The 70,173-nt window shown below is 41.8% G+C and overlaps 5 protein-coding genes across 9 annotated transcripts in view; 2 read left to right on the forward strand and 3 right to left on the reverse strand.

The window, feature by feature from the left end:
• Positions 1–2,495: 2,495 nt before the first annotated feature.
• On the reverse strand, positions 2,496–11,141 carry TERF2IP (TERF2 interacting protein). 2 transcript variants are annotated; one of them, XM_063110129.1, is made up of 3 exons: positions 10,321–11,141; positions 6,047–6,171; positions 2,496–3,664 (listed from the first exon to the last, which is right to left on the reverse strand). In XM_063110129.1, the coding sequence occupies exons 1-3, from the start codon at positions 11,009–11,011 to the stop codon at positions 3,260–3,262; spliced, it is 1,221 nt and encodes a 406-aa protein (XP_062966199.1). In that variant the 5' UTR covers positions 11,012–11,141; the 3' UTR covers positions 2,496–3,259. The 2 variants fall into 2 exon arrangements, with proteins under 2 accessions (XP_062966199.1, XP_062966201.1); XM_063110131.1 differs by having other exon boundaries at positions 2,498–3,664; positions 10,342–11,139.
• A 31-nt stretch (positions 11,142–11,172) lies between these two features.
• Positions 11,173–27,860, forward strand: KARS1 (lysyl-tRNA synthetase 1). 2 transcript variants are annotated; one of them, XM_063110127.1, is made up of 15 exons: positions 11,229–11,306; positions 13,809–13,988; positions 15,900–16,059; positions 16,952–17,117; positions 19,887–19,980; positions 20,352–20,538; positions 20,647–20,772; positions 22,173–22,292; positions 23,465–23,627; positions 23,732–23,905; positions 24,312–24,397; positions 24,667–24,752; positions 25,494–25,620; positions 26,841–26,984; positions 27,568–27,860. In XM_063110127.1, exons 2-15 carry the CDS (start codon positions 13,843–13,845, stop codon positions 27,664–27,666), a joined length of 1,878 nt encoding a protein of 625 aa, XP_062966197.1. In that variant the 5' UTR covers positions 11,229–11,306; positions 13,809–13,842; the 3' UTR covers positions 27,667–27,860. The 2 variants fall into 2 exon arrangements, with proteins under 2 accessions (XP_062966198.1, XP_062966197.1); XM_063110128.1 differs by lacking the exon at positions 13,809–13,988 and having other exon boundaries at positions 11,173–11,306.
• A 2,532-nt stretch (positions 27,861–30,392) lies between these two features.
• Positions 30,393–52,990, forward strand: ADAT1 (adenosine deaminase tRNA specific 1). Of its 3 annotated transcripts, none has more exons than XM_063111263.1 (11): positions 30,393–30,472; positions 31,471–31,619; positions 32,641–32,831; positions 33,129–33,197; positions 34,362–34,416; positions 34,996–35,126; positions 40,785–41,403; positions 43,501–43,646; positions 44,158–44,257; positions 48,927–49,013; positions 51,686–52,990. In XM_063111263.1, exons 3-11 carry the CDS (start codon positions 32,663–32,665, stop codon positions 51,816–51,818), a joined length of 1,509 nt encoding a protein of 502 aa, XP_062967333.1. In that variant the 5' UTR covers positions 30,393–30,472; positions 31,471–31,619; positions 32,641–32,662; the 3' UTR covers positions 51,819–52,990. The 3 variants fall into 3 exon arrangements, with proteins under 3 accessions (XP_062967333.1, XP_062967334.1, XP_062967335.1); XM_063111264.1 differs by having other exon boundaries at positions 30,394–30,414; XM_063111265.1 differs by lacking the exon at positions 30,393–30,472 and adding an exon at positions 30,736–30,820.
• A 4,013-nt stretch (positions 52,991–57,003) lies between these two features.
• LOC134386837 (serine palmitoyltransferase small subunit A-like) lies at positions 57,004–57,350 on the reverse strand. Its single transcript, XM_063108961.1, has one exon. The coding sequence runs from the start codon at positions 57,348–57,350 to the stop codon at positions 57,135–57,137; it is 216 nt and encodes a 71-aa protein (XP_062965031.1). The 3' UTR covers positions 57,004–57,134.
• Positions 57,351–67,587: 10,237 nt separating this feature from the next.
• GABARAPL2 (GABA type A receptor associated protein like 2) overlaps positions 67,588–70,173 on the reverse strand; it is a 9,182-nt gene continuing 6,596 nt past the window's right edge. The window contains exon 4 of the mRNA XM_063111754.1: positions 67,588–68,198. Within this exon, the coding sequence (XP_062967824.1) occupies positions 68,108–68,198 (91 nt within the window). The 3' untranslated portion in view covers positions 67,588–68,107. The remainder of the gene's footprint in view (positions 68,199–70,173) is intronic.

Here is a 70,173-nt window from a genome sequence, read left to right on the forward strand (position 1 = left end):
AGAACCCTGACTAATACACCATCCTACCTCAGGACTTCTTATATTTACAAAATCCTCTTGTTGTTCAAGATCCTTTAGAGTTAGGTTTATCTATTACATGCAACTAAATACACCTATTGATATACAGACAGGTAGGCTTTATGATCCAGCAAATAGCATTAGACCAAAAGCAAGAGAGGAATAGAACAATTCAAGCAGCAGCTTAAACTTTTAAAACTCAACAAGGTCAAGGGTTCAGATCCCGATCCTGGCCAGCTGCCAAAACAAAACAAACAAAATTCTACTGCACCTGTTTAAGGGGAACAGGCAAAGGAAAGCACACAGAGGAAAACTGAATGCCAGGAGCATAGCCCACTGCTGCAGGGAAAGAGGGAAAAGAAAATGTTTCTGCCATTAATGAAGCTGTACAAGTTATTTAAGACCTAGAAAATTTCAAAAGCTGGGGGTGGTAGTGAGGAAGTCCCAGAATTCAGCACTAAAATGGGTAAGAAATGGTGTCTCCTTGAGCACAAGTAGAAAAGCAGCACCAGACTCAATGGTCTAGAAAAGAAAGACCTAAAGAACAGAAATCTGGGGGTTCAAGGGAGAAGTATCCTGACTCCAAGACAACAGCTGCTTTATGGAACAGACACTGCCACAGCAAAACGTCATAAGCCCATTAAGATCGGACTCATTTTCCTTGCTTATATTTGTGCTCCCAAAAATACTTTTCAAATTTTATTTTCCAATATATATCTCCCAGGGGAGATGAAATGACCAAAGAAATTACACAACCAGACATTTGAAAGTTACTGGTTATAGTGGATTGAATTATATCCCCATAAAACTCACTGATGCTTGAATTGTGTCCCCCACATTTTATGTATTAGAAACTTAGCTCTGTGACTGTTAAGAGGGTGGGAAATCCTATTATGATAATTGGAAGGTGGAGCCTTGAAGAGGTGATTGGATTGTAGGACCATGCAGTAGTGAATGGATTAAAAATGGTGGTCAGACATGGTTCTGAGGGCTTTAAAAGGAGAGTCTGTCTTGCTCTCTCTCTCTCTGCTCTCTTTGCTTCCACCATCTTGCAATGTGAGACCCCTGGATCACTGTCGCCACCACCAGATGGGACTTTGGACTTCCTAGCCTCAGAAACTATAAGGAGTAAATGTTTTTCTTTTTTTTTTTTTTTTTTTTTTTTTTAAAGATGACCGGTAAGGGGATCTTAACCCTTGACTTGGTGTTGTGAGCACCACGCTCAGCCAGTGAGCGAACCGGCCATCCGTATATGGGATCCGAACCCGGGGCCTTGGTGTTCTCAGCACCGCACTCTCCCGAGTGAGCCACGGGCCGGCCCAGGAGTAAATGTTTTTCTTTATAATTACCCAGTTCCATGTATTTTGTATAAGCAACACAAAACAGACTAATACACTGGTTTATAATGAGCACGATAAGTTGGTGTGTGTTTTGGCTTAAATACGTCTTTTGAGAGTCCAGGTATAATAAATGAGACCCCTTTGCACAATATTTGATAAAACTGGAATTTCTAGTCCTGTACAATCAGTAGTATAGACATCCTAGATGACATCTCCATTTCATATCTAAAGCAATAACTTTTAACCACCTAAAAGTCCTATCAGAATGAAGAACACATTTTAAACAAATGTCCACCATGGAAACCGTTCCAATCTCCATTTAAGAATTACTATTGTAGTAAGATAGCTATACTACTGGAAGTACGTTGTATGTCTCCAACATATTCAGTAGCGGGGAAAGGTTAAGCACTTTGACTTAGGCTGGGTTATGCCAGAAGTGGACTCTACGGAAAGAATTTGAGTGCAAATGGTAATTCCAGGATGCACTAGTAGGGAAGTGGGCAGTGGGAAAAGAGAAGAAAGCCTACACAGGGTGCATTCATAGAGATTCATAGACTGTGGGCAACTATGCTTAATTCTGCTGAGGACGTCTAAAAGATGACATGGGAACCATTGCCCCACTCGAGGGGAAACTTTCAAATATCCGGTTGTGTAATTTCTCTGGTCAGCAAGGAACCTGGATATGCATTCTCTAATTCCCACTCACCATTAGCTGAAAGTTAATGCCCCCAAGGGCATTAACTCCACAGCATTTCAAACAGAAAGCAAACCTCAATCAGGGGTTTACAGTAGGACTCCTGTTAGTGGCATGTGCTGGAATGGTGATTGCACTGATACCTGCTACATATCTGCTGGTTCCTGACTAGCTTCTCTCCCCTTCGGCTCTTGCAGTTCACCTTATGTTGCCACTTCTCATAGTCCTTCACGTAGATCTTTTTGCTCCATCCAGAACAACTAGCATCTAACAGCCTATCACTTCTAAAATGGAACCTGTTTATTTGTTTTAATCAACAATACCCAAAAATGTTAGGACCTTTATGGTTTTTGTATTAAAAGGTTTTATTTGCACAAAGAAAACACTTGTTGATGAGACTCAAATACAAAGTTATATTTATTTTCAATAATGAAAGCAACACAACAAAGTGGAATCAATCCACTTTTAAATCTAATACAATTCTTATCACAAAATTATGCTCAATAAATAAAAACACATTATTATTAATAGAATAAGACTAGAATTTTTTGTCTTTTGAACAAAGCTGAGTGGTAGGTACAGAAACATGCTAGAGACTTGACTTAGAAGGATTTGAAAAGAACAGCCAAGTAGCAGGGTCTCCAAATATTAAGTTAGCAAAGGGAATATACGATTTTCAAAGCAGTCTAGAAATCAGAGCTCACTGGGGGATGTAAGGGATCGGGATAGTCCACGTTCAAGGCTTTGTAATTAAATCTTTCCATATTTCTAGATTAAGAATCTATCACAATCTAGAGGAGCTTCTGCCAAAGGATAGGAGGTTCTTTATTCATGCTGCCTGAAAAGAACTAGGCCTCCTAATTTTCCTCCTTTGTCTCTAGCTCCTGGTAACAATATATAGCAGGAGTTTCATTCCAGCAAAGAGCTACTACTAAGAAGACCAACCACTCTGTAGTACAGACTTTCCTTTCACAAACACACTGATATTTGCCAGGAACAGCTCAAAATATATCCAATTTCTTTTATTTATCCTCCTACATAATTCTGCTTGGCTACAAAATCTAGGACTCACAGAGCAACAACAACACTGGTCAAAAGCTAAGTGTCAGTTCTAATATAAGAACTCTTTAAAGTTCAATGGTCACAAATTTTTTTTTTAACCCGCCTCATCTGCCATGCCTTCTTTCTTTTCTCATTATCATACCAATTATTTCTTTCGGAATTCAATCCTCCGAGCTACATTCTGAGCACCAAATTTTTTGACCAATGCATCTCTGGTATCCTCATCATCTTTTTGCAAATCTATATCATCTTGTCGGGACCAAATGGGGTATCCATCAGCCCTCTGACCAGACTCTAAAAAGGAGGAAGTGGCCTCCAGCTCACCACTATTTTTTAGGAAGGCCTGTGTAACTGTTGATAGATCCAAGTTAAACTTTTCCATTAACTGCCGGATGATCTTAATGGCAGCTCCCACCTCTGGTGGGGAAACTTTTTCTTCTTCTTCTTCTTCCTCCTCCTCATCAGGCTGTGTTTCTGAGTCTTCCGCAGGTGTGGGTGGATCATCATCACACATCGTTATATGTATTTCAAAATCAGGGCTCTCGTCCACCTAGAGAGAATGAGTTAGACCAGTTCCTAATCACCAAGTCTTGAACACTTGCAATATCTGGTCTCTTACAACTACTAGCCCCCCACTTGCCCTTCGACTCCAATCACACTGGACTTCCTTCAGTTTCTCTAATATGCTATGTTCCTTCCTACATTTACTTGCATTGGATATATGAGTATACAAGTTATGTGTATATATGTGTGTATGTAGGTGAGAAGGAAGTGTGTGTAGGTATGGAGGGTGTATACAATATATAAAGTTACTTCATAAAGTTCATAGGAAGATTCATATTTTTTTCCTTTTCTTTTTAGTGGTTGGCCAGTATGGTGATCCGAACCCATCACCTTGGTGCTATAAGGCTATGCTCTACGTATTATCTTTTAATTCTGTTTTCCCATGAACTTTTTGAAGGACCCTCCTGTGTGTATGTGTGTAATTGATTATGGTATTCCACCAGAATATTAGAAGCTACAATGAATATGAAAATATATGCATATATACATAAACACATATATGTGTACATGTGTTCATTAGATTATTTGTTCAATGTTTGACTTCATTCCCAGATTGTAAGCTACTTAAGGGTAGGAATCATGTTTTGCTCATCACTGCATCTCCAATGTCTACCAAATGCCTGTACAGAATAAGTACTCAAAAAAAAACTGCTGTAATGAAATGCCATTTAAAAAGAATAAAATCCAGGGCCGGCCCGTGGCTCACTTGGGAGAGGTGTGGTACTGATGGCACCAGGGCCACAGGTTTGGATCCCTATACAGGGATGGCCGGTTAGCTCACTTGGGAGAGCGTGGTGATGATAACACCAAGTCAAGGGTTGGAATCCCCTTACCGGTCATCTTTTAAAAAAAAAAGAGTAAAATCCTGTCATTTGTGGCATCATGGATGAATGTGGAGGACATTATATTAAGAGAAATAAGCCAAGCACAGAAAGATAAATACCACATATTCTCATTTATATACAGGAATTAAATACATTGATCTCAAAGAAGTAGGAAGTAGAATAGTGGTAACTAGAGGCTGTGAAGGATTGGGAAGGGGGGAAGAGAGCAAGGAAGAGGTTGGTTAACAGATATGAAACTACAGCTAGATAGGAGGAATAAGTTTTAGTGTTCTATAGCACTATAGGGTGACTATAGCTAACAATAATTTATTCTATATTTTCAAATAGCTAGAAGATGGGATTTTGAATGTTCCCAACACAAAGAAATAATTGTTCAAGGTGACGGATATACTAATTACCTTGATTTGATCATTACACATTGTATACAGGTATCAGAATATCACACTGTAGCCCATAAATATGTACAATTATTACATATCAATTAAAAATAATTTAAAAACAGAAAACAAAATAATTGCTGTTTCAATATATTAGGGCTTCCAAGCTATACTACATTTAGGCACACAATAAAGCATGCTTTATGAGAAGAGAACTATGTAGGTTATGTATGAGAGCTGTTGAGAGTGTTTGACTGTTTATGGAAAATATATCAAATATCAAATAATAAAACGAAATGCAGACTACAAAAAGCAACAATCCTTAAATTCTGCCAAATCCTGTGCATTTCTTCACTCACCAATTACAGAAACTTTAAATTACTTCCTTCTCTTAAACTGAAGCCTAGCCATTTTTCTTTGTGATAATAAGCAAAGTTAATTCACAAGATCCTTTCTCTTAGAGAAAATATATAGATTTTTTTTTAATTATTCATCATTATTTTATGGCTCCTACCTTTCTCAATAGCTTTTATTAAATATGGGATTCAGAGTATTAGAAGACTGAATATGGAAGAGCTAAAACATTCCAAAAAAGCCCTAAGTTCACAAAAAAGCTAAACTTGCTTGATAAAAAATAACTATAAACTTTTTTTTTTTTTTTTAAAGATGACCGGTAAGGCGATCTTATTTAACCCTTGACTTGGTGTTGTCAGCACCACACTCTCCCAAGTGAGCCACGGGCTGGCCCTTAACTATAAACTTTTTCAAAAATTAAAATTATGTTCCTGAGAAGCATAAAGACATTTTAAAAAGATAAATCCACCATCCTAACTTTGAAAAAATTATACTAACATCAAAGTACTAAAAGGTATGCCTTACTTGGTTGAGATATAACTGTCCCTATTCTGCCTGATTTTTCTCCCTCTCCTCAACTTCATGTCAAAAACTAAAAGCTTTGTGAAGCAAAGCTTCACAACAAAACACCTGAAGCCCAAATCAATACCACTTTGCATTTTCCTCTTCTATCTTGAACTTCTCATTTAGTTTCCCGGGCCTCAGGTGGATGAAAAGTATAGATGGGATTAACCAGTTTCAAAGAAGAAAATGAAAGTAGGGGAAAAAAATGAGTAAATATAGTTAACATACCACAACTTCCTCAAACTCCCGGGTGGCTTCTACAAGCATCTTTTTCACTGCTTCATCATTCTCCTTGATCTCTTCTTTCACATATTCTTCTTCAGGCAAGTCTGGAGTTCTCTTATTCTGTGGTTCTATTGAAAAGAAGACAACACAAAGTAGCATTAGCCTCTTTTGCATAAACCAAAACTATAGTGTATGCTATGTGCACTCTGGGCCAATGGTGAGACTGAACTTTTTCTTTCCATTAGAAGATACTGTTTTTTGATTCAGAAGGGTAAGAAGAACATAAGACATGCATGTTCAATAATTTCTATGCCTGCTTCTACAATGTTGTACTATCCAATAGGTGATACTATTCCTAAGCTCTAACACATAAAAATACTATTCAAGTTTTTTGCTTTGTATTTACAGATTTTGCAACTTAACCAAAATGTGTCAAAAACTTGGTTCTCTGAGAAGCAGATTCTAAGACAGAGACTAACATTTAAGGCTTTTTTTTTTTTTTTTTTTTTTAAAAGATGACCGGTAAGGGGATCTCAACCCTTGGCTTGGTGTTGTCAGCACCACGCTCAGCCAGTGAGCAAACCGGCCACCCCTATATAGGATCCGAACCCGTGGCCTTGGTGTTATCAGCACCGCACTCTACCGAGTGAGCCACGGGCCAGCCTTAAGGCATTTTTAGGGACTGCTCTTGGAAAACACTTGTGAGAAGAAGGTGAGTTGTGAAAGAGTTCTGACAAGGCCTTAGCCAAAACCACGAGGAACTTTGGAGCTAGGAAAACCCTTCGGAGTTGACCAAGTTGAGGCAAAGGCATAGGGCCTTTATAACTCCACATAAATCAGTCCTTGAATGCCGGCAGCCCTAAGAGAAGACTTTGGGCAAGGCAGCTCTCCCAGCAGCTAAAGGCAGATCTGGGTGGTGCATCACAATCCACCACATACAATCTACAAAAAGAAGGGCCTCCTAAATTTAAATATCCTCATTTCTCTTTACATTTTGTTCTCTAAGGATTTAACTCTGCTCCTTTTCCACTTAATAAAATTTACTACAAAGGGGCAGCAAGAGGGAGTTTTTTGTAATGAAACTGTACTGTATTCTGATTTTGGTGGTGGTTTCCATTACATGTGTTAAAATACACATGACTGGAAAAAAGTATGGCAGTTCCTCAAAAAATTAAATACAAAATTACCATTTGATGTAGCAATTATATTTCTGGGCATATACCTAGAAGAACTGAAAGCATGGCCTCAATTAGATATTAGTATCTGTTCATAGCAGCATCATCCACAATAGGCAAAAGATGGAAACAACCCAAGTATTCACTGATAGATGAATGGGTAAACAAAATGTAGTATTTACAGACAATGGATTATTCAGCCTTAAAAAGGAATGAAATTCTGACACATGCTACACTATGGATGAACCCTGAAGATACTATGCTAAGTGAAATAAGCCAGACACAAAAGGACAAATATATAATTCTATTTATATGAGGCACCTAAAGAGATTAAATTCATGAAGACAGAAAGCAGAATGGTGGTTGCCAAGAGCTAGTGGAAGGGAGGAATGAAGAGTTAGTGTTTAATGGGTATGGAGTTTGAATTTTGGAAAATGAATAATTTCTGGAGATGAATGGTGGTAATAGTTGCACAAAAATGGGAATACACTTAATGCCATCAAACTGAACACTTAAGAAACAGCTGAAATGGTTAAAAAAACAAAAATTTTACCAAATTTGCCTTCGTCTCAGATAAAATGGTAAATTTTATATATTTTTTACCACAATGAAGAAATAAAATATTTAAAATGCATGTAATTGTACACCAAAGAAGTCAATTTTACTGTATATAAATTTTTAAAATAACTAAAAGAAACCTTATCTTTTAGAGATATGTGCTAAAATAGATAAAATGATATTATGCCTAGCATTGGCTTCAAAACTGTCCAAGAAGTCGGGATGAAAGCTATAGATGAAAAAAACTAACCATAGAGTATAATCAAGTGAAGTTGGATGATGGGAACATTCAGTGTAGTTCATTATATTATTCTATTTTTGTAAATGTTTAAAATTTTCTATAATACGTAAACAAATCATGGTTCATTCACATAATACAATGCAACCGATGAGAAAAGAATGAGGCAAAAAAGCTGTCCACAGACACAGAAACTTCAAGATAAATCATTAAATTAAAATAAAAAGCAAACTGCAGAACAACCTGGTGTCTATCTAGTGTTCTAGTACCACTGTGAGCAAAAGGAACACAACAGACAAGGGATGGTAATAGTGGTTGCCTCTTGGGAGAGGAAACAGGGGAAAGAGGTACATAGCAGGGAGACTGACTTTTCACTATGTACCCTTCCGTACTCTGAGTATATCTGTAGAATAAATTCCTAGAAGCAAAATTGCCATGTTTAAGAAAACATACATTTTAAATGCCAAGTACTGTCAAATGCCCCCAAAGAAACTATCAATTTCACAACATAGGAGTGTACCTGTTTTCCTACACCTCACTAACTTTGGCTATTGCCCATTTTGTTAATTTTGGCCAGTCTTATATACAAAATATAACACTTCCTTGCTCTGATTTACTTTTTAAAAGAACAAGAACTCCCACACATAAACTTATTATCTCACAATTTCCATGAGTCAGAAGTCCAGGTATGGCTCATACTGGTCCTCTGCTCAGGATCTTATTTACTTTTACTTAATAACAGAATAATTCTGCATTTATTTATTGGTTATTTATTTCCTTCTCTGGAAACTTCTTGTACTTCCTTTGCCTGTTTTTCTGTTAGTTTACCTTTCACTTAGTGATTTCTAAGAGATTTTTGGACATTAAGGAAACTGTCTACTGCAATGTATTGGGAATATTTTTCCAGTTTGCCATCTACCTTTATTTATCGTGAGTACTTTTTAATTTTCAAGTAATCAAATATATAAAACTCTTTCTTAGTCTTTTTGGTTTCATATCACCATGCTAATATTAAAAAATACATTCATCCATATTTTCTCTTGGTTATTTTAGGATTTTAATATTTACATTTAAATATCTGACTTTGATGAGTATGGTGAATCCAGCTTAATTTTGTCCCAAGTTCCAAATGGCTTGCCAGTAGTCTCGACATCACTAATTCAAAAGTAAGGCTCTACATGATGACCTACTTCACTCATTCACTTAGCCTTAACCTCACTTGCTAAAATTCTCTCTTGTTTACTCCATTCCAGACACACTGTTCTCTTTGTGGCTCCAAGAACACATCAGCCATACTCTCATGGGTCTTTGCCTTTGCTCTTCCCTCTGCCTGGAATATCCCAGATTCCACCTGAATTGCTTTTTCACTTCCTTTTGGTCTCTGTTCAAATATCAGCTTATCAGAGTAACCTTCCCGTATCATCCTATAGAAAAAAGCTTCCTCCCCAACCCTTACCCTGATTTAGTTTTCTCTATAGCACTTACCACTGCCCAGTTAGCATGTTAAGCTCCATGACCGCAGGGACTTTTATTTATTGTTATATCCCAGCAGGACAACATTGTCTGGCACTCAAATATCTGTTGAATGAATGAATCTGAAATGTCACTTTTACCAAAAACAAAATTCCTACTAAGCAAACTGAACAGGAGAAACTTACATGGAACAGCCACATAAGCAAAGAAAAGTTAAGTGGGTGTGGGGCGAAGCATGCCTCTTTAAACAAAAGGGTCTGTCAGTTAAGCTGTAAATGCCATTAATAACAAAATTAAAACGTCTTAAACAGTTTTGCCCTGTGTCCTAACCATACCTGAATCCCAATTACCAATTCAACTGCCTCAAAAACTCACTTTTCACGTAAGCAAGACCGAACAGACCTTCCAACTGACAGAATCTTATGTGAACAGGCATTCAATTAAGCCAAAGCATGAAAATAAACTTGTCTCGCATGCCTTTAAACTACCCCAACATAGAAGAAATCTTTTTAAAAAACAAGTCTCTGAAACCTCTTAAAAGATACACAAGAAGCTGGTTACCCTGTTGCCTCTGGGGAAGAAAACTGGGTGGCTGGTGCGGAGGAAGAGTGGGAGGATTTCCTATTTGCTCTTTTTGTCCTTTCCGAATAGAGAATCATGTCAATATCCTAGCTACCGGGCAAGCAAATCAAAACGAGAAAGCGAGAAAAGAAAATGATGCAGTGTTACCCGGATGTCAACAGGCGGGAGGGGCCGAGCCAAAATGGACGCTTGACGTAAAAACAAAGCCACCCCCATCCCCGGCAGCGCAGGTGTCCGCCGACACCCCGTACCCGCGCAGCGACAGGCCTCACCGCCGCTATCCGCAGCCTCGGGGTCTTGCTCAGCCTTCCGCTTGAGCTTCTGGGAGGAGGGGCTCACTGGGGCGTCCCCCAACAGGTACTTATGCTCCTGGCCCCGCAGGTGCTTGAGGTAACGGTCACGCAGGGACTGCCACGAGTGCTGCGTGAGAGAGCTTTTCTCCATTGCCTTCCACAAGGCGTTGCCGGTGACGGAGCTGGGCGAGCGGGCATTTTCCTTCACGTAGGTCAAGATGGCCACGTCGTCCGCGTTCGTGAAGGCGATCCGCCCCGAGAGCGGCTGCAGCTCGAGCTCCGCGGCGCCCTCCGCCGAAGCCCCGGGCTTTGTCTCCGGGTCCTGGTCGGCCGCCGAGGCCGGACCTAGCCTATAGGCCTCCAGCTCGAGCCGCTCGTTGCGCTCCACGCAGTCCAGGATGTACTGCGTGGAGATGAAGTCGCCAGAGGTCTCGGCCAACGCCTCCCCGGGCTGGGCCAGCAGCACGGCCCCCGGTTCCTGCACCCGGCACACGGTGCCGCCGCCGTGCAGGATGAGCGTCGACAGCCGGCGCTTGGCCGGGCTAGGCCGCACGTAGAAGGACATGGAGCTGCCGTCCTCCCTCACGAACAGAGTCGAGGAATGGGTAGGCCCGTTGGGGTCTTTGCCCAAATCCATCGCCTCCGCCATGTCTGACACCGGGCGTAAGAGAAGCAGCCCCACCAAAAACGCCTGGCACACAGTACGCAACGGACGGAGAAGTACCCACAAACCCGAGACCGGTAAGCCCAGCACTGCGCCTGCGCAGCAGATAATGAGGCCCGCCTAAGGCGACCCCCACACCCGGAAGAGGCGGGGCTTCCACCCTGACCCGAAAATTGTCGTGCTTCTCTCGTCTTTTTTTGCTCGGGGCCTCTGGGAGGATGGCCGCGGTGGAGGGGGCTGAGATGACAGTGGATGACGGCGAGCCGAAACTGAGCAAGAAGTAAGTGTTGCCGCGGGTCACTAAAGCCTTTGCGGTATGACAGTCCGGGCTGGGAAGCGCCTCGAGGTTTCTGCCGACTCGGCCGTGTCGGGGGACCTTTCTGCAGGCTCTTGTGGGTACGCACACGTTGGGACGTAGCCGCTGTTCCCGGAAACTGCATTATCTGGGATGCCCCGGGGCTTCCGGCTGGCGCTGGCAGGGTCCTTCCTATCGTACTTGCCAAGTAAGAAAACGCGGCCGTGGAGTTGGAGAATGCGAGCTCCAGAACTGAGAGGTGACAGAAAATGAAAGCGAAACTTACTCTTTTTTCCCTCCCTTCTTCTGAGAAATGCGTTCTTTTATTGAGGCACTTCCCAATGAGAAGGTTGGAGAAACTTTAAATATCCTAGCTTTTCAGAAAGACCTTGAAAATTTCGTTGGCCTCACCAGCATCATTCTGAGCATAACTTATTAAAAGGGATCAGATTTCAAACTGTCGTGCACCTACCCATATGGGTTATTCAAAGGATCTGTGAGTATTAAGTTAGTGATCAATGTCTAACAGTTGATACTGTCTTATTCAACCGAGTACACCATGCTCCCCTTAGCACTGCCAGATATATCTTTGTTAACCACCTCAATTCCTTGGAGTGTGTAGGTTAACATAAATATATTGAAATTAGCCGCCCTTTAACTGTCTGTCTTATATTCTGTAAATAACCACAGTACACGGGCAATGATTTGAGTGTTTTCTCAAGTCTCTGAAGGATGATACGCAATTAGTATCATTTCAGAGTCATGGCAGAAAAGTGACATTATTACAAACCATGGCTGCCTTAGTGCATTAAGGCTTAATCCTCTTGCTGAACCCTGAGGAAATTGCTCTAGTCTCTTAGTGAATAAGAATTGACACATTTTTCTGTGTCTCTCTGGGTTTTTGCTTCTAATGTTTAAGAAAAATGAGAAGAGGAATGTCTGGAAGTATTGTTTGATATCATCATAAAAAGTTGTTCTTCATTAGAATGATTTGATGGATTTCTACAAATGTTTGGAATCTGGTTTTGGACTTCTACCTTAGGGAAAATTGAATGGACTTTGATGTAGTACATCAGTAATTGAATTTTAGGGTTGTAAAGAACAGATGCCTTGAAAGCAAAGTTTCCAGTTGAGAGTATAATTTTAATATAAATTGAGAAAACTGTTCAATTCCTTTCTACTGACTTTTCTTAGATTCAGTACAGCTGCCACTTTTTTGAGCAGCTTTTATGTGCCAGGCACAATGCTACCTCTCTACAAGATTTCTGTCTAATCTGAATAATAACTCTGCAAGAGAAGCATTAATGTCCGTCTTTCCAATTAATAAACTGAGGCCCTGGGTGATTAAATGAATTGCTAAAGTGTGTGTGCCTCAAGTATGGTCTAGCACTGATGCAAAGCTCTGGAATAGAGGTCTAAAATCAAGTCCATAACTCCGCAGAACATATTGTTTATACTGACTGCACTGTACTGCCTCACATTGTCTGAAAGAATCTTGGTAATGCTATATATTCTTCTAGTGACCATGGGCTAAAATAACTTTTTTATGATTAAGATTTCTTTCTGTTTGTGTGTGTGTGTGTGTGTGTGTGTGTGTGTGTGTGTTGTGTAAATTTTATTTTATTTATTTTATTTATATTATTTTATTAAATTTTTTTTAAATTTTATTTTGTCGATATACAATGTGGTTGATTATTGTGGCCCATTAACGAAACCTCCCTCCCTCCTCCCTCTCCTCCCTCTTCTTTCTGTTTCTTAATTGTTCTTAGAACTTCCTTGGTCTGAAATCTTTAGTGAGCACCATTTTATGCCACATATTACCCCCAAGTTTAAAAACAGATGGGCTGCCTGCTCAAAGACTCATTCCCAAATGAAAGATCCCTTTTAAATTTACTTGAACACAGTAAAGAGCGTGATCCTGCTGTTCTTTTGCCCTCCAGTGTTAAATAATGTATAAAAATAATGTAGTCTAAGACTCTTCCTGAAATTCTTTCCTCCTTGTTCCTAAAACTTCAAACAAGTCTTTTCTTTGACTTGGAGGTGTTTTTTGTGTGGCTCGCTTTTAACTTTGTCTAGAGTTTGCAGTTGATAGTGACATTTTTCTCTTATTTTATGTGCTTCCCATTGCCATCTTGTAGCCAGAGTAAAACACTGTTTTCTCTACAAGATGAAAACATACTTCAGGGACCTCAGGAACACTACCTCACATCCTGTCTCCCATATTCTAGAATGTTGTGATCATTCCTACCTGTAAGCTACTGATTGACCTGCTGTTAACTTTTGACTCCAGATATGCACCTTTTTTCATAGCCAGACTGAGAACATTGTCAGTTACAGGGTTGCTATCAGTTAAGAGGGTCTTAAGTTAAATGGGACACTAAAAGGTAGTGCAAACACAGCCCCCTTGCCCCAACCCATAGGAGTGTTGGTTGGGTGTATGTATAATAGCTGTCCCGTCTGACACCACATCTCTGTGTTTCCTGCTAGGTGGTGGTAATCATTAGTTCCAGGGTGTTCTGCCATGTTGACGCAAGCTGCTGTAAGGCTTGTTAGGGGGTCCCTGCGCCAAACCTCCTGGGCAGAGTGGGGTCAGAGGGAACTGCGACTGGGTCAACTTGCTCCTTTCACAGCGCTTCACAAGGACAAGCCACTTTCTGGTAAAAGAAGGTTGGTGCCCGTTACCTTCTTTATTGCTCTGGGAGCAAAAACCCTTTCCTTACTTTGTTCCATATCTGTTAAGCCCCTGGCTAAGTCTTGCTAAGGAAACAAAGAGATCTACTACTAAAACTAGTGTCTTTTCTCATTTTCTCTTTAATAATTTAAATTCTCTCCTTTCATCTCCTTGAGATGAATTGTGGATCCTATTCTAGAACAGTGCTGAGAACAAAACCCTTGTTTGAATAAAGAATTTGTAATGTTATTTTCCCTTTTCTGTCTTTCTGAGATTTCGTTTGCTCCTGAGATTAATTTGGTTTCTTGTCTTGGTGCTATCCCTAGGACTTTTTTAGATTATCCTTAGGATTTATTTGATTTAAGAGGAACACCTAGTTGAATGGAAAATAGGTTTATCTTAATCCTGGGAAGAATTAGATAGCCTTAGATGCCCACTGACTAAATCACAGCATGACAGATCTGAATTACAGTATGATAGCACAGTGTTTTGGAAAGGTTGTCTTTACAACTATTAAAAGACAGGTTATATCTAGAAAGATTTCCCTACTTTGAAGCCATCAGAATCAGTTTGTCTTACTTAAAAGATGATCAACTCAAATCTCCAATTAATTTTTTCTTAATTGTTCTAAATTCGGATTAAATAAAGAATGTGCCCTGAAGCCAGACAATGTACAAGCATGACTTGGGATTTTTTGCCATGCTTCACTGTTGCAGAGTATTCTATTATCATCAGTGGTTTGAATAATCCATAAATTCTCTTTGAATAATGAGGATATCTCTTTCTACTCAAATTTCTTTTGTTTCTGGGTTTAAATAGCAAGTTCAGATCATAAGGAGTACGGAGTTGTCTGTATCACTTTGGGTTTTGAGTCTCAGGTAACAAGTACCAAGAGTTTGGATAGCAAGGGATTTGACCTGAAATGTTTCCAAATCTATACGGTTTCTGTACTAGTTGCAGAGTGAAGGGTTAAGATACTGAGGGATACCTAGAATAGCTCACATTTCAGTGCTAACCAAATGCTATGTACAGGATCATCCCTTTACAAACCTTATCTCAATCCTCACAACAACCGGTGAGGGTTGTCTTATTATTTCCATTTTACAGATGTGAAGAAGTTAAGTCACTTGCTCAATGTCACATAATTGGTATGTGTGTCAGAATTTAGTTCTTGGCAATCTGACTACAAAGATGGTATATTATCCTCTATACTGTGCTGCTTTGTACACTGTTCTACTCGTTTGTCAAAGTCAGGCTCCAGTGGGTAAAGTGAGACCAATGCTGAGAGCTATTCTTGGAGAGATTGTCCATGGGATGTCTCCTTGAACTCTGAAGAGCCAGCTCTCCCCAACCCCCAACCTAATTTACTCCTCCGGGAGGGGCAGAGAGGAGGTGACAGACAGAGCTGGAGATGTTGCCTTATCACACATTAAATCTGGTACTATAGGAACTTAATCTTCTGCAGGGGGTATCAGACAACTAAGATTCATTCCCTGTCCTCAAGGAGCTCCCTAGCTTACTTAGCTGGAGAAAAGCCTATCTTGCTCACTTTCTAGAAAACCTTTTTTCTATTCAAAATATAAATGAATACATAGGATTTTCTTTGTCCTGGTGCATCTTGCTTTTAGTTGGGCCCTATGCCAAGGACCTGAGACTGGAAAGCAAAGAGTGTGATCTTTTGCGTCTTCTTTCTAAACTTACTTTTTCCTTTGTCTCTTTCACTTATAGAGTTCATGTGTAGAGTTCAGTGACTAAGAGACTAGAGTTGGGAGTGTGAAGTTGGGGGTGTAAAACTGAATGAGAGCATATCTCCCAGGCTATTTATATTTTTGATAAGTGGCTGTGGGGCAGAACATAGAGGACTGTCCAGACAACTATAACATTGAATATTTTCATTTTCCCAACAGTGAGCTAAAGAGACGCCTGAAAGCTGAGAAGAAAGTGGCAGAGAAGGAGGCCAGGCAGAAAGAGCTCAGTGAGAAACAGCTAAGCCAGACCACTGCTGCTGCCACTAACCACACTACTGACAATGGTGTGGGTACAGAGGAGGAGACCCTGGACCCAAATGTGAGTCCCCTGCGCTGGCATGGCTGGGCACAGGAAAGCTTCTGATGAGATTTATGGCAAATTCCTTGAGACCAAACAATAGGAGGGATCAGTGACTAAGAAGATGAATAGGCACTGGGTCCTGGGTCACTGCTTATCTGGTTAAAGGAGTGTTTTTTGTATCAACTCCCAACAGGCATTTGGGAGACTCCAGTACCCCCAAGTGACTGGTTATTCTTCCTTGGAACTAGCGGGGCCTTGTAGCAGCCTCAGAGAGAAAGTGTCTCCCTAAAGATGGACCAGAGTTTACTTTAGACCATTGGTTGGCAAACTACATTCTACAGGCCAGATCCACCTTACCACTCTTCCACCTCATTGTCCTCTCCCTGGTTTTGTAAATAAAATTGTCCTGGAACACAGCCATGCCCATTTGTTTACATGTATCTAAGACTGCTTTCCCGCTACAACAGCAGAGTTGAGAAGTTGCGTCAGGAAAAGCTTGTTGTCCTCTACCGTAGTATATTTCTTGTTTCCCTATGGGCCTGCCTTGGAAAAAAGTCTAATAGGGATAGGAGAGTGGTTAAGTAGATAAGCTATTCACCATGTAGATGTGGTCCACAAAAGTGGTGACCATCGCCACCTATACCAATTAAACTTTTATTATTTTAGGTAGGACTCCAGTTTTTCTTTTTGTTGAATCTTGCATTTTGGAATTCTTGCCTTAGCCATCCTACATATTTTAAGTACAGATATCACTCCATATTCAATCCCTTGATTTCAAGAGTGCAGTGGGCTTGGTTAAGGAAAACCTCAATGTGTTGGGGCCACTCTGAGGCAGAATACAGTACTTGCTAGATGGGCCACTGCTCTGATCAGGTTCAACTTCTCAAGGGCTCTTTTTTTCCTTTGACAGCAATACTATAAAATTCGCAGTCAAGCAATTCACCAACTAAAGGTCAACGGAGAAGACCCATACCCACACAAATTCCATGTAGACATCTCGCTTACTCACTTCATCCAAGAATATAGTCACCTGCAGCCTGGGGACCACCTGAGTGACATCACCTTAAGGGTGGCAGGTAGGAAGACTGACAGTTTGCTGAGCCCCCATAGCGGGCAGGCCTCTTTAGTAGCACTAAAGAAGGTATGGGTTGGTCTTACTCTCAAATAGTCATTGTCTGAGGTTAATTTATTAGGAACAGTACCATTACATTTATTCACAGAAAGAAGTAGAGTAGCCCAAACACATGGGACCATATTCCAGAAGCAGTGATGCCAGAAAAAAAGAGGCATTCTCTGAGGGGAATTTCTGGCCTGATGCTGCTAGTTCATAATCCTTTATAAGGACTTCCCTTCAGTAGGAACCATGACCCCAGACTCCTAAGAATTCCAATCTTTGGCCTGAGAATGCTTTGCACTGCAACTATAATTCTATTTTATCTTTTCCTTGTCTCCCTAAAACCCCCAAATAATAATAAAACTATTAGTTGTAGAATATTCAAAGAAGCAAAGGGAGGAAAGTGTTTTTTTCATTGTACATTTTTATGGGGTATAGTTTGTTGTTTCAATACATGCATATAGGGCCGGCCCGTGGCTCACTCGGTAGAGTGCGGTGCTGATAACACCAAGGCCCCGGGTTCGGATCCCATATACGGATGGCCGGTTCGCTCACTGGCTGAGCGTGGTGCTGACAACACCAAGTCAAGGGTTAAGATCCCCTTACCGGTCATCTTTAAAAAAAAAAAAAAAAAAAAAAAAATACATGCATATATTGTATAATGATCCAATCAGAATAGTTAGCATATCTACCACCTAAACATTTATCATTTCTTTGTGGTTATAATATTCAAGAGCCTCTTTTGTGGCTGTCTTGAAATATACAATTCAATATTATTAGCTATTGTCACCGTAGAACACCAGAACTTATTCTTCCTATCTAACTGTAACTTTGTACTGGTCTACCAACCTTTCCTCATCCCCCACTCCCTCCCACCCCCCAGAAAATGTAATTACCCATAATTGTACCACCCAGAGAGAACCCCTGTCAATACCTAAATGCCCAAAGGATTTCCTTTTTTTTTTTTTTAAAGTCCCATAATTTTACTAAAATATGTCTTGATGTTAGTCATTCTGGTTCAGTATTCTCATGTATACATTGTGCACTTTATTTTTACTTTTTTTTGCAGCTGGCTGGTATGGGGATCTGACCCTTGATCTGAACCCTTGATCTTACTGCTTTAACCAGCTGAGCTAACCAGCCCTCCTAGTGTGCCCTTTAAATATGTATTTTTAAGTCTTTTATATTTTCAGAAATTTTTCTTAAATTTAATTTTTTGTGTTTATTCTGTTTCTTGCCTTGGTTTTCTTTTGGGACTCCTTTTATACATATTTTGGATCTGTGGTGACTCTTTTCAGTAACTGTCACTTTCTCTCAAATCCTTTTTATCTCTTTCCTTGTACTTTGATTTTTAAATTTTATTTTCCTTTTCACTTTACGTTTCTCTTAAGGCATTTGTTGTACTTAGTCACTCATTTCCTTCTAGTTTAGTATTCATTTCTGAAATGATTTTTCTCTTTAATTCTTTCTTTAATTTACTTTAATTCTTTCATGTGTTGTCACCTTGTTTCTTAGTTTTTCTGATTCTAATTAGTTTTCATGTTTTGTGTCATACTGAATATCTTTTAGCTTATTGTGAAATCGTGTTAGAATTTTTTCTGTTTTTCTGAGCATGTCTTTCTCATGAGCTTTTATTTGTCAATAGCAATGTTATTCTTTCTATTCTCTTTTAATAACCTTGTATGGTATTTAACCTCAGTGTTTTTATGTTGCTTATTTATTTTTATGTTACTTATTTAATTTTACGTAAAATTAGTTTTCCTGAATGTTTCCTGGTTAGATAGTTTTTCCAACTTCACTGAGCTCCTTCTTTTGTTGATTTTGTGAAGTGTTCAGAAATGTAGCAGCTTGCTTTCTGGGATTTTTCATGGCTGTCTTTCCCTTCTTCACTTTTATCGGGCCTTCTCTTTCCTTTGTCTCTGTTTTTCTTGTCCTGTTCAATTTTGTAGGGCCTTGTCCTAGAAGGGAGTCTGGCTGTTAAGTTTAGGAGTTACTGGGGGCTACACTGCTCCATCCCATTGATTGATTGATTGATTGATTGACTGACTGACTGACTGACTGACTGACTGGCTGACTGATTGACTGACTGACTGACTGACTGATGGCTCCTGGCTGGTATGGGGATCAAAATCCATCCCCTTTAGACCTTTGTAATGCAGCCCTCACCTGTATGGAAATGTCACATCCCCTCCCAGTTTCAGCTATCTCCAATTAGCCTGAAGGAAAATATTCACATTTTCCAGTGAATACATTTTTCTCTTTGGGGATTCTCCAGTTCTCAGATTCATCAGATGCCCCATTCCTTCCCATTGCTTTTTCCCTACATGGAGGTCTTGTGGCTATTGGTGTTTTGACCTATCTATTGTATTTGTGGTCTCCCTGGAGTATCTTCCCACATAATTTTGTTGTAAATTTTGTCCTTGGGTTTTTTGCTTTGCCATTCTATTTATATGTGAGGATTCAGGAAGCTGCAAAGACTATGCTGCCACCAGCATTGCTGTCTTCTAGAAATCCAGTGGACATCTTTAAAGCCATGTCTTCCTGCCCATCTTTAACTGGTTCGAATGGGAATCATTGACATGAAGAAAAAGGCAGTGGTTAGACCTCAGGCTAAAATCAGTTTCTGATTTATGTTCTACTCTGACCAAAAAATGCAGAAGCTTTTTTGGCACTGATAGCAAGAAGTGGCTTCTAGTTCCATCAGTCACTATTTTTGCTGTTCTTTTTCTAGGTAGGATCCATGCCAAAAGAGCTTCTGGGGGAAAGCTCATCTTCTATGACCTTCGAGGAGAGGGGGTCAAGTTGCAAGTCATGGCCAATTCCAGGTATAGAGAAATATCCAGTTAACAGGCCTTCCTAGGCTGGTCTAGATCGACACAGTTGGGGACAGAGGCTGATATGGTCTTATTTTTCCATTGGTATTTGAAGTTAGGGTAAGAGAGTGGGATGTGATTGGGTAAGGCTGAGAAGATGACAAAAAGGCCACCTCGTCACCTGGAAAGTAATAACTGCTCTCAAGTTGTATAACAGTAAAAATAAAAGACAGTTCTTTTTAATAGTTGCCCCTGAATCTGAGATTCTTCTTGGGCTCACATTAACTATGTATTAACAGCTGAGTGGGGGTTCCAGAGTAAACCAGAGGTCTATTTTGATTTGAACTATTGTATACTGAATATATACATTTCTTTTCATTCAGAAATTATAAATCAGAAGAAGAATTTATTCATATCAATAACAAACTGCGTCGGGGAGACATAATTGGAGTTCAGGGGAATCCTGGGAAAACCAAGAAGGGTGAGCTGAGCATCATACCTTACGAGATCACACTGCTGTCTCCCTGCTTGCACATGCTACCTCACCTTCATTTTGGCCTCAAAGATAAGGTAAGCTCTCATGGCCTCCTAGCTGTAGAACAAAGATGCATTCCATTTGTTTTATCACACCACTGAATTAAACATCGCAGTCATTTCTAATTGATGCTTTTGGTTTAGGAAACAAGATATCGTCAGAGGTATTTAGACTTGATCCTGAATGACTTTGTGAGGCAGAAATTTATCATCCGTTCTAAGATCATCACATATATAAGAAGTTTCTTGGATGAGCTGGGGTTCCTAGAGGTAATAGAGAATTTCTTAAGTGACATAGCTGCTTTGCTATGCCTGCCTCTTATTATCCCTTCCCTTCCTTTTTCAAGGCATGTCCTGTGTCAGTGTCCTTCATACTTAATGAGCACGTCCCCTTTCTTGCCAGTGTCTTTATTCTACCTTATTTATTTAGTGCCCTGATTAGGAAGGCAGGACCTGAATTCCAAGATGATGACAAGGTGTAGGGCCATCCATGTGCCAATGATGCCATGTTCAATATGTTATCAAGTAATTTTGCTTTTTTTGTAGCAATAAAAAATATTTTTTAATTGTATGAGAAAAGCAAGTAAAACAAATCCAAACAATAAAAAAATTAAGCAAAACTGAAAGTACTCTTTTGCTTCTCCCAGCTAACTTCCCTGCCCAAACTTGAGTTTGATATGTTTCCTCCCTCGCCATTTAGTATGCATGTATACATACATACATTCATGGGATATACGTGTGTAAATGTTTTGGAGGGGTTTTGTTTTTTGCTTTAAATATGAATGATGTCACACTGTTATAATGGACCTGCTTTTTTTTTCCACTTCATATATTCTGGAGCCCTTTGCATGTCTGTCTGTGTGTGTGTGCGTGCATACCTTCTTAATGCTGCATGATTTATTTCATTTTTTTTTTTTTTTTGTCATTTTTTTGTGACCGGCACTCAGCCAGTGAGTGCACCGGTCATTCCTTTATAGGATCCGAACCCACGGCGGGAGCGTCGCCGCGCTCCCAGCGCAGCACTCTACCGAGTGCGCCACGGGCTCGGCCCCTGCATGATTTATTTCTTTCTCCTGTTGATATTTTAACTTCTGATTTTCTTCTGTAATTTTTTTGTTGTTGTTTATTTTTTTTACGGGGATCTTAACCCTTGACTTGGTGTTGTCAGCACCACGCTCTCCCAAGTGAGCTAACCGGCCATCCCTATATAGGGATCTGAACCCATGGCCTTGGTGTTTCAGTACCACTCTCTCCCAAGTGAGCCACGGGCTGGCCCTCTATAATGTTTTAATAAACATCTTTGTGCATATGTGCAAGTGTTTCTGTAAGATGGATTTCTAGAAGTGGAATAACTAAGTCAAAGGATATGAGCAGTTAAATTTTTAGTAAATACTCCAACTCAGGAAAGGCTGTATCCCTTTAAATCCCCACTTAGAGCTTCTGAAAGTTTCTGGTACTATGTTAAGTGATATTTAATATTAATGGAAATTGAGACACTGTTCTAGAAAATCAAGTGTTCCTTTTTTGTCAAGCACTTGCACATTACTACTTAACTTACTAACTTTTACTTTGGAATATAACAGGCTTAGACTATATTATGTGCAGAGCATGAGCTGTTCCCAAGGCCTCTGGTTGTCTGAGGACTAAATGTTTCTCCCTGCCTTTTTTAGATTGAAACGCCCATGATGAACATCATCCCAGGGGGAGCTGTGGCCAAGCCTTTTATTACTTATCACAATGAGCTGGACATGAACTTATACATGAGAATTGCTCCAGAACTCTACCATAAGGTAGTCAATAATAAGACACCCCATTCCCTTAAAGAAGCAAAAGGCTAGAACACTACTGGATAGATAGATGCAGTCAGAAATAATAGGAACAGTGAAGATAGAACAACCAGGGGAGTGTTTTTATTTGTCGGGTTTCCAAGTATAAGTAACATTTCTAAAATTTCTTTACAAGATCACTAGAACATTGCAGGGCAGAGGACAAAAAGATTATCTTTCTCAGGTGTGCAGGTCCTCCTTACTCTTTGGTTCCCTTAGTACTTTTAAGTTTATAGTCTTTCTTGGACCCTCTCTGATTTTATTCTTTTGTAGAAAAAAAGCTTAATCTGTCTCTGGAAGTTAGAAGTAAATATCTTCAAATCACTTAAAAATGTATCTTCAAATCATCACAGTAAATATGAAAGACTGTCATTCAAGATTTTTAATTGCAAAAAAAAAAAAGATTCTTAATTGCAGACAACAGAACCTGTTATAACTAGCTTAAGCAAAAGAAAATTTTTCTCAGCATGGATCCCCATACCAGCCAGCCACCAAAAGAAAAAGAAAAACAAAATTTTACTCAGCTGTGTAAGGAAGCTCAGTTTCCAGTAGGATCAGAGATTCAGACTTGGAGACCACACAACTAGGGTTGATTCTGAATTATATCACTCAGCTGTTCTCATGGAGAACTTTGTATCTTTTCCACTAGGCACAGTTACCACAACTCACAACCTGGCACTAGGCACAGATCACTGCCACTAGGACCTCTGCTGCTACTACCTCCAAAGGCTAGACATCTCTGCCCCCTTCACCAGAATGAATTCTGACGAATACCTACATCTTCTTTGAGTAGCTTCATGTTGAGGTCTTACAGGTGTATCCGATTGGTAGAGCTTTGGTCACATACCTGCAGCTCAACCCCAAGAGAGGCTTCTTCCTGGAAAAGGCTCGGGGTCACAAGGTGGAGGAAGCGCAAGACGTAGAAAGAATATTTAGAAGGCTTGCAGAAAGAATATTTAGAAGGCTTGGGCAGCCAAAAAAGAAAAACTGTCTATAAGGGTCCGAAGAGAGCAGGGTACTTAGGCATTTTGCATAGAGACCTGAGAGCATGCCTAAACTGTGTAAACCAAGTTATGACAGAAACTTTCCAAAGCTGTTAAGACAGGATTACTGTGACCATGGCTATGCTTTGTTAGATGCTGGTGGTTGGTGGCATTGACCGGGTTTATGAAATTGGACGCCAGTTCCGGAATGAAGGGATTGATTTGACTCACAATCCTGAGTTCACCACTTGTGAGTTCTACATGGCCTACGCAGACTATCACGATCTTATGGAAATCACTGAGAAGATGTTTTCAGGTGACTCCTGCTCTGTTTTTCCCACTTGTCTTGGGGTCTGGTGTGCTGCTTTCAGAGTAGGGCTTCCTGGGCTTCATCCTTTTTAATAATGGCTTCTGTCCTAGGGATGGTGAAGCACATTACAGGAGGTTACAAGGTCAGATACCACCCTGATGGCCCCGAGGGCCAAGCCTATGATATTGACTTCACCCCGCCCTTCCGGAGAATCAGCATGATAGAAGAGCTTGAGAAGGCCCTGGGGGTGAAGCTGCCAGAATCTAATCTCTTTGAAACTGAAGGTAAAGAGGGACATTCTTCCATTGTATGGCCCTCCTTCCAGTCCAGCTCTGAATTTGATTGGGTCAGATCCAGAATTTCCCACACACTCTTCTTCTCTTCTTTTTTTTTTTTTTTTTTTTTTTTTAAAAGATGACCGTTAAGGGGATCTTAACCCTTGACTTGGTGTTGTCAGCACCACGCTCAGCCATTGAGCTAACCGGCCATCCCTATATGGGATCCGAACCCGGGGCCTTGGTATTCTCAACACTGCACTCTCCCGAGTGAGCCACGGGCCAGCCCAGACACTCTTCTTTATATATGTTTTTACTGGCCTAGTGTGATGTCTCTTGTCCTCCCCACACACTCTTCTTTATATGTGTTTTTACTGACCTAGTGTGATGTCTCCTGTCCTCACTTGTATCACAGAAACACGCAAAATTCTTGATGATATTTGTGTGGCAAAAGCTGTTGAATGCCCTCCTCCTCGGACCACAGCCAGGCTCCTTGATAAGGTGAGAAGCCACGCCCTTATACATTGTCCTCATCTGGTGGTGAGGAGCAGTCCACTACTCTGAAGAGAGGAATAAGAGACTTAAACTGAACTGTCATACCCAGCTCTGTGTCAGTTAGTTCATGGGTATTATCTCAGTTAATCCTTTCCATCCTCTGAAAACCTAAAGGATGAACCAATGTGGGTGGGAGCTGAGATTTTCCATTTACACTGGTGATCGAATACTGTTTAGAAGTGGTCTAGCTAGCTCTACTTTGCTTTCTCATTAAGCTTGTCGGGGAGTTCTTGGAAGTGACTTGCATCAGTCCTACATTCATCTGTGATCACCCGCAGATAATGAGCCCTTTGGCTAAGTGGTAAGACAAAGCATGATTTCTCATTTACCTACTGCTGCATTGTAACCCCAAAACTTAGTGACGTAAAACAACAGTTTATTTCCAAGATTTTGTGAGTTGACTGGGTGGTCTTTCTGCTCCACGTGTTGTTGGCTGGGGTAACTCAAGTAGCTTTTCTCAACTGGGAATTCTACTAGGGCACATGTTTTCTCTACATGGGATCTCGCCCTCCAAGGTCTGTCCATCTGGCCTCTGTCAGCATAGCCTGGGCTTCCTTTCAACATGGTAGCGAGTTCCTAGGGGAAACATCCTAAAAGAATAAATCTCAATGTACAAACACATATCAAGGCTCTGCTGATAACCCATTGGCCAAACCAAGTCATATGGTCAGCCCAGAGTCCATGTGAGAGGGCCTTCGGAAGGGCATGGATACAGGAGGTGTGATTCAGTGTAATGGTCTCCCACACTGGCTTCATAGGAAAATAAAATCTTCCTGGTCTCTCTCACCCTTCTCGCTCTTGTACCAAGTGATGATTTGGTGCTGAGAATGCGTGCAGGCTTCAGGTTGCAATCTAACTTTTTTTTTTTTTTTTTTTAGTGGCTAGCCAGTGCAGGGAACTGAACCCTTGACCTTGGTGTTACAAGGCTGCACTCTGTAACAATAACAGTTTTGAGTCCACTAGAATTCAGGAATTCTATTACCAGGTGTTAGTTCATTAGGGTTCTGTATATTCAGCCACCTCCTTGGTCTCTTGTCCCCAGGCACCGCTCTAAAGAGGGTCTGACAGAGCGCTTTGAGCTGTTTGTCATGAAGAAAGAGGTATGCAATGCCTACACTGAGCTGAATGATCCCATGCGGCAGCGGCAGCTTTTTGAAGAACAGGCAAAGGTAAGGAAGGAGAGGGTAAGCAAAGGCACATATTTCATCACTGCCGACTCACCAAGAAAAATCAGTTTTAACCATGCTCTGTGGAGATGTGTGTGTCATTCTTGGTGACTTAAGCAGAAATAAAGAGTAAAGCCATAGATTTTGCTGGAGGAGGTCACATTTTAAGATGGAGACTTTGGTACAGTATATAAGAGGAGCTTAGTTAAGATTATTTATATGGGGAGCATGACACTTGTCTCCAAAATACTTTGCCTAACAAGAACATTATTTTTATTTTTATTCCCCCCCCCCTTTATTTTTTTTGGTGAAAATGGAAATCAGCTTTTATTCAGGAATACCAGTGAACTAAGGAGAGATGGGCTAACCCATTTCTCCAGTAAACCTGAAGAAGAACGGTCAGACGAAAGCCATCTCCCCAGTAAACCTGAAGAATATCCAGGCTAAAGCCATCACAAAGACCCAGATTTACTGAGGGGTTTTTTAAGAGGGGGTTGAGAGGATGGAACGTGGGAGGGAGGGGGACATGAGTCGCAAGGGCAACTCATGTCGTGTCATGCGAGGTCTCAAGTACGAAGTCTCACCAAGGCTTTGTCTGGTTTCTGCTCCTGTCTTTATCTCAGGGCACTGCTGGATAGTGTGTGCCTTGTTGCGAGTCTGCAACTTCAGACTGGCTGGAAAACAACTCTGTCTCCCCCTCCAGGCAGCAGGCAGCTTAGCAGCTGGCCCCCATCTCTGCTTCCTCCTCCCTTCAGGGGAATCGGAGCCGCCTCTATTTTTCTTACATTATATGTTTATTGAGGTGGATGATAGGCAGATACAGATTAATGAAGAAGATGAAGCCCCTATAGGCTGCCTTGTGGCTATCACTGCCTTTGATGGCTGGTTTCAAGAAATGGGAGAAACATTCTTAGGAAGCATCATAGGAATCATCATAGAGTCTGAGAATTAGTCTCACTGGAGTCTCAGAGACCCAAATAGTGGAGGTGTTTTATCAGAGAAATTTGTATGTGTTCTGCGATAGATTTAATCAGTCCTTACTGCCAGGTCTTTGAAAGAAATGGCTTAATCCTGGAATGACTCAGAAGCCAATTCCCAGCAAGTCCTGAGTGCCAGGAACATCCCTGGCATGATGGTACTCCCTCTGAGTGTTTTAATGTGTTCACTCAGACACTGAGGCTTCCTGGAAGAATGTCACCTTCTGGTTCTCTTTCCTATTCTAGGCCAAGGCTGCCGGTGATGACGAGGCCATGTTCATAGATGAAAACTTCTGTACTGCCCTGGAATACGGGCTGCCCCCCACAGCTGGCTGGGGCATGGGCATAGACCGCATCACCATGTTTCTCACAGACTCCAATAATATCAAGGTACGTAGCAGCCCTCCACATTGCATACTGCCCTGAAGATGCTCCATTGTGTTGGAGGCAGGGCATGGTGGGCCTAGAGAATAAAGAAAGGGCTTTGGGCTGGAGGAGGAGCAGTCAAAGGAGTTATGTGCCACTCCACAGGAGGATGGTCAGAGCATCTGACCTTTCAAGATTTTGGTTTCTCCTACCTGAGTCAGGAAAAGTACTACTTGCACTTGAGGATCCAGGCAGTGCTAAGCCATCTACATTATCTCTTTTAGTTTAAGTCAACCCTTTGAGGTGTGGAAACTTACTTCATTTTTATAGATGAGGAAATCCAATTTTCTTTTTCTTTTTTTTTTTTTGTAGGAAATCCAATTTTAATAGAACTTGTGTTTATTCACTCTTTGACATGGTGTCCTAGGCAATCCTGTGTGTTTGCTCTTTTCCATCCTCTGAGAGGGACTGAGTTGAAATAAAAGAACACATGTCTTTTCTGCTAGATTTTAGTGGTAATAAACAGGCGAAAGGAATGGGTGGATAGCTTTTTAAAAAAGTGTTCAGAGTACTACTTAGCTTCAAAGTGTGTTTTTATCTCCTGTAGGAAGTTCTCCTGTTTCCTACTATGAAACCTGAAGACAAGAAGGAGAATGTAGCAACCACTGATACATTGGAAAGCACGACAGTTGGCACTTCTGTCTAGAAAGTAATAATTGCAAGTCATATAACTCGGGCATCTTTGCATTTCTGCAGAAGGTCAAGTTGCGAAAGGGAATTCTTGCGTGCTGACATCCATTTGACTACCACAGTTCAGTTCAGCCACCAGAAAAGAGAAGGGGAATTAAGAATTTCTTTTTACACCTTGTTACCAAATAAACCATTTGTCTCTTCTCTTTACCTTTGGAATGTCAACTTTTTTGCCAAACTACTGACCTAAAGAATATTTAGGATTCTGCCATCTTATTCAACAAATTCATATTAATGTCTGCTTTGTGCCAGGCACAAAATGGCAACTCTAGTCAGTGCTTTAAAGGAAAGGTCCATGGGGTATTGAGAAACTCTCACAGGCCAAGTTAGAGGATGTAACTTTGCCTAAGGACATTAGATCTGAGATCTGAAAAAAGGTCAGAGAAAGAGGGGGAAGGGTTTTCCATGGTATGGCAACAAGTGTAAAGGCCCTATGTAGGAAGGAGCATGGAGAAAGCCAATGACACTAGCTAAAGTAGAGAAACCAAAAAAAATATGGCACCAGCTGAGGCCGAAAGGGGCTGGCAACACAGGACTGTGAGTCCTACTCTGGGATTTTGTATTTTAACAGTGTTGGGAAGCCACTGAAGCACTGAAGCAAGGGGGTAACATCACATTTGTGGTTTGAAACAGATTAGCCACAGTGCCGGCCCATGGCTCACTTGGGAGAGTGTGGTGCTGACAACACCAAGGCCACAGGTTCAGATCCCTGTATAGGGATGGCTGGTTCGCTCACTTGGGAGAGCGTGGTGCTGACCACACCAAGTCAAGGGTTAAGATCCCCTTACCGGTCATCTTTAAAAAAAAAAAAGATGACCGGTAAGGGGATCTTAACCCTTGACTTGGTGTGGTCAGCACCATGCTCACCCAGTGAGCGAACCGGCCATCCATATATGGGATCCGAACCCGGGGCCTTGGTGTTATCAGCACCGCACTCTCCCGAGTGAGCCACGGGCCGGCCCCCTTACCAGTCATCTTTAAAAAAAAAAATTAGCCTGGCTACTCTGTGAAAAATGAATTGGAGTTAGACAAAAGGAGAAAGTTCAGAGATTAGTGTAGCAATTCAAGAGGGAAAGAAAAGTGACTTGGACTAGGGTATTGCCATGGAAGTGGAGAGAAGTGGGTGGGGTTTTCAAAAAATAGGAAGTAAGATCAACAGGACTTGGTAATGGATTGTAATTTGGGGGTTAGGAGAAGGGAAATGACAAGGAGGATGACACTTTTTAGACTACTAGATCGATAGTAATCCAATCCCTGAGAGAGCGCTGACAGAGGGTCTCCCTTCAACCTCCCATATCGGTGTTTCTTTAGAGACAGAAGAGGTGGTCATTTGCACATTAAAGATGGTGGAGAAAAATGAGGAACAGGGTCTTTTAGCTTGAAGAAGGGCTGTGGCCCTTTTCCTTTGAACTAAAGAGGATGGAGTCAAGTAAGTTGCACTCTATGTCCTCTAACCTTTGAGGGGTAACAAGAAAAGCGAATTCTTTCTTCTTTAGCAATTGAGGTATTTAATTGTGGGATGGTAAAGGCTCCTGAACTATCCTCACAGCTCTACTACCTATTCCTGGCAATCTGAAGGATTTAGACCCACACTGTCCACTGCAGAAGCCACTGGCCACAGTAGCTATTGAGCATTTGAAATGTGGCTGGTGCAAATGGAGATGTATCATAAGTATAAAATACACACCATATTCTTAAACTTAGTATGTAAAATAGTGTAAAATATCTCAATATTTTTTAAAATACAGATTACATGTAGGAATGATTTTATTTGGGACATACTGGGTTAAATATGTGATCAAAATTGATTTCATCTATTTCTTTTGACGCTTTTTTATTTTATTTTTTGGTGGCTGGCCAGTACAGGGATGGAACCCTGGACTTTGGTGTTATGAGCACCATGGTCTAACCATCTGAGCTAACCCACCAGCCCTCTTTTAACTTTTTAATGTGGCCACTAGAAAATTTTAAATTGCATGTATGGCTCGAATTTTATTTCTGTTGGATAGCACTGTATTAGAAGTTCGGAATATTGTTCCAAGATATATCATTCTGATTGAAACCGTATCTAATCCAGGAGGCTGTCTCACACCTTCTGATGGAGTTTGGATGTGTTGTGCCCTCCAAAACTCATGTGGAAATTTGATCTCCAATGTGGCAGTGTTGGAAACTGATCGAGTCATGAGGGCGGATCCCTCATGAATGGATTAATGCTCTCCCTGGGGGAGAGGGGGTAATGCGTGAATTCTCGCTCTATTAGTTCCCGCGAGAACTTGTTGTTTATAGGACCCTGGCACCTCCACTCCGTCTCTCTCTTGCTTCCTCTCCCCATGTGATCTGTTTGTACCCACTGGCGGCCTGCCACTTTCCGCCACTAGTAGAAGCAGCCTGAGGCCCATGCCAGATGCAGCTGTCCCAGAATCGTAAGCCAAATAAACCTGTCTTTTTTATAAATTACCCAGTTTCAGGTAGTTCTGTTATAGCAAAACGAAACGGACTAAAACACCTTCCTAAGCACAAGGCCCCAAGCTCCAGCACTCCAAGCGCAGGTTCTGGAGCTTTGGCTCTGCCCCCATACCCCAGGACTACAAGGGCCAGCATGCATTGCGCGCATCTGGAGGCGGGACCTGGAAGGAGAAGTCGCCTTGCGATGTCACGTCCGCCAGGCCACGCGGGTTCGATTGGTGCACTCCGAGTCGTGGAGGTGGGAGGGGAACTTCTGGGAGGTGTTGTGGTCGCTGGGCCGGGAGCACTTGGGTTAGGTACCTTTGATCTGACTTTACCTACCCCCTTTTGAATGGGCAGAGGTGGGGAGGACCGTCCCTTCCCGGGGTCATGTCACGTGGGAAAGTACCTCTCCACGCCTGGAAATGTCAGCAGCCCCGCGTGGAGCACTCTTGCTGCGGGCGAGCCCGGCGTGTGGCCTCGCCAGCAGCATGCCGCTCGACCCAGTGAGTCAGGCGCTCACCTTGTCCCTACTTGACTGCTCAGTGCCTTGCGTAGCGTCTCCTGCCGGTAACTGGCGGAGTCGGGGCTGCAGCCCGGGCCTCTAGAGCGGCACTAGAGAAGGGGCTCTTCTTCGGGGGTGTCTGGGAGGGGGCCTAAGGAAGGTAGGCTTCTTCTCCGAGTACCGCTAAAGCCTCTTCTCCCCTGGCAGGCAACTCGCTCTGACTTTTCTTTGAAAAGGGTGTGGATTCTTCAGCTTGTTGTAGCTGTTACAAAATGCGGTCTTGTGGGCAGAGCAGTTCCTGTTTAATTGAGCTATCGTTTCATATGAAGAAGTTATTTAAGATCTAGAGGGGGTGTAGGCTTGAATTATAATGGAACTAATATATCAAAATATTTACTCATTTCAGCGACTGCGCATGCCCATTCGGACTCAACTACCTGAATAAGGAGATGATGTTCTGTACCTCTGGTTTAATTTCAGGCTGATAACGGGGTATCTGCCTTCATGAAATATACTGCCTTGTGCCTCCCTAGAAATAAGAGGAGAGTCCCTTCCAAAGGAATATTCTAGGATAGTCCATGCTTTTCTTTGTTCAAAGAGATGTAAGACTTCTGCTGGCTCTCACAATTTGTCGGCTCCTGCCAGAGTTTTGTTTTAAATCACTATGGTCTAATTTACTGTTACCATTTGTGATAACAGGCCTGCACATTGTAGTGCAGGGGGGCTTCGTTGTAAGAATATCGGCTTCCAGAAGCCTACATGCACTGGGGCTCAGTAAAGGCTTTTTTGTTTTTTGTTTCTCTATTACAGTGTTTCGCTATGTGTGTCACTTATGGTCTCATCCTCTACTAAGAAGCTTTTCATATAATTGAGCCCAAATGAGATCAGGATGAATCTAGTGAGCATTGATAGATCCAAGAAGGACGAGTTTCCAGCAAAGCATCCTAGGCCTCTTTCAGGTCTGTCTGTTTAATGGGGTTTTTTTTTGTGGCTGGCTCCCGTTTGGGTATCTGAACCCTTGACCTTTGTGTTACAACACTGTGCTCTAACCACGTGAGCTAGCTGGTCAGCCCTGCTTAATGGTTTTTTATTCACGGTTTTATGTTCCTCCCACCCCCACCTTCCCAGTAGCTCAAGGCAGATCAACCAGGAAAATCATCAATGTTATTTTTTGTAGTATTAATTACAGTTGGTGTTAATTATGTTCAACATTGTAGCAGTTGCTTTTTATAAATATTATTTATTTAATCCTCACAATAACCCCAGTAGGTTAAATACTATTATTGTCCCTATTTTAACAGATGAGGAAACTGAGACACAGAGAGGTTAAGTAATCTACCCAATATCACACAGTTAATTTGTGGCAAAGCTGGAATTAGAACCCTGAAAGGGTGACTCAGCACACACCCTTAAGTACACTCCTGCTAGAAGGAGAACACTTGACTGGTGAGAAAACTCTCAGTGGAGATTTACTAGGAGGAGATAAAGAACCACTCTGCTGTGGGAGAAAGAAGAGAATAAAATGCCTGAAAAATATCAGTCCGGAAAGATAAATATGTGAACAGGATAAAGATGTATGGTTAGGGTGTGCCCAAAGGAGACAGGTCTGCAGCCCTTTAAGTGCTATTTCCACATGGAAATTGGAATAGTGAGAACAATTCCCTCTCATATGCTTTGTGTTGTGTAGTAGATTCAGATTCATTAGAAATAATGTCAGATATCTAACATTTCTTTTTTAAAAAACAGCTTGAAGAAATAGGGTGTCTTCTGGGGTTGGGGGGATTTGGGGCATCTTTGATCTTTCATTAAAGATGAAAAGAGGGCAGGGAGGTAGTAGAAGAAAATGATCTGTAGACTTCCAGATAGAGGACCTCAGTCTGCAGTTGGGTTACATTTGCAGGACTGTTGAAGCTCTGGTGGGAGGCTGTGGCATCTTGCATTGGTTCTGCTGTGCTTGTAACAGTTGTGGTTTTCAATCAGGGCCTCAGCATCAGCTCAGACCATGTGGACTGCCGATGAGATTGCTCAGCTGTGCTATGACCACTATCGGATCAGGCTGCCCAAGCAGGGGAAGCCTGAGCCAAACCGTGAGTGGACATTATTGGCAGCTGTGGTGAAGATACAATCTCCAGCTGACCAGGCCTGTGGCACCCCTGATAAGCCAGTGCAAGGTGAGACCCTGTCTCCTTGGAATGCTCCCTTGCCCTGTCACAGATGGTAGAATTATACATTTCTATGCAGGGACATTCATGGGCAAGGTATAAACTAAAATGTTAGACGTGTTTTTTTGTTCTCCACCAGATAGCACAGTATTTCTGGTAGCAGGAGAGCACCATGCTGGAAACCCAGTCCTCAGTTGAATCAGCCTGTGGGAATCCTCTGGAGGAATGTGCAGACTTATCAAACCTGAGCAGTGGGCAACATTCAGCTTCTGAGAGCTCACTTAATGATTTCTTTTTTCCCCTCAGTAACAAAGGAAGTTGTCTCAATGGGAACAGGAACAAAATGCATTGGCCAGTCCAAAATGAGGGAGAAAGGTAAGCATGGGCAGGGGCCAAAGCAAAGACTGTCTTTCTGGGAGCTTTGGAAACCAGTGTCCATATTAATTAACCTTTTCTCTCCTTATCAGGGAAGAGGGGCCATATAGGTTGAGGTAGCTGACTTTTCCTTTCCTACTATCATTCCAGTTAGAAGGACAGTACTCATTTAAAGAATGAAAATTCATCATTGAAACAAAGGCCACCAGAAACTTGATTTGAGTGAACTGAAAACTAGTATTTTCATACTCAAAACCACAGCTATTTCACATTATGTCTGGAAGGCGTTGGGGTAGAGTATGCAGCCTGAGTGGCTTCTTTTTTTTTTTTTTTTTTTTAAAAGATGACCAGTAAAGGGATTTTAACCCTTGACTTGGTGGTGTCAGCACCATGCTCTCCCAAGTGAGCTAACCAGCCATCCCTGTATAGGGATCCGAACCCGTGGCTTTGGTGTTATCAGCACCACACTTTCCCAAGTGAGCCACGGGCCAGCCCTCTGAGTGGCTTCTGAAGCCCCAGAAAGCAACCTTGAATTCAGTGGAGTTTTTGACACCAGTAAGAATATGGAAATCTCCTAGAGATCTGGGATCTTTACCTTCTGCCTCCAGTTAACAAGCCCTCTTTGAGTTTGCTCCCCCATTCTTCTAGCCTTGCTTCCTGTATATGAGGAAGCTGTTCCAGGACCACCATGGATTGAATTAGATGGAACTGTATCACCATGAGCACAAGAATGGGATCAGGGTACAAAAGATCTGGACCCCTGTTCTCCAGATAAAGACTTTTCTGTAAATCAGTGGTTCTCAACCATTGATTTTGCACGCCAGGGGACATTTGGCAATGTCTGGAGACATTTTTGGTTGTCACAACTGGGGGAGGGGTGCTACTGTATCTTGTGGGTAGAGGCCAGGGATGCTGCTAGACCTCCTACAACAAAAGCTAGACTCCCACAACAAAGAATTTTCTGGCCCAAAGTGTCTGCAGTGCTGAGTTGAAAAACCCTGCTGTAACTGCATTGCCATTAATCGTTGTGATACTTTCAGGAAAAGCATTCCAGAAGCTACATGGCCATCTTGGGTGGTGGGGGAAGTGCTGTGTTCGGCTTCTGGGAACCAGGGCCTCTCCAGTTGCCGTATGTCTTCACCTAGTGTCCTGTCTTTGCCATAGGAGATATCCTCAATGATAGCCATGCTGAGATCATAGCCAGAAGGAGTTTCCAAAGGTAAAAACCACATTTCCAGAGAGCCTAATTCAGTAGATCTGGGGTGGGAGCCCCAGAATTTGCATTTCTCATAAGCTCCCAAATAATACAGATATATCAGTCTGTGAAGTACAGTTTGAGTAGCACTGTTGTCTAGACGAGTGGTTCTCAGACTTTTGTTTGTTTTTGATGGCTGGCTGGTATGGGGATCCAAACCCTTGACCTTGGTGTTATAACACTGCACTCTAATCAAGTGAGCTAACTGGCCAGACTTCCTCCCCACTTACCTTTTTGTGTGTGGGTAGTTCTCAAATTTGAGTATGCATCAAAATCACCTGGAGAGCTGGGCCACCCCAAAAGATTCTGAATTCAGCAGATCCCGGGTGGAGCCTGAGAAATTGCATTTCTAACAAATTCCCAGGTGATGCTGATGCTGGGACCACACTTTGAGAACCACTGGTCTAGCTCATCCTCATAATTCCAAATCACTACCAGTCTCATTGGTCTATGGTAACTCTTTCCTAGTAATTGCCCAGTCAGGGTCTTTCTCTTTACCACAAAGATTGGTTGTTCATTCTAATAACATTCTGCAATCCTTAGGTATCTGCTCCATCAGCTCCAATTGGCAACCACCCTGAAAGAAGATAGTATCTTTGTCCCAGGAACTCAAAGAAGACTGTGGAAACTCAGACCAGACCTTTTTTTTGTGTTTTTCTCCAGCCATACACCCTGTAAGTATATTCAAGCCTTTGGATTAATGTTACATTGTCTACTTCCTTATTTTGTCTTATCCATAGATAATGTGTCTTTAAAAAAAGCACTTCTGGTTGAAGTGTAGCTGTTGGTGACAGTGCATTTTTATGGACAGGCCAGTGTACCTAATCACTTCTCTTATAAGGCGAAGGCAGAGGGCAGAAGTAGGGGGTACAGAGTCTCACTCATACTGTTATTCAGTGCTGAGAATTAGGATTGAGAAGCTTAAGGCTGAAACTCCACAAGATGTGAAGCCAACAATAGGGCTTAGAAATACAAAGTCCTCCTATAGTGACTTATTCTGAAACACATTTCATTCATTCATTCATTGAACAAAAATTTTCTACTACTTGTCAGGCACAATGATATACAGGGTACAGATGCTGCTCAATTTATGATGGCTTATGCTCCCATAGTGAGTCAAAAATGCATTCAATACATCTAACCCACTGTTGGGAAAATATATGAAAATGGTCAGGGCCCTCATGTTCAGAATCTTGTCAAACGTTTGATGTAAATAGGCACGTGGGCCCAGGTGTTCCTTGGTTATTGTCTAATGTAATTGCACATATGCACCCGGGTGTCCTGTGTTATGGACTTAAGTATAAGAGATGAGTGGCTCTGATCCACGGCACCCCCCATCGCTGGGATGCCCCGGGGGGGGCATGGGGAGGACGCTACTGCCACGGCCACGCCTGCCTGCCCACCGTTGCTGAGGACTGAGCTCTTGTCGTCTGCCAACAGCTCCCAGGATCTTTCCCAATTACCTAGCATGGACCTGCGTGTGAGGGGTCTGGTGACCTAGTGTATACAATGGGTTTGAAGAGTTTGAGCCCTAACCCTGACAATACAAATGGAAACTTAGTATAACTAAAATAATGAAACATTTTGGCTTTAGTTATGATTTGCCTTACTTGACAACTGGCGTAGTTGTGTAGCTTGACACCCACCAAACATCATAGCTTAGCCTAGTCTACCTCAAACATGTTCAGAACACTTACATTAGCCTACAGTTGGACAAAATCATCTTAACACAAAACTATCTGATAATACTCAAAGTGTTGACTATCTAGTGTAATTTTTTGAATACTGTACTGAAGTACAGTTTCTATTGAACGTGTATCGCTTTCACACCATCGTAAAGTCGAAAAATCCTAAGTCGAACCATCCTAAGTGAGGTGCCATCTGTACACAGCAGTGTATAAGACTAGCACATTGCTTACCCTCATAGTCTTTTAGGGAATGTAGACAATCATGGCTAGAGTAAATTTTGATGAATTATAAGGGAATGTTCGGGTGCTGTGGTTGCATAAGTTAGGAAGAACAGACCTAGCCTAGGGGGTCATTTCTATCCCCTATTTTTCTTTCTTGAAAATTGAAAATAATTCCTAACTTTGTAGACAACTAAAGGATAGCAATAAAATTTCCTCACCCTAAAAACTTTGAAATAAGCCTATAAGATTGTCCTCTGAGTATTGAACGTTAAAAGTAACACAGCAGATAGGTAATTGCTATAAAGCAGAATAGTTGTCAAGATTTGACTGTAATTAGAATTGAAAATATTGTTATATCTTAAGAAGGAGTATGCTTTATTCTTAGCAGTGGGTTCCCTGGTCCAGGGATCAAAGGATGTTTCATGATCAGTGCTTCTCAAACTAATATGCACATGAATCTCCCGGGGATCTTATTAAAATGTAGATTTAGATTCAGTATGTCCGGAGTGGGTCCTGTGGTTCTGCATTTCTAACCAACTCCCAGGGGATGCCAGTGGTGCTGGTCTGTGGGCCACATTTTAAGCAGCCAAGGCCTGGATGACCCCAGTGGCAGGCATAGCCTTATTGCAGAGACAGTTGCATTGGGGATCATAAAAAGCATGAGAACCTAATCAAACTACATAGTTAGTGGTCTATAGATGGGTGCTGATCTGTGAAAGTCAATGGAAAAATGAGAAAAGTCAAGACTATGCAGTGAGTTTTTCAAAACTAATTTCTTTCATTTTATTTATTTATTTTTTTTTAAAGATGACCAGTAAGGTGACAAAATTAAATTTAAAAAAAAAAAAAAAAATGACCAGTAAGGGGATGTTAACCCTTGGCTTGGTGTTGTCAGCACCACGCTCAGCCAGTGAGCGAACCAGCCATCCCTATATAGGATCCGAACCCATAGCCTTGTTATCAGCACTGCACTCTCCCGAGTGAGCCACGGGCCGGCCCCCAATTTCTTTCAATTTAAAAGTTATGAGGTTTGGATCTCTGTACTGGCCAGCTGCCAAAAATAAATCAACAAGTAAAGGTTATGAGGTTTTTTTAATTGATGGTATTTGGGATTTTTAAAGATCTTATTTGATGGAATAAAAAGTAGGCAACCTGTTGATCTTCAAATCTTTTGGAATTTTGCTGGTCTGTGAAATAAAAATCTGCAACTACGGATCTAACTCCCTCGGCCCTTGGGTAATCTTTTAAAATGTGATGTCGGGGTTCTGGTCAAGATGGCAGAATTGATGGTCCCCAGCGTCACTCTCTCCCACAAATCAACCAATTTACAACTGTAAAAATGTAACAACAGCCAAGCTGGGGCCGCTGGAGCTCAGAAGAGGAGGAGAGACCTACAGAGTTCATGAAGGGGGAGAAGCCACGATGAAAGAAAAAACTGCTTGGAGCATTTTGGGCCACAGCCTCTTTAAGGCTGGAATTGCTGAGCTCATGGAGCAGGAGCCGGCAGAAGCTGCAGCTGTGCCCTTCAGATGGAGTTGCGTGGAGGCGGCAGGAGAGAAGAGGGCCTTGGTGGCCCCCAGGACAGCAAGACCACTAATAGGGTTCCCGTGGACCCATGCAAGAGCGAGGAGCCAGAACAGCTGAAAAAGGGGAGCCATTCAGAGTCCAGTGAGTCATCGCAAGGGACCAGCACAGGGCCCATCCCATGGGAAGTGTTTGGAGCACAGGCGGTGGGGGAGACAGGCCCACCAGGAGAACACTGGGATACAGCAAGGATAGCCGATCCACCCCCAGTCAGCACAGGGCCACTCAGAGGAGACTGGTTGGGAATGCAGAATTGCATGGGGTGCAGTTTGATGAAAAGATTCAGGCCCAGATCAGAGTTTCTACCCAACCCAGGTGCACCAGGTCTCTGGAGAGCCAGAAGTACCTATAAGGTCAACCATTAAACCCTGAGCTGCACAAAAAGTCTTCCCTAGGGAAACAGCAGCAAAGCAGCAATTTAGCTCAACAACACAGCTCAAGGAAGTTCCCCCATTTTAGAAGTAAGCAAAGGACAAAAAATTAGTTCCAGCCCAGGCACACCACCAGTACCTCGGGGCCCACCAGGAGACCTGAGGTGTGGAGTGGGGACTGGGCCCCCCCCCCTCCGCCCACAACCAGGCACACTGCCAGTGCCAAGGAGCATGCCACAAACATCACCTCCGTGTGCGTGGCCCACCACAGTAACCACAGCTGCCACAAAAGTGGCTAGATGTCACAACCACCACACAGATGATCTGCCAGCCACTGGAGTGCATTGACACAGGAAAGTCACTAGCAGAGACCAAAGAAAAGAAGAGGGTGTCTTTCCACAAAGCACATTCTAGAGTGACAGAAGAAGCATCTGCTCTATGATAATATCAGGGGACCTGAACACACCTTTCAGCATTGAACAGATCATCTAGGCAACAGATCAACAGAGTAACCATTACTCTTTCAGAGGGAGAGAAGAAATCTAGGGTTATCGGTGGTGGAGGGGGTGGGAGAGGGCAATAGGGAGAGATTGGACAAGGGCATAAAGAATAAGTACAATTTGTAACAATATACATACTAGTAATATTGATTTGATCAACATATGTCAACATCAAATGCCAAAAATACGTGTAATCAATTATGATTCAATAAAAAAATAATAAATAAAATGTGATGTCTGCCGTGTTTTGCCTGCAGGAAGAAAGAGCACTACCTAGAGAATGTGACTCTGACTCCCGTTGGCATTTACTTCTCATTACTAATTAATTTATTGCCTGAGTTAGCTACTTCAGCTCTTATTTTTGTTTTGTTAGCATGAGTCAGCCTCTAGTGTTTAGGCCTTCTGTTAAGATCAAATCTCCGAGCTTGCAGAGTGGGAGGTAGACCCCAGTGAATTCTCCAAAGTCACTGTCAGTCACCTTGTGAGGTCTCTGGAAGGCAGCCAGCCACCTTCTCTGGCAACATTCCCACTTCTCCATCTCTTTCCTTTCCCAGTCTTAGGTTATAAAGATCACAGATGAGGGCCGGCCTGTGGCTCTCTTGGGACAGTGTGGTGCTGATAACACCAAGGCCCCGGGTTCAGATCCCTATATAGGGATGGCCAGTTAGCTCGCTTGGGAGAGCATGGTGCTGACAACACCAAGTTAAGGGTTAAGATCCCCTTACTGGTCATCTTTAAAAAAAAAAAAAAAGACCACAGATGTATTATTTACACACTTTAGTAAAGCAACACACATTAGTTTAGAGTTTGAAGAAATAGTTCCCTTCTCACGGGAGAGCTGTGCTTTTTACTGACCTCTGGTTTTCTTTGGTTCCCTGTAAGCACAGAGATCAGAAGTCTCTAAAAGAGCCTGGAGAAACACTGCAAGTTTTGGAAACAGTGATTTAGACCAGGTTGTATGATTTATTGCAGTCTTTACTGTGCAGATACGCATCATAAAATTTCCAAAATGGGAACTTTTGAGCAATGTTTGCCAAATTTATTTAACTATGAAATAGAGTACCCACTTTTGTTTTCTAAGACATCTTATGGAATAACATTCCACAAAATGCACTTGGGTAGCCTTATTCATTCTAAACCAGTGGTTCTCAAAATGGTACAATTTTGCTCCCCATGGGACATTTGGCAACATCTGGAGAACTTTCTTATCAGACTTGGGGGGTACTATTGACATCCAGTGGGTAAGGATCAGTATGCTGTTAAACATCCTGTAGTGCATAGGACAGACCCCTACAGCAAAGAATTATCTGGCCCAAAATGTTATTAGTACAGTGGTTGAGAAGCTCTGGTTTAAAGCAGTGTTTCCAAAACTTCCTAGTGATAAGATTACCTGGGATCTTTGTTAAAATATTCCAGACCCCTCTCCTCCAGGAATTTTGACGCACTGGGTCTAGGATAGAGTCTTCAACACAGGATTCTTATTAGGGAAATTTGGGCTTGTGCTCTTAATTTATCTCAGGTCAGATGGGAGAATAGATTGATCTTTGATTAAGGCAGTGGTTCTCAAACTTGAGTTTGCATCAGAATCACCTGGAAATCTTGTTGAAACACAGATCACTTGGCCCCACCTCCAGAGTTTCTGATTCAGCTGGTCTACTGTGGGTCCCAAGAATTTGCATTTTTTTTTTTTTTTTTTTTTTTTAAAAACATGACCGGTAAGGGGATCTTAACCCTTGACTTGGTGTTGTCAGTACCACACTCTCCCAAGTGAGCTAACTGGCCATCCCTATATAGGGATCCGAACCCGTGGCCTTGGTGTTATCAGCACCACACTCCCGAGTGAGCCACGGGCCGGGCCGGCCCTCCAAGAATTTGCATTTCTAACAAGTTTCTAAGAGATGCTGATGTAGCTGGTTCAGGGGCCTCACTTTGAGAATCACTGGTTTAATGGGTTCCTTCTTCTACAGGTGGGGATGCCTCCATCATTCCAATGCTTGAGTTTGAAGATCAACCTTGCCCTCCTGCCAGCAGAGATTGGGCCAACAACCCATCAGGAGAAGCCATTGGTAACCAGGAAGCTCCTGAAAATAAAAGGAAATGTGAAGACCTTGACAGTCCTGTAACCAAAAAGATGACGCTTGAGCCTGGAACTCCTGCAAGGGAGGTCACCAACGGTGCAGCTCACTATCAGAGTTTTGACAAGTGGGAAGGTGGCCCAGTCCCACCAGGTGTCAGCAGCTCTAATCTCGCTGTAGAAGGACTGGCCACTGTCACCAGAATAGCCTCCAGTGGTGCCAAAGTGGTGGACATTTATAGAACTGGAGCCAAGTGTGTGCCTGGAGAAACTGGAGACTTGGGGAAGCCTGGTGCTGCATATCACCAGGTAGGGCTGCTCCGAGTAAAGCCAGGCCGGGGAGACAGGACTTGCTCCATGTCCTGCAGTGACAAGGTGGCCCGATGGAACGTCCTCGGATGCCAAGGAGCACTGTTGATGCACTTCCTGGAAGAGCCCATCTACCTGTCAGCTGTGGTCATTGGGAAGTGCCCATACAACCAAGAAGCCATGCACAGAGCACTGATGGGGAGGTGAGAGGGCAGTGGGGGAGGGCTCACTTGGAACAGTCGTTCTGAGAGGCAGTCAGAGAGTACATCCAAAGAGCCTAAAAAAATCTCTTTACTTTTGATTCAACAGTTCTAGGAGTTTGTCCTAAGAAAATAATTAAGAAAGTATTCAGACATTTAGCTTGTATGTAGTAATTTTTAAAAAGAAAAAGGAAACACCTGAAATACCCAGCAGTGGGAAATGAAGTGATTTTTTTGTTGTTGTTAGAAATAATATTGATGAATGTTTAATGTGGGAAAATGTTCATAATGTTTAAAGAACGATATAGAAGATAAAATCAGCTCATTTTGGTCTTATAGTTTATATGCACATAGAAAAAATTGTGGGAGGATATACACCAAGGTATTATTGATTATCTCTTAGTTGTGGTATTATGTGTGGCTTTTTCCCTTCTTTGTTATTGCTATATTTGCTAATTTTTCTATAGCATGCGCACAAGTATATTGCTATTAAAATTTTATTAAAAACCCCTCAAGCATTAGTTTTAGTTTTTAAAAAGACAAAGGATGACCACACAAGTGTGGTCTCCCTGAAGGAGGCAGCCAGACCCGATTAATGCTATAGTAAATGAGGGCAGGACAAAGCCATGGCCAGGGAAGCCTCGTGTCAAACATACAGACCCTGAAGCAGACTCCAAAAAGTAGCCCCAGGATATGACCCAGCAATTTCATTCTTAGGTGCTTATCCAAGAGAAATGAAAACATACATCTGCACAAAAGCTTGTACACAAATGTTCATAGCAGCACCTTATTTGTAACAACCAAAACGCGAAACACCCAAATGTCCCTCAACAGATGAATGGATAAACAAAATGTGTTCTGTCCATACAATGGAATATTATTCAGCCATAAGAAAAAAATGAAGTGCTGATACATGCTACAATGTGAATGAACCTTGAAAACATCATGCTAAGTGAAAGAAGCCACATATTGTATGATTTCATTTATGTGAAACATCCAGAATAGGCAAATACATAGAGACAGACAGATTAGTGGTTGACGGGATAGAGAGTGACTGCTCATGAGTGCAAGGTTTCTTTTTGGAGTGATGAAAATGTTATAAACTCAGGGGCTGGCCAGTTAGCTCATCTGGTTAGAACATGGTGTTGATAACACCAAGGTTCAGGGTTTGATCCTTGTACCAGCCAGCCACCAAAAAAAAAAAAAGAAGAAGAAAGATTGAAGTCATGTTGCACAATTTTATTAATGTACCAAAAACTATTGAATTATACACTTTATATATTTATTTTTATTTATTTATTTTTTTTTTAAAGATGACCAGTAAGGGGATCTTAACCCTTGACTTGGTGTTGTCAGCACCACGCTCAGCCAGTGAGCGAACCGGCCATCCCTATATGGGATCCGAACCCGGGGCCTTGGTGTTATCAGCACCGCACTCTCCCGAGTGAGCCACGGGCCGGCCCTGAATTATACACTTTAAATGGCTGGATTTGAACCATTGATGGTATGTGAACTATATGCCTATAAAAGATGTTCTTTTAAAAAAAAAAAAAAAAAAAAAAAAGTCAGCCCTAGGCACTCGGCCCAGGACATTTTCTGTGTTTTCCCTCTTCTGGGACTTGAAGTTGGTATCTGCTCAGTTCTAGACCAGCATGATGTGTTGGCATCCAGTTTGTGTGAAAGATACAGGAGAAAAAAATGAAGCTTTTATATTACAGGATAATTCTGGTTTCTGGTGTGTTTGAAGTATTCCCTAGGAATCAGGAGCCAACAAAAACTTTCTGGTTCAAGTTTTCAAGTTTTTCAAAGCCTACATCAGGAATGCAGTATGGTATTATTGACATCACTGAAGGACACTGACTTGATTCTTAGTTATCTCTTCTGAGTGATGGGGAGGGATCTTCCTCCAACCGTAAGGTTCTTAAGATCTAGATTCTGTTCTGGCACTCTCTCTTGTCCCTGTCCCAATAAACACACGAGCACATAAATCCACACACCTTCTAAGGCCTTTGCCTCCCACTAAGGCTCGGGGGTGATGATGTGCATATTCTTTTTCTGTAGGAGTGTGCCTAAACTGAATGCATTTTCCCTCACATTTAGGTGTCAGAATGTCTCAGCTTTACCCAAAGGCTTTAGAGTTCAAGAACTGAAAATCCAGCAGTCAGATTTGCTATTTGAACAGAGCCGCTGTGCAGTGCAGGCAAAAAGGGCCAACAGCCCAGACCGACTGGTTCCTTGTGGGGCAGGTAAGGGATCCAGGTTACACTTGCCCTGGAGTAACTTCTCCCCTGACTGAGAGTGGCCTGTGAGGGTCTAAATACCCACAGCCTGGAAGACAGTTTACCACTCAGTAACATGAGCTTTGGAGACTCCCACACTGGGTCAAGTTTACGTTCTCTGTGACCCTGGGCAAGTTACTAATCCTCTCTTGGCCTCTGTTTCTTTATCTTCAGATTAGAAGGTATCATTTTTCAGGGTTATTATGAGGATTAAGAGGAAATTCTAATTAATGCATTTATTCTGTGTCCAGCATATAATAAATGCAATGATTATTAGCCATTATAATGATTATAATGAATTATGAACTACTTTATACTGTTGTACCCTGAAGGCCAAGCATCAAAGTGGTAGTCACTGTCTCTGACATCATATCTAGCTCTCTTGGGCCTGTAGAGTCAGAGAAATACTTTTAATAAAATGCCTCTGGCATTTACAGGAAACAACAGTTTTAACCCCAGAATCTCATTTTTTTCATAGCCATCAGCTGGAGTGCAGTTCCTGAGCAGCCACTGGATGTTACTGCTAATGGCTTTCCACAAGGAACAACAAAGAAAGGAATCGGAAGACTTCAGGCCAGGTACAGCATGTTGGGGCAGGAGGAGATGGTGGCTGTGAAATCACATCTTATCACTATCTAATTCTGGAATGTTTTCATCACCCCAAAAAGAAAACCCATGCCCATTAGCAGTCATTACCCACTCTTCTCTCCCCAGCTCATGGAAAACTCTAATTTACTTAATTTACTTTTTATCTCTGTGGATTTGTTTATTCTGGACATTTCATATAATTAGAATCATATAGTATGTGACCTTTTCTATTTGGCTTCTTTCACCTAGCATAATGTTATGGAGGTACATTCATGATGTAGCATGTATCAGTACTTCCTTTTTATGACTTGTATAACATTTTACATATGGATAGACCACATTTTGTTTATCCTTCTTCCATGGATGGGCATTTCGGTTGTTTCACTTTCTGGCTGTTGTGAATTGTGCTGTTATGAACACTTATGTACAAATTTTGGGGGGTTTTTGACATATGTTTTCAATTCTCGTATATAGCTAGGAGTGGAATTGCTGGGTCATATGGCAACCATATGTTTAACTTTTCTAGGAACTGCTAAACTGTTTTTTCACAGCAGCTGTACCATTTTGTTCTTACCAGCAATGTATGAGAGTTCTGATTACCCGGCATCCTTTACAGCACTAGCTATTGTCTTTTTTTATTGTAGCCATTCTAGTGGGTGTGAAGTGGTATCTCATTGTGGTTTTGATATGCATTCCTAATAAGATTAATGGTGTTCAGCATCTTTTTATGTATGTATTAGCCATTAGTCTGTCTACTTGGGAGAAATATCTATTCAGAGCCCATGCCTGTTTTAATTGGCTTGTCTTTTTATTCTTGACTTGCAAGATTCCTTTATGTATTCTAGATACTAGTCCTTTACCAGGTATATGACTTGCAGATATTTTCTGCAGTTCTACAGGTTATCTTTTAAAGCACAAAAGTGTTAAATTTTGATGAAGTCAAATTTATGCATTTTTTCCTTTGGTTGGCTGTATTTTTGGTGCCATATCTGAGAAGCCATTGCCTAATCCAAAGTCACAAAGATTTACTGTTTTTTTCCAATAGTTTATAGTTTTAGCTCTTATATTTAGGACTTTGATACATTTTGTGTTAACTTTTCTATGTAATAGGAGGTGGGGGTTCATCTTCAGTTTTTTGCATGTGGATATCCACTTGTCCCAGCACTGTTTTTTGGAAAGACTACTGTTTCCCCAGGGGAGAATTTTAAAAGAATACTTTCTTGGGCTTCACCACTAGAAATTCTGGTGTAGTAAGTCAGGGTCAGAACCCGAGAATCATTTGTGAAGCTTTATAGTGATGGGACTGGCAAAAAGGGTACCTAGAGACAGGACTTTGCATCTTTAGATTGGCTTTTTAAAGTGCAGAGCTTATGGGCTGCTGGATGTGAGACTCAGGTTTCGTCGCTGGAGGTTTATGCATCTGTCATGGGTACTTCTGTTTCTAAGTGCTTGGCCAATCTCCTTCACCCTACCTTTCCCACCAAGTGAGCTAGAAGTGTTCTGGAATAGCCTGAGGGTGGGAGGAGCTTCACAGGGCTTCTCCACCAAAGGCATTTCCATCTCAATCTAGATTGAGCTGCCACCAAGGAGAATGTTGTAGGACTCCCATGATTTATAGGTAGTTCTTTTTACTCTAAGTTGCTTTTCCATTTGTCATGCCCTTAGAAAAAGTTGTATTGTAATTAAAGTTCACAGATGGATATTTCTTTTCTTTTTGACATGCTTATTTGCTTGCCTCACAAACAAAACCCAACTTTTATACATCTTTTTGGAGGGGGGGGCGGTCAGGAGGGATTGGCCTGTATGGGGATCTGAACCCTTGACCTTGTTATCAGCACCATGCTCATGCTCTCCCAACTGAGTTAACTGACCAGCCCTTATACATGTTTTTAGACTTTTTTTTTCAGGTTTTCTTCACAGCCACTAACTGCCAGGCTTCAAACGATCTAGACAAGCAAGACCCTGCCTGTCTCCTGGCCAGCCTAGGCTGTTGAATTGAGTAATATTTACAAAATTGTTGGGGGGTAGTGATTTTTGGGCCAGTTTTACCCCAAGGGCCTTCCTGATTTCTGGCCACCTTTTACACGTCTCAGGAGACCAGCTCTCAGCCACAGACCAGGATGTGTGAGCAGAGCAGGTCATGAGGGACAGAGATTGCATGTTTCTTGCTGAGCTCTGGCTCTGTAGTCAGTGACAGCCTCGCAGCACCTCATACCGGCCCCACCCAGCTGACTGTGGCTTTGATTTGCTGCTTCACTCAGAACTGCAATGCTATTTTTTGCTGTGAGTCCATACCCTCTTTTACCTTAGAAGTCCAGCTCAACGACCACTGCCTTCTGGCTCAAAATCATCATTCTTTCTCCAAATTCCTATAGAGCTGTTCTCTGGCTTATCCCAATATGTCATTGTTATCTATGTGATTGGGAGTGCCTCATGTTCTAACCGTAGCTCTGTCTCCAATTATTTGGGTGACTTGGGAAAAGTCCTGTTGTTCCATGGGCCTTAGTGTGTTCATATCTATAAAATGAGAATATTCGAGTAGATAATCTGAGGTCTCTGACACATGAATGTCTCTGCATTTAGAAGGCAGTCTCCATACAGGGAGGAAGTGTATGGTGAAAGAGCAGAAGCTTTGGGGTTGAAGAGACCATTGTTTAATTCCTGACTCCCTTTCCCCCAAGTTGTATGAACTTGAGCAAATTATTCAACCTCTCTGAGCCTCTGTTTCCCCCACTATAAAGCAAGGGTAACTGATACTATCTGTCACATAGGGATGTTGTGAGAATTAAAAAAGATAGAGTGCATCTGGCATGGTGCAGGGCTTGAAGTTGACATTTTGTTAAGATTGATTTCCCTTTCAGTCATTGCTATGGTTTGAATTTTTGTCCCCTCTGAAACTCATGTTGAAACTTAATCGCTTTAAGTTGGAGCCTTTAAGAGGTGACTGGGTCAAGAGGGCAGATGGATTAATGGGTCATCATGGGAGTGGGTTAGTTATCACCTGAGTGGTCTGTTATAAAAGACAATTGGGCTCTCAGGGTGCCCCTCTTGCCCTGTGATGCTTCCACCATGTTATGACACAGCATGAGGACATCAACCAGATGTGATTGCCTGATCTTTGGCCTCCCAGCCTCCAAAACTATAAGAAATAAATCTCTTTTCTTTATAAGTTACCTAGTCTCAGGTATTCTGTTATAGCAGCAGAAAACAGACTAAGATAGTCATCAAATGAAGTTTTATAACATGTGAAAGAGTCAGTTACTTCTATTCTTTTTTTTTTTTTTTTTTAAAGATGACCAGTAAGGGGATCTTAACCCTTGACTTGGTGTTGTCAGCACCACGCTCACCCAGTGAGCCAACTGGCCATCCCTATATGGGATCCAAACCCGTGGCCTTGGTATTATCAGAACCACACTCACCCGAGTGAACCATGGGCCGGCCCCAGTTACTTCTGTTCTAAGACCAATAGCTGCTGGGGGGTAGGCATGTTTTCTCACTGCTCATCCCTGTGGGTGGGCATCAGGGGACCACCTTGAATAGGGCTATGGGGATAGGAACTCAGACAGGATGGTTAGAGATGTTTAATACACTAGTGTAACACTAGAAGGAAATATTTTATTTAAGTCTGTGGGTTTTTAATTTACAAACAATGGATTAATAACAGGAACCAGATAAAGGGCCCTCACTTTTAAGAAGCTTAATTTTACTGTTTCTTGTAAGCAAATTATCTTTGCCATGAAGAGACAAATCTTCCCATGCCAAGTATCCTAGAGAGATCATTACAAGGCTCATTGAATTAGAAAAGGATGAGAGATTCTTTTAAAAATCTAAGTTTTCAGTAAAGATAGGGCTAAATTGAAAATATCAATGTAGATGCATAATCTTTTAAAAATGATATATGTAAGAATAGCTTTCCTAGCTCTTTGGTGCACCAGTCAGCAGTGTTAACCAACTTACAAGGAATAATCTAATATCTAAGAATGTAATCCTCTCTGCTAAAAGGAACCAGGGCTCCTTGGAGAGTAGCAGCTAGCAGCCACCTAGAAGATCGTGCGCCTCAGATTTCAGTGGTTGTTATTGGGTAGGTCTTTTTGACAGAGGAAGAGTTACTAGTATGGTCACTGTTCTTCTTCTGCTAAATAGGACTTGAGAAAGGCTTACTTCAGGGCCGGCCCGTGGCTCACTTGGGAGAGTGTGGTGCTGATAACACCAAGGCCATGGGTTCCAATCCCTATATAGGGATGGCTGGTTCGCTCACTTGGGAGAGTGTGATGCTGACAACACCAAGTCAAGGGTTAAAATCCCCTTACCAGTCATCTTTTGTTTAAAAAAAAAAAAAAAAAAAAGGCTTACTTAGCTGGAGAGACTTCTCCAGAGGAGGAAAGGTTCCCAGCATTCCCAATCTATCTTTTTTTTTGTTTTTTTAAAGATGACCGGTAAGGGGATCTTAACTCTTGACTTGGTGTTGTCAGCACCACGCTCTCCCAAGTGAGCTAACCAGCCATCCCTTTATAGGGATCGGAACCCACGGCCTTGGTGTTATCAGCACCACACTCTCGCAAGTAAGCCACGGGCCGGCCCTGAAGCCTGGTATCTTTGATGGGGGCCTGGTACATGGTAAATACTTAATTCATCATCTTTCCCTTTTTTTCCAAACAGATCCCGAATCAGCAAAGTGGAACTCTTTAGATCATTCCAGAAGCTGCTGAGCAGTATTGCAGAGGACAGGTGGCCAGATTCCCTCAGGTAATGCTACCAACCCATGTTTCTTCATAGTTAGGAAGAGTTTGTTTTGATTCTGGCTTACAAATGACAGGAAACTTTGGCAGGAGTGGTGGTTCTGCAAGCCAGTGGTCACTTATTACTGACCATGTGCTCATCTATCCCCACAGCCCTACTTGCAGATATGTGTGTGATATGAAATGCTTAGGATGGGTAGAGTGGTGATACAGTTATGAAAGACTAAGGATAGAATTGGGGTGTGGCCCATTCCAGGCCCTCCTTTGGTTCCACCTCCAGATGGAGAGCTTTATGGAAATATGAGTGCTTGAAGAGCAATATATTCTGTTAAGAATGTTACTGTCTTTCCTTTGAACTTGCAGCTCCAGGACTTAAATTTCTCTCTCCAAATAAGCAGGAAGGTAGAGAACTATAAAACCAGTACCAGGAACAAAGTGGATGGGTACTTAACAAGGGTTAAGTCAAATTTTGCAGATTAAGGGCACTGTCCACACAAAACTGCCCTCCCTTCAGACACTAGTCACAAGTCGAAGAGGTCCCCAAGCCACACATATGTCTGACTAACTGGCTACAAATTCAGTGGCTTCCACTACCCCCGCATGTTCAGTAATACACTAGAGCATCTCTCAGAACTCAGGAAAGTGCTATAGTTGCAATTAAAGTTGGATTACAAAAGATACAGATCAGGATCAGCCTAAAGGAGAGACAGGTAGGGTGAGATATGGGAACATCCCAAATGCGAAGCTTCCATGTCCTCAGGATGCGTCACCCTCCCGGCACATCACTGTATCACCAACCAGGAAGCTCACCTATGCTTCAGTGTGCAGAGTTTTTAGTGGGGTTTCATTATATAAGCATGATTGATTGGATCATTGTCCATTTGATATGATTGACCCCAGTCTCCAACCCCCTCCTCTCCCTGGTATCAGGTGGCTCCAGGTCCCAACCATTTAATCACGTTTGGTCTTTCAGCCATGGCCAGCCTCATCCTGAAACTATCCAGGGGGCCCGCCATGAGTCACCTCATCAAACATACACTCAGGTGTGGTCAGAGGGGTCCTCTCTAAATAACAAAGACACTTCTATCACATGGGATATTCCAAGGGTTTAGAGGCTCCCTCCCAGGAACTGGTAACAAAGACTCAGCCAAATTCTTTATTATACCACAGTGGGGAGGCTAAGGAGAGGCTAGAAACTTCTATATGAAGAGGCTGGCCACTTGTTATCACCATCCTGCCCTCCAGTCATCTGTGGTCAGTTCACTTGTTCTTGTCTGAAAAAAATGAATCAAACTGGAACACAGTGGGTTTCCATACATTCTGTGTGTCAAATAACAAATCTGGATGTAGGTAAGGAGAGACTTTATTCAAAAGGATTCCTGCAGTAAGGGAAGGGGGGACTACTGCAACAGGTGGAGGAGAACTACGGCAAGAGGGAGAACACTCCAGCCACGGATCTGTAAGCTTCTCAAAGAAATGTACTTTTATAGGGAGGGGGAACAAGGCTAGAAAGAACCAGGAATGGGGGAGTGGGATGAGCACGTGGCGCGATGGGACCGTGGAACAGAAAAGGTCTTTGTGATCAGCTGATTCTCTTAATGCTGTCTCAGGAAGGGGGCATTAAGAAGGGGTTGTTCCACATTCTGAGGCCAGGTCAGGCTGAGTGTGGGCCAAAGTACCAGGGTCTAGGGGAAGGAGAAGCCTAACTAATGTTCGGTCACATTAGCAGGTGTTTTATGGAGACTGGTCAGCAGGTACAGACAGTTCAGTTAGTCACTGTGAGACAAAGAATGGGAATTTGGAGGGTCTGTGTCTGGCCTTGTCACAGGTGAACAAGGGGGACTTCCATGGGTCATATTTGAGTCAGAGGGAGGACAGCTGTGGTTAAAAAATCTCCCTTTTGGGCCGGCCCGTGGCTCACTCGGGAGAGTGCGGTGCTGAGAACACCAAGGCCTCGGGTTCGGATCCCATATACGGATGGCCGGTTCGCTCACTGGCTGAGCGTGGTGCTGACAACACCAAGTCAAGGGTTAAGATCCCCTTACCGGTCATCTTTTAAAAAAAAAAAAAAAAAAAAAAAAATCTCCCTTTTGTGTTCTTGCTAAAACTGGACTAAGCAAACCAATGCTAGAGCCCAAGGCCAGGGCCTAATCAAAAAGAGGACTCAGAGGAGCCTGACTCAAGTGTGGGCAAAGAAGAGTCGTTGTCAGAAGAAAATCTTTTAACTGGGTGTATTACAGCCATTCCTGGGCAGCCAGAGATGGCTGAGGGATTTGGGAAAGGGGATTGTCTGGCAGTATGGAGGAGGAGAATATGGATAAAATGGGAAGTTCTTTGTTAGGAAAAATGCAGCCAAGAAGTTTCTAATGGCTAGATCCTCTGGTGGAAATTATAGACCCTTAGAAAACTTTAAACCAAAAAAGTAGACAGTTATTCTTGTTTATCTGATTCCACCAGGACCATAGAAAACTAGCATTCTGTTCATTCTTACCTGTTTTGGTCCATGTTGTTTTCTAGTGAATTCTGTACAAAGGTGACAGAGTTGCTCTAGGAAAGCATACAAAAATCCTTTTTGCTGACTCTTATTTTAAATCTGTCCAGTTGGCCTGCTCAGATGTCTTGTTGGCCCCAGGGGAGAACTGTTCAGTAAAACCTGTGTGTTTGGTGTGTGTGCATTAGGGTGAAGAAGCCAGAGACCTACCAGGAGTACAAGGAGGCTGCGTCTGCTTACCAGGAAGCCTGGAGCACACTCCGGAAGCAGGTGTTTGGATCCTGGATCAGAAACCCGCCGGACTACCACCAGTTTAAATGAGAAAAAACGTTTTCAAAATGCTTGTTGGTATCAGGACCCTTCACATTGAACTTCCTTCTTCCTTCATACTGGACAAGACTTAGCTTTTCTGATGGATAAATCAGGGGGAGGAAAAAAGCCTTCTGCCAGAGCCCTGTATCTCTTTTGTGTAATATAGATGGAATCTGAAACATACAGCAATCTATACTTGATTGAAGTAGCTCTCTGCTAAAATGGCATCTCACTAATGACCTTGGTATCTGACTTCATTTGTGTTTTATCGCTCTCTAAAATATGAAATTAGAGTTTGGAACATGACACTTTAAAAATACTCTGCAGCAGCTCTGTTTATGTGTTTCTGCATTGATCCATCAAATATTTATTGAACTGAAATGTTGTTTGAATCTCTGCAAGCTTTATAGCTTCATCTGGCATAGTGAACATATACTTTGTATTCCCAGCCTTTCTTCCTTTGGAGAGCCATTCTTTTTTCCATTTTTCAGTGATCCTGCTCAATCCATCAGACTTGGTTAAAGCTAACCTTACTCCCTGGCTCCAGGACTGAGCCTGTGAGCCAGGCCTGAACAGTCCTGAAATTGTTCTCAGAGCTATCAGGAAAGATTCTCTTTTGATCCAGAGCTGTAAGGGTCACATAATCTTGGAACTGCTGATGGTCATCTTTTCCTACCACATAGATGCAGCCAGCTGAGAATGAAGGCAACAAAGAAAGAAACAGCCAAGGGAATCAAAGCTCTAGTGATGCTGTTTGGATGCCTGAAGCCAGTGCCCATTCTGGACTTCAGTTGTGTGAGACAGATTCCTGTTGTTGTTTTGATTAAGCCTGTTTGAGTCAGTTTTCTTATTTCCAACTGAAAAAGTTCTGTGTAAAAGGCCAAAAGTCCCTACAGCAAATCAGCAACTTGCAACAGACCTTGCAACTTGTTTTGTTTTAACTAACGTCTAATATGTAACTCTCAACTACTTCATGCCTTGAATGACTGGCTGAAAATGGAAACTTTCCATGTTGGGGTTACTCAATGTACTTGTTGGTTCTTCAGCATTTTTCATAGCTTTAAATATTCCTTAATAATAGCTTTATTGACATTAAAATTCACGTACCATATAATTCAACCACTTAAAGTATACAATTTTGTGGTTTTTAGTATGTTCACAGACTGAGCAACCATCAAATTTAGAACATTTCTTTTTTTTTTTTTTTTTTTTTTTTAAAGGTTACCGGTAAGCGGGGGGATCTCGACCCTTGGCTTGGTGTTGTCAAGCCAGTGAGCCAACTGGCCATCCCTATATAGGATCCAAACTCGCGGCCTTGATGTTATCAGCACCGCACTCTCCCGAGTGATCCACGGTCCGGCCCAAATTTAGAACATTTCCATCACCCTAAGAAGAAACTTTGTTCCTGCATTAGTTTCCTACGGATGTCTATAAGCTGGGTGGCTTGAAACAACAGAAATTTATTCTCTCTCTGTTCTAGAGGCTGGAAGTCTAAAACCAAGTTGTCAGTGGAGCTTATGCTCCCTCCAGAAGCTCTAGGGAGGAATCCTTCCTTGGTTTCCTTAACTTCCAAAGGCTGCCGGCATCCTCGGCAGTCCTTGGTTTGTAGCTATGGTACTGATTTCTGCCTCCCTCTTCCCATGGCCTTCTTCCTTGTGTGTCTCTCCGTGTTTTCACATGGCCTTATAAGGAACCCAGTTGTTGGATTTAGGGCCTGTTCTAATCCAGTTTGATCTTAACTGACTATATCTGCAAAGACCCTATTTCCAAATAATGTCACATTCTGAGGTTCCAGGTGGGCATGAAATTGTGGGGATACTATTTAACCCAGTACAGTACCTATTAGCAGTCATTTACCGTTTTCCCTCAATCCCCCAGCCCTAGGGCAACCAATAATCTACTTTCAATCTCTATGGATTTGCCTTTTCTGAACATTCATGTAAATGAGATCATACAATAAGTGGTCTTTTATGATTAGCTTCTATCACTTAACATAATGTTTTCAAGATCCATCATGTCATAGCATGAATCAGTACTTTATTCCTTTTTATGGAATGAAAATAATATTCAGGTTAGAGCAGGGTGTTGTAACACGAGCCAGCTGCCAAAATATATATACATATATATTTAGTTGTATGGATATATGTTTTGTTTATCCCATCATCAGTTGGGCATTTGGGTTGTTTCTACTTTTTAGGTATTGTGAATAAGTGCTGCTATGAACATACAAGTACAGTTTTTGTGTGATTATATGCTCTTAATTTTTTTTTAATTACAGAAGTAATACATACTTGTCATGACAAGTTATCCTCGAATTTTTTTCTGTAAGAAATCCTTTTAGAAAGCAGGAAAGAAGGAAAAGCAAAAACATCACTACCTGAAGGCCGGGCTCTCCAAAATTCTGCATTAATCAGAGTTTCTTTTGCCTGACCTAAATCTCATGTTATAACAGCAGTTAGTAGCTCTCTTGTCAGTGGCAGTCATCTCCTGATCTGTTGGCCTCACCATACCTGAATAATATTGAAACGTATATTTTAAAACACTTTCCCAGTGATGTCACATGGACAGCACTTCATTCTCCCAGCAATGCTGTGTGACAATACGTGCCAAGTGTTGCCAATTATGGAAGCTCACCTGAACCTTGGATGCTGCTAACATCCCATGATGCACAGGACTACTGCCCCTCCCAACACCCCCAGAAAGAATTATCTAGCTAAAAATGTCAGTAGTGCTGAGGTTGAGAAACCCTGCTCTAGCAATTATTAGTGTTTTAAAGTCATTTGAAATAGTTAATCTCTAGTTATTGCTCCAAATCTGTACACAGTTAATTTTGCTTCATTTTGCTTTCAATTTTTAGGAATGGTTTTCTTAAAAAAATATTTAAAAATTTTAAAAAGGTAAAATACTTATATGCTTCCAAAATTAAAACTAGTTTTTGGTTGTTTTTTGGCACTGGCCAGTACAGGGATCCAAATAGTTTCTTTAAAAAGGTGCATTCAGAGGGGTCTTACATTCTTGTCCCCCCCCCCCCCCCGTTTTTCCTTCCCTCTAGCAGTCACCATTTTTATTGGTTGTTGGCTTATTTCATTCTGTGAATAGCCTACATAAAACAATTCATATTCTTGCCATGGTACCTTTTTGATAGATTCTTAGAAGTGGGATTGCTGGGTCAAAGGCTAACATATAATTTTGCTTTATTTAAATATATCTTCCAAGTCCTATTTCTAAATGAGTGCAAAGAAAGCAAAATACAGAACAGCGTTACAACATGCTGTTTCTATAAAGAAGGATGGAAGGTATATATCTGTTTTGCCTGTATATATAAAACTAAATATATATATAAAACTGTATATATAAAGCTAAAATATAGCAGAACAGTTACACAAGAAACCAATCATGAAAAAGGCCCTGGGAGGAGGGAACGAGAGTGGCTGGGGGCCCAGAAGTGGGGGGGAGACTTTTTACTGCATACCTTTTCTATTTTGTTACACTGTAGAAACACCAGAAAACACTCAGAAGTGATGTTATATAAGGCAGAGGGACTCTCACAGCATGCTTTAGGCAGCTCTGCTCATGGTGCCACAGAATTTTTACTAACAAAAATGTCCTCTGGAATTTGGCTCTTTCAGGGAAGTTTACACTTTCAGCATTGCTGCTGCTGTCTTCCGTGTTGTTCATAAGTGGATTCTAACGTTATGACTGTGTACATAATTTTTATTTTCTTTAGAGCTTATTAAACTTGGCTTGATTTAAATAACTTTGTGTCTATATGTTATGTAGTCATTTCTGCCTCAAAGCATGGGGTTAAATGCCTTGTTTTATGGAATTCATCAGTGCCAAGCATGAGCTCACCGTCTGGGGGAACAAAGCTGCTGTGGAGAAAGTGACCCACCCTGGCTGCCAGTGCCTGCGGTCGGAAGAAACACAGGCCCTGTCTGATTTGGTAGTGTCTGTGGCTGGTAGAAAGCTGCCTCCACCTGGACCTTGGTGATATTTTTTGGCTTTAAGACAATGTTCTGAGCAAGTCTTAGCCAGAGTTTTCCAGTTTCTAAAACCCAGTTCTCTTCCTAGCTAATTAAACGGCTTAGGACAGTTTGGTTTTTTTTGTTTTTTTTTTTGGTTTTTTTTTGGCTTTGAATTTAATGAGTTTACATCCAAAAATTAGGTAGTAATTTTACATTTAAGGAATAAAAATCTTTTTTAAAAAATACAAGAGTGAAAGGATTTTAACTAAGTTTACACTTTTTGCTATAGTTTTTAACAACAGTTCATCTCATATCTTATTGCAATGTGCAAAATACATTTGCAGCAACCATTACAACCATGAAACTAAATTTATGAAAGTACACTGTTAATAGTAGCCTTCAGAGGAAACTGATTTATCTTCTATTAAAAACTCTATGGTAGGGCCGGCCTGTGGCTCACTCGGGAGAGTGTGGTGCTGATAACACCAAGGCCACGGGTTCAGATCCCATATAGGGATGGCCGGTGCGCTCACTGGGTGAGTGTGGTGCTGACAACACCAAGTCAAGGGTTAAGATCCCCTTACCAGCCATCTTAAAAAAAAAAAAAAACTCTGTGGTATATAAGCATTACATAAATAATGCTACTTAACCACCTTTTGTCATAAGAATCATAACTAAAGTTTTCTGGAAGTAAGTTCACAGAAGAATTAAATATTTAAAGGGTGAAATGTTCCTTATTTTAACTTTAGCAAGATCTTTTCTTTTTCATTAAGAAACAGTTAAATAGTTTTAAGCAAAAGCTATTAGAGTGTAGATAGCTGAAACTACTCCTGAGTTCAAGCATACAGATAAGTCTTTTGTAAGTAGTTCTCAATACAATATCCTCCCTCCCCAGCTCCCTGCCCCAATCTTGTTTTGTTTCTTACAAAACTTTGGTCAAGAGTAGAAATATACCCAGGCAGATATATATGCCATACAGTAGCAAGAACAGTAAAGCCTAACTAATGACTTTGGATTTTAAAAATAGAAGGCAATTAAAATGTACTCAGTTACATTAAGAAAAGCTTTTACAGGGTAATATTGAAAGTCACAAAGGTTTAGAAAATACTAATATCAAAGTACAAATGACTACAATGTTAAAATAGACAAAAACAACTATACAAGAGCCTCTTTTATAATTAAAAATAAAGAACAACACGAGTCAGGATGATTTTCCTGTTCTACTCATGAATTTTAGTCTTTATAAGGTTAGTTACGTTGACCTCTAGTAGTTTCTTATGACATCTGATGAGGTCTCATTCCAACTTCATAGGGTAGGTCTTCCCCAAGGAACCTCTCGATCCCGGTCCATCTTGGTCATTCACTGTACAATTTCAAAGTAGTACAATATCGCCATGATGTGCTGGGCCATGAAGACACATCCTGTGTACAGGGCCATCCCCACAACAGAAACCAGCATGGAATTGAACACGGTCCACTCCCAGGGCTCCAGCATGTAGAGCGCTGTGACAAGCAGGTACTCGTCGTAGAACCAGGACATGTGCTTCCCGGCCCGCGCCAGCGCCATCCCCGCCATGCACCTCAAGTCAGTCTCAGCTTAGGATGGTTTTATCTTTTTTTTTTTTTTTTTTTTTTTTAAAAGATGACCGGTAAGGGGATCTCAACCCTTGACTTGGTGTTGTCAGCACCACGCTCAGCCAGTGAGCGAACCGGCCATCCGTATATGGGATCCGAACCCGGGGCCTTGGTGTTATCAGCACCGCACTCTCCCGAGTGAGCCACGGGCCGGCCCAGGATGGTTTTATCTTTTCGTCTGCCACTGCCCTCCTGTGATGGTGTCTGGGAAAGCCAGATGAGTTGTTAAAATGAGTCCCACTGCAGCAGGAAGGTTACTGAAACTAGGAAATGGCTTCCAAGGAGAAAGAATGTATATGTATTCACTTTCAAGGGCTCAAGCAACTCTTTCCATGGAAACAAAGGCAGCTATCCTGAAAAAATGTTTGGATACAGAAAGAGCAAAGGAGGCAGATATTTTGGAGAAAGCACTTTTATTTTGCCTGATAAAGTTCTTTCTCTTCCCCATATGGAGGATTAGTACGTTACATTCTACAAATGTGAATTCCTTTAAACCTAAATGTATCTATACTGGGGCCGACTAAGATTGACTTCCTGTAAGTCTGTCCAGATGGATCCAAAGCAAATCTTAAGTAGTTCCTGTGGTCCAAAAGTGGGAGGAAAATTCTGCAAATAGACACTTCAAGGCTGCAGGCAAAGTCACTTGAGTTCAATTTTTATTTCTTAAAACTGGGGCCCCAAAACAAGTCAAAGGGGATAGAAGCTGGAGCAGGAGTTGTTGCCTGGTATATGTGTAGAGGGGGGGACAAGGGGCTTGAGTGGAAAGAGAAGTCTCTAGATGATGGAAACATTCTGTGCTTTGATTAGAGTATTAATTACATGGGTGTAAACATTTGTCAAAATTTACTAAGGTCTACGTTTAAGATCTGTGCACTGTTTTGTATGTAATTATACTTTAACTTTAAAATGTAAAAAAAATAAAACCATAGTCCTTATTAATTACTTGGTATAATAGAATAAACTTGGGTCTGAATATTCAAATAATGATGTCTAGTACCAACTCTACCACTAACTTCCTATGTGGATGTGAGGAAAGTATTTAATCTCTGACATCTAACCTCTCATCTGTTCTACAAAATGAGGTCCCAGTAATTAGGATGCTTAATTCTTTTAACTGTAAGTTAAGATTTCTCATAAAAATTCTTAATTGGGTAGATAATGAAAAGAGAAATTTTCTCCAGAAGACTGTGCCCATTGATGTTGTGAGATACATATGGCCTCAGTCACATTGGTGACAAGGAAGGGATGGAAATAACTTTTGTCTTAATCTAGTAACCTGGACTCTGAATTGGGGTGTGGATTTTTTGCCCCTCACCCAGATGAGCCAGCAGGGTTCGGAATCAGCTTTTAGAATTGAGCCTGTTTGGCATGGCTCTTCAATGTCCAGATGCAGGAAAGTGTCTCTGTAGGAGGAAAGGCAGAGGCAGAAAGTCACTCCAAGTGGGCCAGGCTGCCAAACATTGGTCTCAAGCACATGTTCCCTGAACTTGGCTCATCTCCCAAAGGGGAAGAGCTCACAATGGAAACAGTGATGGCCATTTGCTCAGGCAGCCAAGGGAATGAAAGGCACATTGGAATCCAGCAGTGTCTCCATGGGAGAGGCACGGCGGGCCCCTTGCTGGTGAAGCGAACCTGACAGCAGGGCAGGATCACAGAGCCCATTCTCAGCATCTTTCTTCAGTTCAACAACAAGACCTTTATGTACAGCCTCTCGGGAAATCTCTGGGAAATGACACTGGGCAACCCAACCTTTACCCAACAATAGATGCACACTCAATCAAGCTCAACCTTGTTTGCTTTGAATTAGATTTTGTTGAGAGAAAGAAAAGAGCTCTTCTTGATGTAAGAATCAGGACCCCACCCCACCCCCTAGTATATATGTATATAACTCCTCTCCCAAGGTTTCATCAACTTCCTTTTTTATTGCTACCTCTTGTAAACTGTTTTGATCTCCAGTAAATGCCTTTTCAGCTGGTATTTTTGTTGGGTTTTTGTTTGGTTTTTTGGCGACTGGCCAGTATAGGGATCGAACCCTTGACCTTGATGCAGCTGGTATTTTCTTGTTGTGCTTTTGTTTCTCAACTTATCTATTGCCACTGTGAATGTCCTTCTAGCATATCAGTAACTGCTGGGCTGAGAAACCGGCTGGCAGCGGGAGGAGGCACTGGGGTGATGGAGTGGCAGGGCAGTCTAAACTGGCTTCAGCAACAGTGCTCGCTCACCTGTGCCAAAGCAGACAGATGGCACAGCCTAGCTCTGTGCCTTGTTCATGAAAGATGAGAGCTGCTATGTTTATGTCCCCCAAAATTCATATGTTGAAATTCTGACTCCCAATACAAAGGTATTAGGAAGTGGGTCTCTGGGAGGTGATTAGGTCTTGAGGGCAGAGCCTTCATGAATGGGATTAGTGCCTTTATAAAAGAGACTCCAGAAAGATTCCTCGTTTCTTCTGCCACGTGAGGACACAGAAAGATCACTGTCTAAACTTGAAATCGGGCCCTCACTAGATACCAAATCTGCCAGCACCTTGATCTTAGACTGCCCAGCCTCCAGAACTATGGGAAATAAATTTCTGTTAGGTATAAGCTACCCAGTTTATGATATTTTGTTGTAGCAGTCCAAACAGACTAAGACAAGGGCTTACACAGGTTAGTATTTTGCTTGCATATGCTTTGGAGGAATTCTGCTCTAAAGTAAGTAACTGCATAAAATATGGTGCAATGGTCGCAAACCCAAATATTTTCAGGAGTAGGTAACTTAAAGCAGGCAGAGTGAACTGGAAAGTGTATTCCTTGTCCAAAGAGGAGCCTTTTTTTTTTTTTTCCAGCTGATTGTTGCCAGAGCTTAAGAATTTTTTCAGGAGAAGCAAGAAAATGGGATTTTTATACATATGTCCGTGAGCCACATTCAAACACAGGCCTTTAATTCTTACTACCTGGTCTAGCAGAACAAGGATGGGTTTTGGCATTAGACCTGAGTTTGAATTGTGGCCCCAGCATGTACTGGTTGTGTGATCTTGGGTAGGTAACTACATTCTCAGAGTGTCACTGACCTTGCCTTTGAAATGAGGGCACCACCACCCACTCAGCAGTGGGGTTGTGGTGATGAAATGAGGTCATGTACAACTTAGGTATGAGGAGGGCTGTCAACCACATGTACAGTGACTAGCACATAGGAAACCAGCCTTGGTCTGCCATTTCAGCTCATAAGTGACTCTTTCCAATTTGGCAGTCCCGATTTCCAGAGCCTTCACTAATAAATGTGAGAGACTGTCCTCAGGAGAAGCCTGCTGTCACGTGCTGGTGGAGTGTCTGGCCGTGCACCAGGCATTCACACACCTGCTTGCATGCACCACTCCATCCCACATCTGGAAGCAACAGCCTGTCTCCAGGGGCAAGACGAGGAGCAAAGCTGTTGATCACAGAGGCGTACAGGGATCTCCTACCTTACTTTTGTGGCTTTGCCTCCTCAGTGTCAACCACCAGGATTGTTGTTTTTTCTCCTTCAGAAATGAAGATGAAAAGGTGAGTCAGTTGTGCCTTGTAAAGCTTTCTAGCATTCAATCTAAGGAACAATGAGTCTTTTGAGAATAAGAACATTTATATGAATGGTCTTCAAAACATTCATGGAATGATTCGTATTATCTTTTAATTCCATTTTTCCACAAACTTTTTTGAAGTGCCCTTGTATTGCCTTCTTTAAGATTCTCTTCAGGACTCTTTGAGATTGGTAAACCCTGGTTCACGAGCCTGCCCCATACCCTCCATGTGGCTACAGTGTGTGTTAGCCACTGCTGCAAAAGGAAGATGCATTAGTACTTGTTAAGTGGGCTCTCGGTTCCAAGTAAGACCTGTCATATACCTCCTGCACACCAGCTGCGTGCTAGTCATTGTGCTCTGCACCTGAGGTGCACAGATAAGGGACAGTCCTCATGGTGCTCCTTGACTTCATAGTGGAACAGCACAGTATGAGGAGGATAAGATAGAGAGAGGTCTGATGCCCAACCCGGGAGCAGGGCACAGGGTTCTTAGGAGCACAGTGGTAAAGGGGAAGAATGAGGGGTGAGGAAGAAGAAAGAAATGGTGGTGCTTCTGGGGGCAGTGTTGAGAGAAAGGTGTTTGCAGCAGAGAAACCTCACATGCAGAGGCTAGAGGTGAGAGCATGGCATGGCCACACTGGCAGAGTATGGGAGAGCCTGCGGATGAGGCTGAAGAGGCACTTGGGTCATAGCTGGGAGGACTTTTTGTGCCCTGCAGGGGAGAATGGTTTTATCCTGCTGACCCAGCAGTTCAGGGATTTTGAGAAAGGGGTGATGGGATGGAAGTTACATTTTAGGAAGTTCACTCTCCTCTGCAGCATGCAGAACAGACTGCAAGAGCAGGGATGGTGGTGAGGAGACCACAGTAGGGGATTATTGTAGTAATTTGAAGAGAAACAATGAAGCCCTGACCATAGGGGCTTGAGGAGCCATAGGAAGGGGACTGACATGAGAAACAGGTGGAGGCTGTGAGGCTGATGGCAGGTAATGAATGAGGATGAGGAGTGATCAAGGATGACTCCTAGGTCACTGCATGGATGACAGGATGGAACGTGGTGCCATGTATGGGAAAGGGGGTCCAGGAAGAGAAGCTGGTCTTGGAGCAGGCAGGAGATGCAGGCAGGGGACGATGCACATGGTTTCCGAGTTAGAGGTTTCTGTGATGCCACAGGATAAGGACCCTGGTGGGCCTTTAGAGGCACTGATTTGGTGCTTGTAGTGGACTGGATTATGTCCCCCCAAAACTCAAGCTTGAATTGTGTCCCCCAAGTTTATGTATTAGAATCTCAGCCCCCACTGTGACTGTTAAGAGGGTGGGAGATCCTATTACGGTAATTGAAAGATGGAGCCTTAAATAGGTGATCAGATTGTAGGACCATGCTGTAGTGAATGGATTAAAAATGGTGGCCAAGGGCGCAGTTCTGAGGGCTTTAAAAGAAAAGAAGGTCTGTCTTTTGCTCTCTGCTCTCTCTGCTTCCACCATCTTGCGATGTGACACTCCCAGGTCACTGTTGCCACCACCAGATGGACTTTGGACTTAGCCTCAGAAACTGTAAGCAATAAATTTCATTTTTCTTTATAAATCACCCAGTTCCAGGTATTTTGTTATAAGCAACAAAAACAGACTAATACAGTGCTCAAGAGAGAGAAATGAACTGGATATCAAGATTTTGGAGCCATCCATTTACAAGAGGTCATTGAAGACATGGGTTAGGATGAAATCATCCAGAGAGAATGCAGAATGAGAAGAAAAGGGGACCCTCTCTGGTGAGGAACCCCATAGGATTCTGAATAATCCTGGGGAAACAGAGAGTTCAGGGGCAGGTGGAGAAGCAGAGGAATGAATGTGACCAAGAGAGGCCAGAGGGAAATCAGGAGACAGCCAGTCAGGAGCTTCAAGGAGGGAGTAATCTAAAGCACAGACTATATTTAGAAGAAAGGCAAGGAAGGTAAGAATTTTAAAAGTTTTCTGGGCCGGGCCGAGCCCGTGGCGCACTCGGTAGAGTGCTGCGCTGGGAGCGCGGCGACGCTCCCGCCGCGGGTTCGGATCCTATGTAAGAATGACCAGTGCACTCACTGGCTGAGTGCCGGTCACGAAAAAACGACCAAAAAAAAAAAAAAAAAAAAAAAAAAGTTTTCTGGGCCCAGCCCGTGGCTCACTCGGGAGAGTGCGGTGCTGATAACACCAAGTCAAGGGTTAAGATCCCCTTACCGGTCATCTTTAAAAAAAAAAAAAAAAACTTAAAAAGTTTCCACTGGGGGACTAGGTTATTTTGGTAACCCGGTCACATGCGGGGGCAGGGAAATGGAGGGGGGTGGAAGCCAGCCTCCTTTGAGAAGGACCCAATCTCTATTCTCACTGATGTAACTTCCACAAAATTATGAAATATTTCAAACATAAAAGTAAAAAGAATAAACACCCACCACCCAATTAAAGAAAATATTTTGCTATATTTCCTTCAGGTTTTTACTTTTTGGAGAAATAGAACATGACTAGTTGTACTTGAAACCCCATGTTTACCCTTCCTTAATCCTTCCTAATCTTAATCAATTAGGTAACCACCATCCTGAATTTGCTGTTTCATTCTTTTGCATGGTTTATGCTTTTATTACCTAAGTTTGCATCTGTAAGCAATATGATTGTTTTTGCATGTTTTTAAACTGTATAAAAACAATATCATGCAGAATATATTTCTGCATCTTGCTTTTTTCATTCATCAGCATTATTTTGGAGATTTATATATGTTGGCACATGTAGCTGTCGTTCATTCATTTCAACTACTGTATAGTACTCCTTGTATGAATGTACCCCCTATCTCTCCATACTCTTGTTGGTAGATGTATAGCTGGTTCCCCCTCTCCCCACTTTTTTTTTTTTGGCAGCTGGCCGGTATGAGGATCCGAACCCTTACCCTTGATGTTACAACACTGCGCTCTAACCAACTAGCCCCTGGTTTCCAATATTTTGCTCATACAGACAAGGTTCTCAGTGATCGTTCTGGTACATGTCTCTTGTTGGGGATATTTCTGGAATATATACCTAGAAGTGGAATTTGCTAGACCATGGATTATAAACACCTTCAACTTTAATAGATATTGTCAAATTGCTTTCCAGTGTGATGGTGCCAATTTATACTCAACAACAGCAGTTTGTGGGAATATCAGATGCTTCACATCCTCCCCAACATTTTATACATTGAAACTTTAATTTTGGCCAAATTGATGAATGTGAAATTATATCCCACAGTTTACTTTCCTTTGTATGTTTACAGGGCCACCAACTACACAGTATAGGCTGTATACTACACAACTCCAGGAGGCACTGTTCACATGGTAGTCTTTCTGAATGGCACACACTAGAGTTGGTGCAATGTACAGCATACACAGTGGCCTTGAGTAAAGGTAATGGTTTTTTTGTTTTGTTGCATTTGTTTATTGACCTTTTAGGCTTTCTCTTTTGTGGGAATTACCTGTTATCTTTTGCCTATTTTTCTTTTTTCCTTTTTTTTTTTTTTTTGTGGCAGCTGGCCTGCATGGGGAACCAAACCCTTGACCTTGGAGTTACAAGGCCATGCTCTAATAGTCTGTTTTCCTACTGGATTGTTTGTCTTATTGATTGCAAGAGTTCTTTACTCTGGATACTAATTCTTTCTTGATTATATCTGTTGCAAACGTTTTTAACCAATTTGTGGCTTCTTTTAATTTTGTTTATAGTGCCTTTTTTGTGTGCAGAAGTTTTTCATTTTAATGTTCTTAAATTTATCAATCTTTTCCTTTACAGTTTGTGTTTTTGTATCTCATCTGAGAACTCCATCTTAGGCTAAGCCCTGTATGGTCATGACTTATTTAATACACTGATGAATTTTATTTTCTAGCACTTTATTTAGGATTTTTCTGTAATAATCAATTTATAATTTTTCGCTCATACTTTTAAAATTTTGGGGGGGGGGCATCTGGCTGGTATGGAGATCCTAATCCTTGACCTTGGTGTTGTAACAACACGTTCTAACCAACTGAGCTAGCCAGCCAGCCCATTTATACTGTCTTTATAAAGTTTTGGTATTGAGATTTTATAAGTCTCAAAATGAATTTGTGATTATTGTCTTTTTCCAATCTCTGAAACAGTTTAAGAAAGAGGTTCCTTACCATACTTTGATAAAATTTCTGTAAAATCCTCTTTTTTTCAATGCCAGCCAGTGCAGGGATCAAACCCTGGACCATGGTTAAATTCCTTTAAAATCTTACAAGTCTTTAGGGGCTGGCCTGTGGCTCACTTGGGAGAGTGCAGTGCTGATAACACCAAGGCCATGGGTTCGGATCCCTATGTAGGGATGGCTGGTTTACTCACTTGGGAGAGCGTGGTGCTGACAACACCAAGTCAAGGGTTAAGATCCTCTTACCGGTCATCTTTTTAAAAATAAATAAACAATCTTACAAGTCTTGTATCTTTAAGGACTAGGGTTGGGGGGAGAGACTAGGTGCTTATTTTAAAACTTCACTCAGATGCTACATTTTAAAGGCAAGATTGACAAATACACTTTTATTGACTGATATTCCAAATAAGGCTGCTTTCTTCAATGGTTTATTTTGTAGATAATAGCTACTCCCCTCTGTGTTTCAGTACTTTCCACTGTAACACTTAAAACTTCGCTTTGTAATTATTTATTTGTTGGTTTACCACCAGATTGTAAACTCCTGAAGGATGGGGTAATGCTGTATTCATATTTGTGCCCCAGTGTCCAACACAGTATAATCCTGTTCATATGGTTAAGGAGAGGTTCACCATTTCTTCCCACACTCCCTGTCCCACACAAGGCTGTTTGGTAGTTCAAGCAAGGCCAGAGTCCTCCCCAGGACTTCTGTCAATGCCCTCAGAAGCGATGCTCTTCCTTCCGCTGGAGTCGCTAGGCTGATGGGACCAACTTTGCCCTCACATGGAGGGAGTCTGCTTGAGAATGAAATCAATATAGAGGAAAACAAAACCAAGACACAGAGTTTTCAAGTTATTATTTGATCCCTGGTTCTAGCTATGCCTGAAGCCAGTGAACAATCCCTATGATAGTTAAAATAATAATTGCCTTTTTATTGTTTAGACCACTTTGAGTTGGGTGTATGTCACTGCAAACAAGACTCGTAACTAGAGTACTTCCCTTTGCCTTGCTCACTCTAATGTCAGTTTCTACCTGCTTCTAGTTTGAAACTACCAGCAAAAAGGAACATAGATATATTGGGTCAGGTTTCAGAAAAACCAACAAGATGCTTCTCACAAGTTAAGAATGTTTCTTTGGATCCCAACTGAGAAGATGACATCAGTAGACTCCTTTGATAGGCTACTTATATAATTTGGTAAAGATAAAGCTAAAGATCTTCATTTCTTCCCTAACATAATAAGATAATCATTTTAACCATGTGTTCTTAGACTGCTGCATGATAGTTTCCTTGTTCTTGTGGTCTACGTAGCGCTCTAGCTGCCAACACAGTCCATCTGTAGAAGATGTAGGAAGTAATTAAGGATTTCCTCTCAGATGTATTTGTGTCCTGGCAAGCCTGCACACTTATGGTTAATTTGAGGTGTCAACTTGACCAGATTAAGGAATACACAGAAACCTAGTAAAGCATTATTTTTGGGTGTGTGTGAGGGTGTTTCCAAAAGAGATTAATGTGGGCCTGAGTGGACTGTGTGGGAAAGATCTGCCCTCAATGTGGGTGGGCACCATCTAATCCACTGGGGGCCTGAAGAGAACAAAAATGGAGGAAAAGATGAATCTCTCACTCTGTTCCTTTGGAGCTGGGATACACTCTTCTGTCCATGGTCATCAGAACTTAAGACTCTTCAGGCTTTGGATTCCAGGACTTAAAACAGCACGACTTCCAGGCTCTCAGGCCTTTGGCCTCAGACTGAAAATCACACCATCAGCTTCTCCGATTCTGAGGTTCCAGATTTGGACTAAGCCATACTACCAGCATCGAATTTGCAGCCTGCCTATCATGGGACTCCTCAGGCTTCACAATCGCATGAGCCAATTCCCCTAATAAATCCCCTCTCATATATCTATATACATATTCTACTGGTTCTGTCTCTCTGGAGAATCCTGACTAATACATCTATACTAATTTGTGAGACATTATGAAACTCATGAGCCTGGAAAAACCTAATCTTGTTTTTCAGGAAGGGATTGGAAAGCAGCACTTTAAAGAATGCAGGTACATATAAAAGGATGAATGCATAAAAATGATATGGAAAGATTGCCAGGATATTATGTTAAATGAAAAAAGGAAAGTATATATGTTTTCTTTTATAGAAGAAAAAAAGAATATATATCCATGTTCTAAAAATGAATTCTGAAAAGAAACAAGAAGCCAGCAAAAGTAGTTTCCCATAAAGGGCAGAGGTGGTAAGAAAACAACAGTGGGAGCAAGACTTCTCAAAGTATATCTTTTTACAGAGTCCTGATATCTGACCCATCTGAATATATTAACCATTCAAAAAAATGTTCCTCTTTATGACACTGGTCACTGTTTCCTATCCCAGACTGTGTTGCCATGACCCCCACAAGCCCTCCACAAGCCCAGCAGATGTAGAAGCCACTTCTCTGATGCACCCAAATGAAGGTGAATAAAGGACATGGTCACACTGCAATGCCTTTCTAAGAGGAAGTTTTATTGTTAATTATTTACCTTAATAGTTTCAGAAAGAGGAACAGATTAGCTCAGTCCAACATGATTGGCCGTTGGCAAAATCTAATAAAGCAAGTGTTCTGATTGCTAAGGATTTCATTTGGATGCTTTTAATACTTAGCCATCTAAGACTTCAAACATAATACAGAATAAATGCATCATCTCCTTCCCTTTCACTTTAATACCACACCTACCTCACCTTCAATATGGAAATATCTTCATTAAATATGATTCCCAGAGGAACAAGTTCCCTAGAGAGTACAGTCATGAGGACAGTGCACAAAAAGAAAAACTCAAAATAAAACTATTTATGATAATTTACTAGCCTAAAGAAACAAAACCTTCCAATATATTAAGAAATTAATCCAGTTACAAATGCACTAATAGATCTATGTGAAGAGGTTCTGGTATAATAACTGAAAACAGCTGGCTATTTACAAGATACACAAGCAGGAACGGTGCACCTAGCCCAGCACTGGCCCTCAGAAGCCAAAAGTGTTCTCTCCGCTGTAGGCCACATACAAGAATCCATCTTCATCTTTTTCCTTTTCGTAAAGCTGTCCCATAGTTAGGCTTGAAAGAGAAAAACAAAAACCGTCATTGAAAACTGGAGTCTAGGTGTTAGGAGAAAAAGATGGCCTGAGGATAAGGAACTTAACCCTTGGTGGTAGGTAGTAAAATAATTCAGGAATCAGTAATTACTGGGCACTTATAATCCTATTTCAGAGAAGAGAAATGGAGCCAAGAAAAGAATAAGATAAATTATAGGCCTCCAGGTGTGAGTAACAGATAAGAGCAGAATTAAAAGCTCCATCCTCCAGCCCAAGGCAAGGCCATTTGACTCACCCTCACATATAAATCCTATAAAGAAGCCAGCTCCATGAGTGGGCTCTGGCTGATAAGCACACAAATGCCTTTAAAATGCCAACAGCAAGGGGAAAAAAAATCAGCAAAATGAAGAGCCCAAGAGGCCCATCCCTGTGTGGGTGAAGGACCCTGCTAAGGAAGAGTACATTGGGCTTTCTTCTCCTCTGGGCTGGTTTATTTGAAGATTTATAATTTGTACTTAACATGATAGGTACAAGTGAGTTCATTCTTGTGGAAGCGCCCCACAATACCCCTGTGTCCCTAGAAATCTGTATGAGCATCATCAAAGAGTTATTTTCCTCACACATCTGCAAAATGCTCTCACTATATCTGGGATCCACAGAAGCCTGCCCAACCTCCCAAAAAACCCTCCAGAAATAGATATTCCTTAAACTAAACATGCGTGAATAGAAAAGCTGGCTTTCCCTCAGCCATAAAACAGACTGCAGTGGAGGATACCTGATCTCCCTCTCTGCCATGAAACTGAGTTGTACTGGCTCCAGAGGAAGACTAGTAACACCTGGAGCCCCTATGCAAGCTCTGGCCTTGGAACTGCACTATTTGAAATGAGCAGGAGGTGTAAACATGTGCTAAACAGTGTGACCATGAGTGGTGGTACCAACCAGAACCAGCAGTAAAATGCTCAGTCTGAGAGGTAACTGGAGACATTCATGGTCACTGGCCCAGACAGGTTCTAATGAATGCTTAGATACAGGACTCAGTAAACCAAGGGCTAGTGGGAGAGAGAAAGAAGGGTCCAGGGCCTCAAGCTAATGAAGCAATGACTATCCTATCCTGCTGCTTTGCTCCTGGCAGGTTGAGTGGGACCTCCATGAAAACAAGGACGCAGGCCACATTCATAAAGGCAGAATTTTTTTCCTTTCCTTTTCTTCCTGCCCCATTTGCAAGCTTAGCTTGGATTGCTGTGTGGGTAGATGAGAATTATTAACAATGTGGGGGTGGATGAGCATGACTATGAAATGGCCTGTTGTCAGCATCTTGCACAGTAAAACAGTGCTCCCTGTTAGGACCTCTTAACCTAGAATTTGTAAAATAAAGACTCCCTGGAACAACACAGAAAATAGAAATTTCTGCTGTGATAGAGATGCCCTATATCACTGCTCTCTGATACAATAGCCACTAGCTACATTCAGCACTTGAAATGTAGTTTATCTGAACTGGGATGTGCTGTAAGTGTAAAACACAAGTTATCGAAGACTTAATATGAAAATAAAGTAAAATAACTCAATTTTGATTACATGTTGAAATGACAAAATTTTAGATATACTGGATTAAATAAAATATGTTAAAATTAATTTCACCTGTTTTTATTTTTTTAATGTGGCTACTAGAAAACTTTAAAATTATATATATGGCTAACATGCTGTTTCTATTGACAGCACTGCCCTAGAACATGTGAGGACTTGGGGGAGAGTGGGAAAAGGGAGGAACCCCTACTCAAGAGAACACCTACAGTGGTGGTCTCAGCCTTGTGTGCACATCAGAATCACTGGAGAGCTTTAAAAACATCTCCATGCCCAAGCCCCCCAACCAAGACCAATTAAATCATAATATCTGGAGGTGGGACCCAGACATCAGCAAGGATGATTTCATGTGCAGCCAGGTTAAGGTGAGATGCCTGTCCTTTTTATTTTTTTGAGGTGGGGGGATGCTCATCTTT

This window comes from Cynocephalus volans, chromosome 10 (genome assembly GCF_027409185.1).
Source record: "Cynocephalus volans isolate mCynVol1 chromosome 10, mCynVol1.pri, whole genome shotgun sequence".
In the NCBI taxonomy this organism is placed as follows: Eukaryota; Metazoa; Chordata; class Mammalia; order Dermoptera; family Cynocephalidae; genus Cynocephalus; species Cynocephalus volans.

Excerpts from the sequence above, each read along its gene's own strand:
- TERF2IP (XM_063110129.1), bottom strand. The coding sequence starts at position 11,011 with ATGGCGGAGGCGATGGATTTGGGCAAAGACCCCAACGGGCCTACCCAT. Across the intron at positions 6,172-10,320 it reads TGAGGCCTGTCGCTGCGCGG|AACCACAGAATAAGAGAACT; the intron begins GTACGGGGTGTC and ends TCTTTTCAATAG. Across the intron at positions 3,665-6,046 it reads GGGAGTTTGAGGAAGTTGTG|GTGGACGAGAGCCCTGATTT; the intron begins GTATGTTAACTA and ends CATTCTCTCTAG.
- LOC134386837 (XM_063108961.1), bottom strand. The coding sequence starts at position 57,350 with ATGGCGGGGATGGCGCTGGCGCGGGCCGGGAAGCACATGTCCTGGTTC.
- ADAT1 (XM_063111263.1), top strand. The coding sequence starts at position 32,663 with ATGTGGACTGCCGATGAGATTGCTCAGCTGTGCTATGACCACTATCGG. Across the intron at positions 32,832-33,128 it reads CCCTGATAAGCCAGTGCAAG|TAACAAAGGAAGTTGTCTCA; the intron begins GTGAGACCCTGT and ends TTTTCCCCTCAG. Across the intron at positions 44,258-48,926 it reads ATCGGAAGACTTCAGGCCAG|ATCCCGAATCAGCAAAGTGG; the intron begins GTACAGCATGTT and ends TTTTCCAAACAG.
- KARS1 (XM_063110127.1), top strand. The coding sequence starts at position 13,843 with ATGTTGACGCAAGCTGCTGTAAGGCTTGTTAGGGGGTCCCTGCGCCAA. Across the intron at positions 16,060-16,951 it reads AGGAGACCCTGGACCCAAAT|CAATACTATAAAATTCGCAG; the intron begins GTGAGTCCCCTG and ends TTCCTTTGACAG. Across the intron at positions 22,293-23,464 it reads CTCCAGAACTCTACCATAAG|ATGCTGGTGGTTGGTGGCAT; the intron begins GTAGTCAATAAT and ends ATGCTTTGTTAG.